At 42.9% G+C, this 72,089-nt stretch overlaps 1 protein-coding gene across 2 annotated transcripts; it reads right to left on the bottom strand.

Annotated features, from left to right (window-relative positions):
- Nucleotides 1–29,233: 29,233 nt before the first annotated feature.
- Nucleotides 29,234–53,038, bottom strand: HEY2 (hes related family bHLH transcription factor with YRPW motif 2). 2 transcript variants are annotated; one of them, XM_066606742.1, is made up of 5 exons: nucleotides 52,864–53,038; nucleotides 47,896–47,974; nucleotides 45,314–45,397; nucleotides 39,066–39,147; nucleotides 29,234–35,265 (listed from the first exon to the last, which is right to left on the bottom strand). In XM_066606742.1, the coding sequence occupies exons 1-5, from the start codon at nucleotides 52,944–52,946 to the stop codon at nucleotides 34,595–34,597; spliced, it is 999 nt and encodes a 332-aa protein (XP_066462839.1). In that variant the 5' UTR covers nucleotides 52,947–53,038; the 3' UTR covers nucleotides 29,234–34,594. The 2 variants fall into 2 exon arrangements, with proteins under 2 accessions (XP_066462839.1, XP_066462848.1); XM_066606751.1 differs by having other exon boundaries at nucleotides 39,072–39,147.
- Nucleotides 53,039–72,089: the final 19,051 nt, after the last annotated feature.

Raw genomic sequence — 72,089 nt, 5'->3', positions numbered from 1 at the left:
TATGTTACTATTATCGATTTGTCAATTTGTTTATTGGCATACACAATTATGCAGATTAGATGCCTTCATAGTTCTGATGTACAGTAGATATCAACAACAGGCTAGTGGCTTCCACTGTCATTACCCTACTTAGTGGCATAAACTTGTAAAAGAGAATGATTCATTTGAGGTAAAGAGGTTCAGCGGTAATAAATTAGGGTGAAGGAAGTCATCGTCATGAGAGCATGCTACTAATAATGAACAAATAATTGTGTTATGCAGGAGGCAGCAAAATGTTATAGTGAGTTATTACTGGTCTATTGTTGTTCATGTGGTCACTGGTTTGGCATACCCTTGGACTGGAATGGTCACATCAAAGAAGCTTCACTGGCGTGAGAACTGGCAATTGCAAGCTAGATAATTCATGGATTTATTATTCAGGTCGGTTCCCATGATTGTCAGAGAGCAATGTGCTCTGTTTGGTAATCCCTATTCTCCTGCTTAACATGCTTCAAAGTTTAATGATCCAACTATGATTTACTAATGTTATAATAGGAATTGGATGGTTTGTTGGTATCCTTCAAAATGCAGTATTAATAGAAAATAATTTGCTTGCAGCATCAAGATAGAAACTCTGATTGCTTCCAGGAATCCACATTTTTTAAAGGGCCACCCTGGTGAATTTTTTCAAACACTCACTGTAAAAAAAAACAAGTACCTAAAAGGAATTATTGGAGTCGAATGAAATTTTATATGTTTGATTGTAATGTAGATATATACCATATTTTTTGCTTAATTAGGGTGCATTCAGACGACCGTATATTGGCTGGGTTTTCACGCCCAGCCGATATACGGCATCTCTCTCTCTCTGCAGAGGGAGGAGGCTGGAAGAGCCGGGAGCAGTGCTCTGACCTCCCGCCCCCTCTCTGCCTCCTCTCCACCCCCCTGCACTATTTTCAATGAGGAGAGGCAGGACAGGACGGGGCGGAGCTAATTCCCGGAACTTAGCCCCACCCCCGTTCTGCCTCCTCTCATTGCAAATAGTGAAGAGGGGGTGGAGAGGAGGCAGAGAGGGGCGGGAGCTCAGAGCACTGCTCTCGACTCTTCCAGCCTCCTCCCCCTGCAGAGAGAGACGCCATATATCGGCTGGGTGTGAAAACCCAGCCGATATACGGTCGTCTGAATGCACCCTAAGACACACTTTTTCCCCCCCAAAGTGGCGAAATTCAGACCAAGTCAGCAACTGTATGAGAAGGATCACACGTCCCTCTGACACAGCTGCTGGCAGGCATCGCAAATAGAGCAGGGGAGTAGAGCCACCCATACTAATAGCTGCTTAGTGGGACGAGGGAACAGTAGCAGTTCTCTCCAAATGCTCAGTAATCAGCTGTTCATACTGGCGCTCTTCTTCCCTGCTGTGTGATGAGGATCAAGTGACTGCTCCATAGCAGCCACCCGTACGAACTACTGATTGCTGAGCTTTAGGGAACTGCTCCTGCTCCCCCGCCTCCACCAATCAGCCATAGGTACAGACGGCTCTCCTCCCCTCCTTATCACCAGCTCCTGGCAACATAGTGGAGGGGGGTGGCGGGTGGCAGCCATCGGTACAGCTGATTGGTACCAAGTTGTACTGAAATGTATACCTTATACCTCACCATAATCAGAGATACCATGAAGGGTTCCTTAAAAGTTGAGTGACAACTAATGGAATTACTATTACATTGTCACTCAACTCTTCCAGGATCCTGAATGCCAGCTGCAGAGTTATGAAAGTATTTATACTACATTGCTATAACTAGTCAAACATGGCATTTAGGGCTCCTGGAAAGCTGGGTGACAAGTAATAAGATCACCATTACATTTACACTCAGCTGTTCCTGGATCCTGAATGGCAGGTTGACAAGTGGTATATACTGCATTCTGAGGTGGTACTATTGCTCTTTATTCTTCCCTGACTGCCTGGAGTCCATTTTTTTTCTATCTTCCTCATCTAAAACCTAGGTGCGTCTTATCATTCAGTGCAACTTATAAAGTGAAAAATACAGTCTTTTTATATATTGTGGGATTGCAGTATCAAAATGGCCTGCAGAAGGTTTGGCAGGAAGCAATACAAAAAGCCAGTTCCTGCTAGCCAGAGTTATAGCTTAGTGGAGCTGAAGGGCTGCTAGCCTGAGGTCCTGTATGGACCTGTTTGGACCCTGTCACCTAATCTGATGGAGGAGGAAGCCCTCCAGGCTCCCCAGGCGGGGTTGGTGACGGTGACCCTGTGGGTGGTGAAACCCTGAACACTTTGATTTGTATGCTGTACAAGTTTTGTTGCACCTTTGGAATAAAACAGACAAGTGCAAGATTAAAAGAAACACGCATTTCTGGAGTGGCTTCTACACATGTGGTGCCCATCTACTGATGTTAAAGGGGTTGTCCCGCGGCAGCAAGTGGGTCTATACACTTCTGTATGGCCATAATAATGCACTTTGTAATGTACATTGTGCATTAATTATGAGCCATACAGAAGTTATAAAAAGTTTTATACTTACCTGCTCCGTTGCTAGCGTCCTCGTTCCCATGGAGCCGACTAATTTTCGCCCTCCGATGGCCAAATTAGCCGCGCTTGCGCAGTCCGGGTCTTCTGCAGTCTTCTATGGGGCCGCTCGTGCAGAATGCCGACTCCATGTAGCTCCGCCCCGTCACGTGCCGATTCCAGCCAATCAGGAGGCTGGAATCGGCAATGGACCGCACAGAAGCCCTGCGGTCCACGGAGACAGAGGATCCCCCCGGCGGCCATCTTCAGCAGGTGAGTATGAAGACGCCGGACCGCCGGGATTCAGGTAAGCGCTGTGCGGGTTGTTTTTTTAACCCCTGCATCAGGGTTGTCTCGCGCCGAACGGGGGGGGGGGGGGGGGGGGTTAAAAAAAAAAAAAAAAACGTTTCGGCGCGGGACAACCCCTTTAACCCCTTCCCGCTCCTGGACGTACCTGGTACGTCATGGTAGCGGGATACTTCCCGCAACATGATGTACCTGGTACGTCATGCCATTAAAGTGTCGCCGCGGTGACAATCGCGGCGACACAGCAGTGATGTCTGCTGACATAGTCAGCAGACAAGTGCTGCGTCCGGGCTGGGGACCAATCAGAGCGGTCCCTCCCCCACGATCGCTGTGATTGGTCAGGGAAAAACTCCCTGACCAATCACAGCGCAGCAGCGGACTTCGCGCTGTTTACAGTAGGGGCTCCATGTGCAAGCACCGCAGTGTGTTTCCGGTGCTTGTACAGAGAGCACCTACTGTGTTTTTTCTGAATATAAAGTGCGATTAGAGTGTAGATTAGGCAGGGAGTGAGTGTAGTGTAGTGTAGTGTAGTGTAGTGGAGTGTAGTGTAGTGGAGTGTAGTGTAGTGTAGTGTAGTGGAGTGTAGTGTAGCAGAGTGGAGTTAGTGATCAGTGTAGTGGAGAGGAGTTAGTCATCAGTGTGGTGTAGTGGAGTGAGTGTTAGTGATCAGTGTGGTGTAGTGTAGTGAGTGTAGTGAGTGATTGATCAGGCAGTGTAGTGTAGTGAGTGTAGTGAGTGATTGATCAGGCAGTGTAGTGTAGCAGAGTGGAGTGAGTGATCAGAAGTGCAGTGTAGTGTAGTGAGTGAGGGATCTGTAGTGTGTGATCAGAAGTGTAGTGAGTGAGCTGTAGCGTGCGATCAGCAGTGTAGTGTAGCGCAGCGTGTAGTCAGTGTATCCCTTGGTGTAAAAAAAAAAAAAAGTTCCTGTTGTTCCCATTTTGTTACCTGTCCCGTCACCCGTTATTAGTTAGTGTAGCGTTTAGTTAGTCCGTCTAGTGTGTAGCGTGTCGTTAGTCCGTGTACTGTCAGTGTATTCGTCTGTGTAAAAAAAAAAAAAAAAAAGTTCCTGTTGTTCCCATTTCGTTACCTGTCCTGTCACCCGTTATTAGTTAGTGTAGCGTTTAGTTAGTCCGTCTAGTGTGTAGCGTGTCGTTAGTCCGTGTTGTGTCAGTGTATTCGTCTGTGTAAAAAAAAAACCAAAAAAACAAAAAAAGTTCCTGTTGTTCCCATTTCGTTACCTGTCCCGTCACCCGTTATTAGTTAGTGTAGCGTTTAGTTAGTCCGTCTAGTGTGTAGTGTGTCGTTAGTCCGTGTTGTGTCAGTGTATTCGTCTGTGTAAAAAAAAAAAACACTTACGTGAATACACCACATAAGTTTCCGCGTTCTTTCCGACCCCCGTCCCGTGGTCACCCCATCCCGCAGTGTCCCATCTAATAAAACTTTTTCCCCGTGTGCCCCATTTTATATAAATATGGCCCGCAGGAGGTACACTTCAGAGGAACTGTATGCAATCATTGCATCAGACTCGGACTCAGGTAGTGGTGATGACGACCCCACTTTTTTGGCATTCTCCGACTCCTCATCCTCATCCTCATCCAGCGAGTCTGAGCTCCCTGCACCCCCGAGAAGGCGTCCAAGGACCGCCACTGACCCCAATGCATCAGATGCTCACTGGAGTACCCCAGAAGATTACAGACCCCAGATCCCTGATTTTATTGGGAACCCAGGGATTCAATTTGATCCGGAAGGGCTCAGAGGGAAGGACTTCTTCAAGTTTTTTTTTCAGAAGAGTTCATTGCCCACATTGTTACCCAGACTAATTTGTACGCCCAGAATTTTATTCAACAAAATCCCACCTCCAGCTATGCCAGACCCGATAAGTGGACCCCTGTGGATGCACCAGAGATACAAAAATTTTGGGGGCTTATACTAACCATGGGGCTAATAAAGAAGCCAACAATCAGGGCGTACTGGTCTACCGATATTTTGTACCACACCCCAATGTTCCGCATGGCGATGTCGAGGACGCGCTTTGAGTGTATTTTAAAATTTCTGCACTACAATGACAACCAGCTGTGCCCCCCCAGCGATCACCCCAATTACGATCGGTTGTATAAGATCAGGCCCGTAATAGACCATTTTAACGCCAAGTTTGCCCAGGCGTATGCCCCACAGATAAACATTGCAGTAGACAAGTCCCTGGTACACTTCAAGGGGAGGCTAAAATTCCGCCAGTACCTGCCCAGTAAGCGGGCACGGTATGGTGTGAAGTTGTACAAGCTGTGCGAAAGTACATCAGGGTACACCCACAAGTTCCGTATTTACGAGGGGAAGGACACTAAAATTGAGCCCCCAGAATGCCCCCCCCCGTGCTGGGAGTAACAGGGAAAATAGTGTGGGAACTGGAGCACCCACTATTAGACCAGGGTTATCATCTGTACCTGGATAACTTTTATACCAGTGTCCCCCTGTTTCAGTGCCTCGCTTCCAGAGGAACAGTGGCATGTGGCACTGTTCGGAAAAATCAAAAAAGCCTCCCTAAGACGCTGCTTGGGCAACTGCTCAGAAGGGGTGAGAGCCGGGCCCAATGCAGCGACAATGTATTGTGCGTTAAATATAAGGACAAGAGGGATGTCCTTATGTTGACGACAATACACGGCCACAGCAGTACCCCCTGCCCAGTACGAGGTACCAGTGCAGAGACCCCCAAACCAGACTGCGTCCTCGACTACAATAAGTACATGGGAGGGGTCGATCTATCAGACCAGGTACTGGAGCCCTATAGAGCCATGCGGAAAACACGGGTGTGGTACAAAAAACTGGCCGTGCACCTCGTACAGATGGCACTGTATAATGCCTACGTGCTGTTCCGAGGTGCAGACCACAGGGGGACATTCCTTGAATTTCAAGAGGAAGTTATCAAGGACCTAATATTTGGGGACCAGGAGGTGGGGGAGAGGCCCAGTACTTCTGGAAGCGAGGCCACAAGAATTGTACCAGGGCAGCATTTTCTCAGTGAAATTCCCCCCACTGCGACGAAGGGAAGGCCCCAAAAGAGGTGCAGAGTGTGCTACAAACAGGGGATAAGAAAAGACACCAGATACCAGTGTGAAACGTGCCCCACACAACCCGGCCTCTGTATAAATGAGTGTTTTAAGATCTACCACACGTCCCTGAAATTTTAATTTTTTTATTGCCCTGACGTTTTACCCTGATGTACTTCGCACAGCTTGTACATAAAGCCACATGCTAAGTCCTTCCCTTCTGAGCCCTGCGCCCTAAAAACAGTTTAGATTCACATATGGGGCATTTCCCTGTTGGGTAACATCATGGATTACGTTTTCTCCTTCTGCCCCTGGTAAAAAATAAAAATCTGGGCCTAAACTGAGCATTATTGGAAAAATGTGAATTTTTCGTTCTCAACTCAAATTGTTAAAAAAAATTCCTCAAATACCTGTGGGTTCAAACCGCTCACTACACCCCTTAAAAATTCCCTGAGGGGTGTAGTTTCCAAAATGGGGTCAGTTGTTGGGGGTCTCAAATGCACTGGTACCTCAGGGGCACTGCAAACACTACACGGTGTCTGAAAATTATTCCAGCAAAATCTGCATTCAAAAAAAGCGCTCCTTTCTTTCTGAGCCCTGCCATGTGCCCAAACAACAGTTTACATCCACATATGGGGCATTTCCGTGCTCGAGAGTAATTGGGTAATGCATTATGGACTATGTTTTCTCCTTCTGCCCCTGGTGAAAAATGAAAATCTGGGCCTAAAGCTGAACATTATTGGAAAAATGTGAATTTTTCGTTCTCAACTCAAACTGTTAAAAACATTCCTCAAATACCTGTGGGTTCAAACCGCTCACTACACCCCTTAAAAAATTCCCTGAGGGGTGTAGTTTCCAAAATGGGGTCAGTTGTTGGGGGTTTCAAATGCACTGGTACCTCAGGGGCACTGCAAACACTACATGGGCTCTGAAAATTATTCCAGCAAAATCTGCATTCAAAAAGCCAAGAAGCGCTCCTATCCTTCTGAGTCCTGCCATGTGCCCATACAACAGGCTACGTCCACATATGGGGCATTTCCGTGTTCGAGAGCAACTGGGTAACGCATCATGGGGTACGTTTTTTCCTTCTGCCACTGGTAAAAAATATAAATCTGGGCCTAAAGCTGAACATTATGTGAAAAATGTGATTTTTTTGTATTGAACTCAAACTGTTAAAAAAATTCCTCAAATACCTGTGGGTTCAAACCGCTCACTACACCCCTTAAAAAATTCCCTGAGGGGTGTAGTTTCCAAAATGGGGTCAGTTGTTGGGGGTTTCAAATGCACTGGTACCTCAGGGGCACTGCAAACACTACATGGGCTCTGAAAATTATTCCAGCAAAATCTGCATTCAAAAAGCCAAGAAGCGCTCCTATCCTTCTGAGTCCTGCCATGTGCCCATACAACAGGCTACGTCCACATATGGGGCATTTCCGTGTTCGAGAGCAACTGGGTAACGCATCATGGGGTACGTTTTTTCCTTCTGCCACTGGTAAAAAATATAAATCTGGGCCTAAAGCTGAACATTATGTGAAAAATGTGATTTTTTTGTATTGAACTCAAACTGTTAAAAAAATTCCTCAAATACCTGTGGGTTCAAACCGCTCACTACACCCCTTAAAAAATTCCCTGAGGGGTGTAGTTTCCAAAATGGGGTCAGTTGTTGGGGGTTTCAAATGCACTGGTACCTCAGGGGCACTGTAAACACTACATGGGGTCTGAAAATTATTCTAGCAAAACCTGCATTCAAAAAGCCAAGAAGCGCTCCTATCCTTCTGAGTCCTGCCATGTGCCCATACAACAGGCTACGTCCACATATGGGGCATTTCCGTGTTCGAGAGCAACTGGGTAACGCATCATGGGGTACGTTTTTCCTTCTGCCACTGGTGAAAAATGAAAATCTGGGCCTAAAGCTAAACATTATGTGAAAAATTGGATTTTTTCGTATTGAACTCAAACTGTTAAAAAAAATTCCTCAAACATCTGTGGGTTCAAACCGCTCACTACACCCCTTAATAAATTCCCTGAGGGGTGTAGTTTCCAAAATGGGGTCAGTTATTGGGGGTTTCAAATGTACTGCTACCTCAGGGGCACTGCAAACACTACATGGGGTCTGAAAATTATTCCTGCCAAATCTGCATTCAAAAAGACAAGAAGCGCTCCTTTCCTTCTGAGACCTACCATGTGCCCATACAACAGGCTACGTCCACATATGGGGCATTTCTAAAAACTGCGGAATCTGGGTCATACATTCCAAGTTTTGTTTCTTTGCTAACTCCTACTGTTTTATATTTAAAAAAAGGTTTTATATTGAAAATCAGTAGAAAAATGGAACTGTTCTAATTTTTGATGCACTTTCCTTTAATTCCTGTAAAACATCTAAAGGGTTAATAAACTTTCTAAATGCCATTTTGAATACTTTGAAGGGTGCTGATTTTAAAATGGGGCAATTCATGGGGGATTCTGATATACAGGCTCGGCAAAACTATGTCTGAACTGCATTGGTCCTTAAAAAATTTAGATTTTGAAATTTGCTAGTAAATGTGAAAAATTACTGCTAAATTTATATACTTTGTGGAGTCTGCAAAAAGTAAAATAACACTTAAAAAATGATTGCTGTGTAAAGTAGGCCTATGGGAAATGTTAATTAATAACTATGTTGTGGTGTTTGACTTTCTATCTTACAAAGAAAACAATTCAAAGTTTGAAAATTGTGAATTTTTCCAAATTTTCAGTAAATTTGGATTTTTTTCCAAATAAGGACAAAATTTATTGATGAAATTTTTACACTAACATAAAGTACAATATGTCACGAAAAAACAATCTCAGAATCACCTTGATAAGTAAAAGCATTCAAAAGTTATTAGCACAGAAAGTGACAGATGTCAGATTTGAAAAATAAGGCTTGGTCCTTAAGCTCAAAATAGGCCATGTCATTAAGGGGTTAAGGTGAGCAATCCGCAGGCGAGAAAACCCCCCACTATATATATAATGTGTGTGCCTTACCTTCTATCTGAAAATTTCTGGAGTCTTTTTCTTTAGGTGGTTCCACTGATCTCATTGTGACCATCTGCAAATTACTTGTGCTCTCTCTAAAGAGGTCCCTTCTTCAGTTAGGATTACTCCTGTTTGATTATATTACATGGATTCTACCACACAAGCTCTTTACAAGGGGAGAGAAAACATCTACTGGAATTACTGCTGATTAGAGCCTCGTGTCACGCAGTTATAATGTTAAAAAAGACAGCTAATTTCCCTGACTGTATTCTTAGCTTAATTAGGTGAATACAGAAGGTAATTATAATTATACTGACCTCCTAGCAGGCAGAGATGGTACTGGCTCCAGCTGGTCATGTGATGCTGTGCTGATGCATCATTGGATTGCTAACACTGCACAGAGGATGAAATCTAAAAATCAAGATGGTGTCTGATAAATATCAGATAGGAAGCAGCACTACATGGAAGAGAGTACAATGTATAGAATCTGAGTGAGATTGGAAGTCCCACATTATAGCTATGCCTACTAGAAACATCGCCCAACAGATAAGCCTATCGATATTGACCACATACATATGACCCTGGGTCCCAAATCCGTACATCCAAAACACTCTAGAGATATTACGTCTTATCCACTTCTATAAAGACAAGGATGCTATCCTGAGATGTGCCCAAAGAACAACTAACTTACAATATCAAGGTACTCCCATATTAATCCTTCCAGACTTGGCCAGGCGTACACAACAATTATGCAGAGCCTTTAAACCTTTACTGGATATTTTGAACGAGAGAGACAAATCCTATGTCTGACGATATCCTTTACAGCTCATGGCTAAGAAAGACTGCAGATCAGCAATATTCTGCTCTCTGGGAGATTTGCCTAAATTTTTAGGCACTTTTGAACTGCCTATGATTTCTCTTCTAGATTGGCCTTCTCTCCCTTCTCTTCCAATTTCAGCGCCTAGAGCACAATGGCATATTGTAAATTTGAAACAACAAAGGGAGCAACAATGTCCACGTGATCAACAGACCTGAACAAAAATTTTTGCGGCAGTATTTAATTTTCTGCCAATGTTATTGGCCATATGCCTTCGAATTTCCTGAGCAGGAAATTATAAGATACCTGTTTTACGCTATGAGTTATTCCTTTAGAGTTGTTTATGACCTAGAAATTTGGGTAATTTATGTCATATATTCAAACTTCTTACACGATAGTATTTTTTTCTGACTATGAAATTGTTTTGTTAGTTCTGCCATCTCATATATATTGCCTGATGATTAAGATTAAGGTGTTTCTATTTTTTTTTATGAGCTGATTGTAGAGCTCCTCCTCACTTCCCTCCTCCCTCTTGAATAAAGCTGACAACATGTGTTGTCTGAACACTAGCTTTAGGCTTGTGGTCTCTTTAGATTATTCAGGTATCCCTCCGATTGTATATATCTTATCCTCCGTTTTCCTCTCTCTGCTCTTCTTTTCGCTTTCCATTTCCTACGCAACAGCAGGGAACCCAATAGGGAAACTGATATCATGATTAATATAACATTTTGCTCCTATAACACCAGGGGACTAAATAAACCAGCAAAAAGGGGCCAGATTATGGCTCGACTTCATAAAAAAGGAGTGATGGTGGCTCTATTACAAGAGATACATTTCCAAATATCCAATATCCCTAGCTGTAACTCATGGTATTATACAACTTGGCACCATAGTCCCCACCCTAATAAAAAAAACCTGTACTGTATCCATTACTTACTATTCATAAACAATTTTTCCACCAATTTATTTCTTCTGAAATATACCCCAAGGAACGTTATTTATTTCTTAAAATAGCTGTGGGTACAAGTTTACTAACTTTAGTTAACGCTTATTTCCCTAATCAAGCACAGCTTCCCTTTGGATCTCGGATGTTGGCACAATTCACTGCAGGTTCAAGCATAATCCTTGGGGAACATTTCAACCTCTGCTTTAGCCCTATGTTTCTAGCTCAGGCGTGAGATCTCTGCACAAGTTATTGGGTGAGGGGAGCCCTTTGGCCAGGGCATGGTTCCAATACCTACAAATGTATAATCATGTACACTCCCTTGGCCCTATATCACAACTACTAGTTCCATTATCTTAATTTGAAAAATTATGCTTATTACCCATGACACTAACAGCTGGAATCACATTTTGTTGGCAGAAGAGACATGACACAATGTGCTGGCCTTTAGTTGGCGTTGGGAAAGGGAATTGGGAAGATCCTGCATGGAAGCTTGGCCCAAGTCCTTCAACCTTGACATATGGATTCTCCAAATTCCAAGAGCTCAACTATAAGTTCCTGTCCCAATGGTAAAGAATCCCAATACGGGTGGCCAAGATGATTCCCCAGATCTTGAATAAGTGCTGGAGATGCTCCATGAACATATGTATTTGTAGTTGCCCCTTACTCTCCCTCCTATGGCAGGAAGTAAATATATTATATAATATGATGTACAAACATCAGTCTCTCTCTCCAGAAATGGCCCTTTTATCTATGATTCCTGGCGCTGTCAATAAAGTTAAAAAAAATACCTTGCTTGGATTTTTTTCTCCTGGCTATGCAGCAGATTATTCCTAAACTATGGAAATCACCATCACCTCCTACAAGATTGATGTGGCTGGAAGTTCTGGATTCCATAATATAAATGGAGGAGCTTAGCGTTAATGACAACAAGAGATACTCTAGCCGATACACACTTTGGGTATCTTGGATCTTGTTTCGCTCATCTCCTCGCCTAAATACTTGACTACCTACTTCATAATTTTATAACTATACTTTCATGCAAATAATAAATTAAAGGGGTTGTCCCGCGCCAAAACGTTTTTTTTTTTTTGCATAGACCCCCCGTTCAGCGCGGGACAAACCCAAGGGACATGTTGAAATTAAAAAAAAAAAAATTTACTTACCCGAATCCCCTCTCTGCAACTTCTTTCTTCTTTTCAGCCAAGATGGCCATCGGGATCTTCACCCACGATGCACCGCGGGTCTTCTCCCATGGTGCACCGTGGGCTCTGTGCGGTCCATTGCCGATTCCAGCCTCCTGATTGGCTGGAATCAGCACACGTGACGGGGTGGAGCTACTCGATGACACGTAGAAGGGGGCGGAGCCATAACGCCGCTCGTGCCCGGACCGACCAGAAGGGAGAAGACCTTTCTGCGCAAGCGCGTCTAATCGGGCGATTAGACGCTGAAATTAGACGGCACCATGGAGACGGGGACGCCAGCAACGGAGCAGGTAAGTGAATAACTTCTGTATGGCTCATATTTAATGCACGATGTATATTACAAAGTGCATTAATATGGCCATACAGAAGTGCTTAACCCCACTTGCTTTCACGGGACAACCCCTTTAAGTTATAGATGGATCTCCTTTGCTGTTGGGTAGGATATCTTTTCCTCAATTTCTTTACTCTTCCTCCCTTCACTGCTTCCTCTGTCCACTACTCTTTTTTTTTTAATCCAAATTCCAGTTTCTAGAAAATTAAGGTCTCAGAATGCTCGTTTGGCGGTAAGACACTTTCATTTCATATATGAAGAATTAAAATGTGACAGCTACTCCTCATGGGCCATACAGAGGAAATGTATTTTCACTCCAATAATATATATTGTATCAACATTATGTATAGTTGTTCCTCATTGGGATATGTAGCTCTCTAATAAAATATTTTTGAGCAATAAAACTGTATTGCCCTTTACAACTTACGGCTAGTAAAGACACAATTCATTAGTCAGTGCAGCACGGACCTGCAGCACTGATGCAGTTGTCAGTCTCATCACTGCTGCAATCCAGCCATGCTGTGATCGCTATGTGGGACTGGACCCTGACAGTCCTCAAAATAAGGATGGATGCACACTTGCTGTGTGTGCGAGTTGCGCCTGAGAGGTTTGGGCACTATTCACATTAGACTTCACACAGACACCTCTGCGTGTGCCATCCGATACATTTACATGTCCTAATTCTCACGTGTTATACAGAAAAGAATGGGTCGGCAGAGGTAACATCATTCCCTAGGGAGAGTACCAAGAAGGTGAGTGAGGAGACCTCTAAGGACATCCATGCTCCTCTGGGTAATATGCAAATAAGGATGATGGAACAATACCTCTGGAAGGAGTAGGTGGCACTGCAGAGGTATTGTTCCATCTCCCTTATTTACTGAAAAGAATACAACACGCAATGGGTCTTTTCATATGGATCATTGGTCGGCATGAAAAAACGGCAGTGTGCATAGCTCCATAGATTAAAATTGGTTTGTTTGCTGTTCATGAATTAACAGGGCCAGCCCACAGATCCAAATACGCTAGTATTCCGGGGCACTAGCTATCTGCTAGTGATTTATTTGCAACAGATGTTATTAATTAATCTGATTATTTGTCTGTTGTTGGCATCTGAAAGCTATATAGTAATGCTCAAAGCCCCACAAAAAAAATACAAAAATCCAAATCTCAAAAATATTTCACTGCTATTCTTTTATTTATGATTGTTCCATTAACATGAAGATACCGAATCTTCCTCTAATCTTACAGAAAATGTTACCATATATCTAGAGTTTACTATTTAGACCGTACAAAAGATTAGAATCCATCATTGATTGCACATATGATTCTATATATTTAGCACTGTGGAAACCCACTAAGAGACTTCTAAAGGGGCCTGGATGCCCTTCTTCACTTGAAGAGTATTACAAGTTATAGTTACTAGATTTCATGGTGAAGGGCTGTTGATCCAGGGATTTATTCTAACTGCTAGATTTGAAGTTGAGAATTTGTTTCCCTAAAATGAGGAAAATTGGCTTCTACCTCATGGGGCCTTTTGCCTTCCTGTGGATCACCATTGCAGGATAATAGGCTGAACTGGATGGACATATGTCTTTTTTCAGCCTTATAAACTATGCTATTATGTTGCTATGTTACTATGACCCATATCTTTTCCATGCCACTGTATAAAATGTGTGAAAGGATTGGTGTTGCATGCTTTTAAATGTCATGGTGGGTGAGGGTAGTTCATGCATGTGGTTATATTAATGATGAAAATGGATTGCAAATGTACAAACAGGCTTAAGCAGAATGCTAGGAATTCCGTTGTGGCTTTTCTCTTAACAAGAAGATAGCCTCCAGACAAAAAGCATTTTACTTAGATCAAAGTTTTCAAAGCCAGCATTGTACTAACCCTAAAGATGTTGGAAGGATGCCTTTATATCATTTTATGAAATTTACTCACACGATGCACACACACAAACAGTATGGAGATTATATGCACATTCTTTTCTGGTAACAACTTATTCCATATTTCCAAAAAGATATTACTGGAAACAAAACTTTATTCCCCTTCAACTTAGTTGCATTTGACAGCTGCAATTGAGACTAATATTCCAGAAGAAACTGAGGTACAGTACCAGACCAACAATCTTATGAAACTGTAGGTGTAGTATTCAGTTATATATGTTAAATGGACACTAACTTTTCACACAACTTCTGCTCATCTGGCTGACTAGATGTGTGTCATCAATCATGAAATATACTTGCAATTTATTTTTCATCACTAACATTCAAGTTTGAAATGGCTGCCACTAGCGGTCTTTCCTCCAGCACCTTTGCAATCCACTGCCTGTCATTAGGCATTGAGCTTCATATGCTGCCTTGCTGCTGATTGGAGCAGGGCTATGCACGGAAACATGGGAAGTGTGTAAGAGTAAGTCCCGTCCAGTATAGTACTGGTAGAATGACTGCTTCAGGTACGTCCCTATCTGTAAGTGGATTGCAAACAGTAAGGAAGCAGAAAAATAGAAAAATCTGCATGGAAAACTGAATTGATAAAGCTCGAACTGAGTCCAAACAGCAGCAAAGCAGTAGTCAATGAAGACCTGGGCTGCGTTTCACATTTTTTTGAAAACCTGGGTATACTTTAAGTTGTCCATAGACACAATTTTACCTATGAACTGTGCAGGACTTTTTGTATCGGTGAGTCAATTTCAGGTTCACACAATGTAATATAATTGATTTTGTTCATGTTTGACGGGTACTAGTTGCAAAATTTTTCAACCGCAAAATTCCACAGTTATTTACAGTGCAATATTAGTAAACTGGATTTTAACAAACCCAATTTACTAAGGCCTCACATCCACAGGCAGATCAGATTCCGCATGCAGATTTCCGCAGCAGGAGAACTGCAGAATCCATTTGTGGGAGATCACGGATGTAGTGGTTTTTCTGCGCGTTTGCACTGCACAGAAAAAAATCTGCAACCCCACCTCCCAGCCTTTTGCCCACCTGCCTAATTGATTTTTGCAGATGCATTGCAGATCATCCACACCCATTGACTTCTATTGAGCCCATCCGCACGAAATGCACACTGAAATGGAGCATGCTGCGATTTGTTCTCCGCACCAAGCGGTCCATAAATCAAATCTGCATGCTTAAATTCAGTTGTGGATGACAATGCTTCCCTATTGGCACCTTGAATTGCGGATCTTCCACACGGGTGATCCGTATGGATTTCACAAATCCACCTGTGGACATTGGGCTTTACATCAAAAAAAATTCTGCAGATTTGAGTCATATTGTGGATTTTCAAATCTGCAGCATGCTGTATTTGTTGTGGAAGATTCTCTGCGAATTTCATTCGCTTCAGGGCATAGTCACACGGGCGCATTTGGGCATCGATGTGCCCGTCTTCCTGCATGAAGAAGACGGCCACACTGCAGGTGCGGACGTCTCTCCGCAGCACCGGGAGAAAGAACACATGACCGGCAATGGAGCCGGTCATGTGTTCTTTCTCCGCACCTGCAGTTCGGCCGTCTTATCCTGCAGGAAGACGGGCGCATTGGCGCCCAGATGCTCCCGTGTGACTGAGCCCTCAGTGTAATGAGTGAAATCCCACAGCTGATTCTGCACAAAACCAGAACCAAAATCATGTGCAAATTTCATTGCCGATCTGGTGAGAGGGTTCCGCAGATTTATTCTGCTGTATGTGAAAGGGCCTAAGGGCTCATGAACATCTGCTGTATTGTATTACTGCTGTATGCAATGTCCAAGTTGTACGGAGCCAGGATAGGGTACAAATAGACATGCACTCCTCTGATGTCATACAGAATTGTCACTCATCACATGTCAGATTTCGAAATAAAGTGCACTAAAACATTTTGACCATTGACAACTAGAGATGAGCGAATATACTCGTTTCGAGTAATTACTCGATCGAGCACCGCGATTTTCGAGTACTTCCATACTCAGGTGAAAAGATTCGGGGGGCGGGGGCGTGGCGGAGCGGGGGGTAGCAGCGGGGAACAGGGGGGAGGCCTCTCTCCCTCTCCCCCCCACTCCCCGCTGCAACCCCCCACTCACCCACGGCACCCCCCGAATCTTTTCGCCCAAGTACGGAAGTACTCGAAAATCGCGGTGCTCGGGCGAAAAAGGGGCGTGGCCGAGTAGGTTCACTCATCTCTATTGACAACCTATGTGAGCTCTGTGTCCTGGTCTGGAATATCTGTGTTTCATGTTCAGATTTACTGGTTCTAAAAGCTAAAAACAGATGATCTTTTTTTTGGAACAGTTTGTGGGTGTGAAAATCATGTGCGCAAAACACGATGAAACAAAGTCATTTTCACTAGCGTGATTCTTGCGTGCTATTCCTTAGCACAAGATAAAATGGGGCTTGCCCTATCTTTTTTGCATGTAGTTTGTATCCATGTGAGAAAAGACAGAGCATGACCTATCTTTCTGCTCTTTTTTCTACGTGCACAGAAGCGTGAAGTTGGCACAGTAAAAAGAAAAGGCTTTAGACTGGTTCATGTGCCAATACACTCCATAGCAGCATTTTAGGGCAGTTTTAGATGACCGTATTTGCGCAATGCACAGAGAATAAAGCCCATTTATGTCAATGGGTTCATTCTCATGAAAGTATGTGTGTGCACTAGAGATGAGCGAACGTACTCGTCCGAGCTTGATGCTCGGGCGAATATTAGGGTGTTCGGGATGCTCGTTACTCGTAACGAGTACCACGCGATGTTCGGGTTACTTTCACTTTCATCTCTGAGACGTTAGCGCGCTTTTCTGGCCAATTGAAAGACAGGGAAGGCATTACAACTTCCCCCTGTGATGTTCCAGCCCTATACCACCCCCCTGCTGTGAGTGGCTGGGGAGATCAGGTGTCACCTGAGTATAAAAGTCGGCCCCTCCCGTGGCTCGCCTTAGATGCGTTGTGAGTCACCTGTGACAGAGATCAGGGACAGTGCTATAGTGTTGGAGCTGCTGTAGGGAGAGCATTAGGAGTTAGTGTAGGCTTCAAGAACCCCAACGGTCCTTCTTAGGGCCACATCTAACAGTGTGCAGTACTGTGGAGGCTGCCTTTTGCAGTGGTGCACACTTTTTTTTCTCCAAATCGGCCGTGCAGAGCATTGCGCCCTGCAGTAATACTACAGGGACAGAAGTGGTGGTTAGGCAGGGAGAGTGTTAGGAGTTAGTGTAGGCTTCAAGAACCCCAACGGTCCTTCTTAGGGCCACATCTAACCGTGTGCAGTACTGCGGAGGCTGCTGTTAGCAGTGTTGCACTTTTTTTTTTTTCCAAATCGGCCGTGCAGAGCATTGCGCTGGCTGGGAAATCACCGCTCTGCTGTAGTTAATAACTGTGCAACACTGCAGTTCTGTGACACACTGCAGGGCCACAACACATTTATTATTGATTGAATATACGCAGTGGGCCTTTCCTTTAAAAAAAAAGGGCAAACATTCTATTTGGCCTGCCTCTGACAGTCCTCAGCGTTCTGGGTACGTGTGTGCTGGGTGGAGAACGTAACAAAAATCATACGCAGCCAGCTAAGTTTAACAGCAGGCTTGCGTCAATTTATTTCCTGGCTGGGAAATCACCGCTCTGCTGTAGTTAATAACTGTGCAACACTGCAGTTCTGTGACACACTGCAGGGCCACAACACATTTATTATTGATTGAATATACGCAGTGGGCCTTTCCTTTAAAAAAAAAGGGCAAAAATTCTATTTGGCCTGTCTCTGACAGTCCTCAGCGTTCTGGGTACGTGTGTGCTGGGTGGAGAACGTAACAAAAATCATACGCAGCCAGCTAAGTTTAACAGCAGGCTTGCGCCAATTTATTTCCTGGCTGGGAAATCACCGCTCTGCTGTAGTTAATAACTGTGCAACACTGCAGTTCTTCAAAAGTATGATGGCAGCAGCGGCCCCGCGCTACTCAGTTCCCAGTCGCCACTACTTTTCCCGATGTGCCATCCCAGCCCTGCACGACCACGTCTCCCGCAACATTGTACGCGCCCTCACCAACGCGGTTACTGCCAAGGTCCACTTAACAACGGACACGTGGACAAGCACAGGCGGGCAGGGCCACTACATCTCCCTGACGGCACATTGGGTGAATTTAGTGGAGGCTGGGACAGAGTCAGAGCCTGGGACCGCTCACGTCCTACCCACCCCCAGAATTGCGGGCCCCAGCTCGGTGGTGGTATCTTCGGCGGTGTATGCTTCCTCCACTAAAGCACCCTCCTCCTCCTCCGCAACCTCTGTCTCGCAATCTAGATGTGTCAGCAGCAGCAGGACGTCACCAGCAGTCGGTGTCGCGCGGCGGGGCAGCACAACGGTGGGCAAGCGTCAGCAGGCCGTGCTGAAACTACTCAGCTTAGGAGATAAGAGGCACACGGCCCACGAACTGCTGCGGGGTCTAACAGAGCAAACCGACCGTTGGCTTGCGCCGCTGAGCCTCCAACCGGGCATGGTCGTGTGTGACAACGGCCGTAACCTGGTGGCGGCTCTGCAGCTCGGCAGCCTCACGCACGTGCCATGCCTGGCCCACGTCTTTAATTTGGTGGTTCAGCGCTTTCTGAAAAGCTACCCACGCTTGTCAGACCTGCTCGTAAAGGTGCGCCGACTCTGCGCACATTTCCGCAAGTCCCACACGGATGCTGCCACCCTGCGCACCCTGCAACATCGGTTTAATCTGCCAGTGCACCGACTGCTGTGCGACGTGCCCACACGGTGGAACTCTACGCTCCACATGTTGGCCAGGCTCTATGAGCAGCGTAGAGCTATAGTGGAATACCAACTCCAACATGGGCGGCGTAGTGGGAGTCAGCCTCCTCAATTATTTTCAGAAGAGTGGGCCTGGTTGGCAGACATCTGCCAGGTCCTTGGAAAGTTTGAGGAGTCTACCCAGGTGGTGAGCGGCGATGCTGCAATCATTAGCGTCACCATTCCTCTGCTATGCCTCTTGAGAAGTTCCCTGCAAAGCATAAAGGCAGATGCTTTGCGCTCGGAAATGGAGGCAGGGGAAGACAGTATGTCGCTGAATAGTCAGAGCACCCTCCTGTCTATATCTCAGCGCGTTGAGGAGGAGGAGGAGGAGGAGCATGAGGAGGATGAGGAGGAGGGGGAAGAGACAGCTTGGCCCACTGCTGACGGTACCCATGCTGCTTGCCTGTCATCCTTTCAGCATGTATGGCCGGAGGAGGAGGAGGAAGAGGAGGAGGAGGATCCTGAAAGTGATCTTCCTAGTGAAGACAGCCATGTGTTGCGTACAGGTACCCTGGCACACATGGCTGACTTCATGTTAGGATGCCTTTCTCGTGACCCTCGCGTTGCACGCATTCTGGCCACTACGGATTACTGGGTGTACACACTGCTCGACCCACGGTATAAGGAGAACCTTTCCACTTTCATTCCCGAAGAGGAAAGGGGTTCGAGAGTGTTGCTATACCACAGGACCCTGGCGGACAAGCTGATGGTAAAATTCCCATCCGAGAGCGCTAGTGGCAGAAGGCGCAGTTCCGAGGGCCAGGTAGCAGGGGAGGTGCGGAGATCGAGCAGCATGTACAGCACAGGCAGTGCAACACTCTTTAAGGCCCTGGACAGCTTTATGGCTCCCCACCAAGACTGTGTCACCGCTCCCCAGTCAAGGCTGAGTCGGCGGGAGCACTGTAAAAGGATGGTGAGGGAGTACGTAGCCGATCGCACGACCGTCCTCCGTGACGCCTCTGCCACCTACAACTACTGGGTGTCGAAGCTGGACACGTGGCCTGAACTCGCTCTGTATGCCCTGGAGGTGCTTGCTTGTCCTGCGGCTAGCGTCTCGTCAGAGAGGGTGTTTAGTGCGGCTGGGGGAATCATCACAGATAAGCGTACACGCCTGTCAACCGACAGTGCCGACAGGCTAACACTCATCAAGATGAACAAAGCCTGGATTTCCCCAGACTTCTCTTCTCCACCAGCGGACAGCAGCGATATCTAAGCAATAGGTAGGCTGCACCCGCGGATGGAAGCATCGTTCTGTATCCCCATAAAAAACGGGGACCTTTTCGCTTCATCAATCTGTGTATAATATTCCTCCTCCTCCTCCTGAAACCTCACATAATCACGCCGAACGGGCAATTTTTCTTAGGGCCACAAGGCTCACTCATATAATTTTTCTAAACAATTTTTATACGTTTCAATGCTCTTAAAGGCGTTGAAACTTTAACTTCAACCAATTTTTCATTAAACTGGGCTGCCTCCAGGCCTAGTTACCACTTAAGCCACATTAACCAAAGCGATTAATGGGTTTCACCTGCCATCTTGGTTGGGCATGGCCAATTTTTTCTGAGGTACATTAGTACTGTTGGTACACCAATTTTTTTGGGCCCTCACCTACAGTGTAATCATAGTAATTTCTATGTTCTTCGCCTGCACTCATGGTACAGAAAGGTGTGTGGGGTTGGCCTACACTTTAGCTACATAAATGTAACTGGGGCCTTGTCTATACTACAGCTACTGAAATGTGAAAGAGACTGTTATCTCCCTAAACTGCTGCAATGGGAATGTTACTGGGGCCTGTCTTAAGTGCTACTATTACTGAAATGGAACTAAGACTGCGCTCCCCCTATACTGCTGCTAGTGATATGTTAGTGGGGCCTGTCCCTAATGCTACCGCTGAAATGTTAATAATTCTGGGCTCTGTCTATACCGCTGCTAATGGTATGTCACTGGGGTGTGGAAACAGAGGCTTCACAAAGACATGATGGCGGCGAGGCCATTTCCCACCAACGCTGTTACTGTTAAGGTGCATATAACGACGGACACGTGTAGAGGACACATAGTGCCTGCAAAACATCCCCCTCCTCCTCCAACAATGAAAACATTCTTGGCAAATACCTTTGCATTGGTCCGTCTGGTGGCAGTCCAAGAATTTCACCTTTAACGACACAACAAGAGAGCACCACCACCATCCCCCCGCCACGGCCCACTTAATCCTGGCCACATTCCGAAAACCAACTACATAAAACCGCGCTACCAGGTCCGCAGTCACCACCACATTACCACCAACGAGGTTACTGTTAAGGTACATATTACCAGTCTGACTGGGGCATGCAGTGTGGGCCGAAGCCCACCTGTATTGTATCTGACGTTAGCTCTGCTGAGTAGGGCACTGCAATGGGATATATTTATGTACCGCCGGTGGGTTCCAGGGAGCCACCCATGCTGTGGGTCCACACGGAGTTGTAACTGCATCTGTCCACTTGTAAAGAACCCCAGTCTGACTGGGGCATGCAGTGTGGGCCGAAGCCCACCTGCATTAACCACGACATTACCTCAGCTGTGATGGGCAATGCAATGGGATTTATTTATGTACCACCGGTGGGTTCCAGGGAGCCACCCATGCTGTAGGTGCACACGGAGTTTAACCTACATCTGTCCACTTGTAAAGAACCCCGGTCAGGTTGGGGCATGCAGTGTGGGCCGAAGCCCACCTGTATTAAGCACGACATTACCTCAGCTGTGATGGGCAATGCAATGGGATATTTTTATGTACCGCCGGTGGCTTCCTGGCACCCACCCATGCTGTGGGTCCACAGGGAGTTGTTACTACATCTGTCCACTTGTAAAGAACCCCAGTCTGACTGGGGCATGCAGTGTGGGCCGAAGCCCACCTGCATTAACCACGACATTACCTCAGCTGTGATGGGCAATGCAATGGGATTTATTTATGTACCACAGGTGGGTTCCAGGGAGCCACCCATGCTGTAGGTGCACACGGAGTTTAACCTACATCTGTCCACTTGTAAAGAACCCCAGTCAGACTGGGGCATGCAGTGTGGGCCGAAGCCCACCTGTATTAAGCACGACATTACCTCAGCTGTGATGGGCACTGCAATGGGATACATTTATGTACAGCGGGTGGGTTCCAGGGAGCCACCCATGCTGTGGGTGCACACGGAATTCCCATTGCGGAGTTGTACCTGCCTGTGACTATTTATAAAAAACCGCGGTCTGACTGGGGCATGCAGACACCTTGACAGAATGAATAGTGTATGGCACATAGGTTCCCCATTGCTATGCCCACGTGTGCAGCTCCAGATGGAGGTGGCGCAGGATTGGATTTCTCATTGCTTCTGTACAGCATTGTGGACTATCGCGCCGTCCCTTTTATGGGGGGGTCGCTGCCTAGCCATGCCAACCCTCTGCAGTGTGTGCCTGCTTTTCCTCTGGCAGACGCACTTATAAATAGACATGAGGGTGGCGTGGCATGAGGGCAGCTGAAGGCTGGGCAGGGACAATTTAGTGTACGCTGTGGACACTGTCGTGCGGGGGGGTGGGGGTGGGGGTTGGGCAGCATGTAACCCCGGAGAAGTGGCAGCGGAGTGTCATGCAGGCAGTGATTGTGCTTTGTTGGAGGTAGTGTGGTGCTTAGCTAAGGTATGCCATGCTAATGAGGGCTTTTCAGAAGTAAAAGCTGTTGGGAGGGGGGGGGGCCCACTCTTGCCGGTATTGTGGCTTAATAGTGGGACCTGGGAACTTGAGATGCAGCCCAACATGTAGCCCCTCGCCTGCCCTATCCGTTGCTGTGTCGTTCCCATCACTTTCTTGAATTGCCCAGATTTTCACACATGAAAACCTTAGCGAGCATCGGCGAAATACAAAAATGCTCGGGTCGCCCATTGACTTCAATGGGGTTCGTTACTCGAAACGAACCCTCGAGCATCGCGAAAAGTTCGTCTCGAGTAACGAGCACCCGAGCATTTTGGTGCTCGCTCATCTCTAGTGTGCACACAAAATGGTTCTGCTCTGTCTTTCTGCATATTGTGCAGCAAAGGCCCCTATAGATTCTATACACAAAGACGCACGCAAATGCGCAATACGCTGCACAATTCTATGAAAAACAGAACACACTAGGAGCTTATTAGGCTAAATAGCCTTGGAAATCAGGCCGGGAATGTGTTGCTCGTGCGTGTGGAAAAAGTACAGTATTAAGCGCTGATATGCACCTATGTACCATACTTGTATAATTTTGTGTGCATAAACTATCCGCGCACAAATTCCATAGAATATACCCAATGGGTTTATATTCATGAGTCTGTTTTTTCCGCGCATTTCTCGTGCACACAAAAAAGTAGGATCAGCTCTATCTTTCCGTGTTTTGCGCAGCAAAGCCCCCCCCATATAAGCTTATCGGAGTGGTTAGTTATGCAAGAGGATGTGTGAAACACTGGGCAAAACTGCAAAAAAAAAGAATGCATCTGGACCTCATTAGGCTAAATACCCTTCTAATTCATGGAAGGGTTGTGTCACGAGCACAAGTGAATTGGCCCTGCAAGTGCAAAAAGTGCAGTACTATGCACAGACACATACATGAATCAACCTCAACAACCTTGTTCATGTGCAAATACATTGTACTGAGGCTAGCGTATTTGTGCATACGGTTGTGTGAAGAAGCACTGAGGGCTTAAACACATGGACATGTTTTTCTCCCATTAGGCCGGCTGCACACGGCCATGACGGGCTCCGCCGCAGAATATTCCATCACCCCAAGGATTCCCCTCTTCCCAGCGAAGACTAACAGGAGTTAACAGCAGACACTTTGAACTTGCTGTGCAGCTGTCCACGAACTCTGAACAGCAGCGCATTCTTCCACTGCCCATCAACAGAGAACGAGGAATTCCCCATTGCAGTTAGAGAAGGAATTCTCCTGCTGGGGAGAATGAGGGAATCCCTTAGCAGGGATAAAGGTGGCAGGGCTAGAGGGCTTCCCCGAGGGATTTCCTGAGAGTGGTGGGATTTGGGTGGGGCTAGAGGGAACCATCCTCTGGGCCTGCCCGTCTAGCCATGCCTTCTATCTCCTTGTTATGGGAAAATTCCCTGGAAGAACTACTATAGCCCGCCCTCTATCTCTAGCCTTGCCTCCTCTCACCATTACAGGGGAATATACCCATAGCAAGAAAAGAGGTTCCCCTGCAGGGGAGAATAAGGAAATCCCCAGCAGCGGGGAAATCCCTTATTCTGCCCTGCAGCGGGGACATCCCTCCAGCCCCACTGAGATGAAGGGAAGCCTCCTCCTCCTTCTTTTTCGTTTATATCTCTCTCCTCCTGGAGCAGAAGTATTATTCTTTTTAAGCAACGCTGCTCTGGATCGTGAGAATGTGTGATCTTCGCGTGATTGACGCTCAGGGCCTATGCGCGGAAAAACATCCGTTCACATGATTTTTAGGGCACTTAGCCGCGATTTTTTTGTGTGGCTGAGTTATGGATGATTTTCGCACTTGTGTAATGAGCCCTTATGCAGTACAATATAACGATTTCAATGATTAAAAGAAATTCTAGACGATATAAGTAATAATCTGGAATTTATCATCAAATGTATGAGATTTGGTAAAATACAATAATTTCCCAGAAGTGGTTGGCATGGGTGAAGATTACTGCAAGGGTCACAAAATATCTCATAAGATCATAAAAGAACTGCAAGTGTCTCTAGTCTTGGATAAGATCAATGTTCATGTGTCTACAAAGAAAAAAAGATGGCAAAATGGATTTATGGAAAAAAATAACTAAATAATTTCTGTTTAGGATAATTGTCTATAGACAAATTCGGAAAAGAAAGGACTCTAAGGTCCCCTGTCCACGGGCGATGTGAAGTCCCGCGGCAGATCTCCGCCGCCGATTCTCCGCCGGTCAGCCCTATCTGATAGCTCCACCACGAGCGTAGAATCGCTATGATTCTCCGCTCGTGGAACGGGTGCCAGCGCTTTTCATAGCAATGCTATGGGAAGCTTCGGCTGGCGTGATTCGCTGGCGGTTTACCGCCGGCGAAATCATGCCCGTGGACAGGCACCCTTAGGGTGCCAAATGCAATTCATGCCTTGACTTTCAGCTTGGACATCATTTACGCACCTGTGCTCCCAGTACTGACAGCTTGTTTCCCCCATACACCTCTATTCAGACGCAGGATGGAAAGGCTGAGCAGACACACTAGTGCAGTGTTAACCCAGTTTAAGAGGAATGAAATGTAATTTAAAGGGGTTGTCCCGCGCCGAAACGCTTTTTTTTTTTTCAATAGGCCCCCCGTTCGGCGCGAGACAAACACAAGGGATGCTCTGCAGCGACTTCTTTCTTACCTTAGCAAGATGGCCGCCGGGATCTTCACCCACGATGCACTGCGGGTCTTCTCCCATGGTGCACCGTGGGCTCTGTGCGGTCCATTGCTGATTCCAGCCTCCTGATTGGCTGGAATCGGCACACGTGACGGGGCGGAGCTACGAGGACCAGCTCTCCGGCACAAGCGGCCCCATTCACCAGGGAGAAGACCGGACTGCGCAAGCGCGTCTAATCGGGCGATTAGACGCTGAAATTAGACGGCACCATGGCGACGGGGACGCTAGCAACGGAACAGGTAAGTGAATAACTTCTGTATGGCTCATAATTAATGCACGATGTACATTACAAAGTGCATTAATATGGCCATACAGAAGTGTATAACCCCACTTGCTTTCGCGGGACAACCCCTTTAAGACAAAATTGCATTATTAAACTTTCAAGCAAGTCACATGATGAGTTGTTTTATACTACCCTCCTACAGAAGACAGCACAATATTGGTCACTGTTCAGTTCTGGACAGAGAATTCCACCTGAGGGCTTCAACAGACGGCCATGTTTTTGGAATGTTTTAAGAGCGTGAAAGTCACACCCGCAAAATGTGACGAAGCAAAGCCATTGATTTCAATAGTTTCGTTTTCACAGGCGTGCTTCTTATGCGATATTCCTACGTGCGAGAAAAAATAGGCGTTGCCCTATCTTTTTCGCATGTTGTTTTTATATGTGCGAGAAAAAATAGGTCCTGCCCTATCTTTCTGCTTTTTTTTTCCTACACGCAAAAGTGCGAAGTTTGAATGGAAAAAAAAAGACTTTAGACTGGTTGATGCGCAAATACACTCTGTAGCGGCGCAAGTATTTGCACATGCGCTCGTCTGCCGAAGCCCTTACTAGTTGATCAGTCCACCAAATGTATGGCCTACTAGAACTTTCCTAGTAAATTGTTTTTACTGCAAAGTAAAAAGTAGTGCTGAAGTGGACATAAACAGTAATGGTATTGAGGGATAGCAGGGGCTAACCCAGCCCAAGGGTTGTCAGAGAGGTCCTCCTCCAAAAGTTGTCTGCACCAGAATGATATATATTATGGAGTCCCCTTTTTTCCGGTTCGCATCCCCTTATTTCTACAAATACTTTATATATCCATTCTCCATACATCCATTTTTTTCATGCTTACAAGGCATACAATAAGCAGTCAAAAATACTTCACGTAATGCAAATATTTTTCTTGTTGACATATAAAAGGTTACAAAGAAATGCACAAAAGAAACAGCTAAATACTAGTGTGCAGTATTTATAAAACAAATATTTTAAGTTTAGCTTGCATAATGTTTAACATTTATTGCATTCTCCACACAGCAGAGAAATGAAGTGCATAATGATACGCGGTGCGGTTATTTAACCTACAAACAATATATGACCTGCTTCTTTACTGCTCCTTCCAAGTCAGCATCAGCACTGCAACGTTACCGGTACTGTCACATACTGAGTTCTATCCTAGCAAGGTGTGTGTCAACTGGACATATGTGCCCGTCAGTGGTATTAGGGATATTCAGGCATATGTCTCAGGCCTATACATCAAAGATGCAACAGTAAGTGAAAATACAGTTGTATGAACACGGCTTCAGGGTTTAGATGGGATTATGCTTAACTAAACTCGCCGCTACGGAGTATAGTTGCGCATAAACCATTTTGGTTTTTTCCTCAGACTTTTTAAACTAGTGTGCATGAGTTTTTAGAAAAAAAAAAAAACAGTATTAACTAACTAAGTGCGGGAAAGATAGTTCAAGTCCTATCTTTTCTCGCCCATACTATTAATGGGCGAGAATACCGCTAGTGAAAATGAAATACTGAAATAAATGGTCTTGTTTCATCCAGTTATGCAGCCGTCATTATCATGGTCGCGTAGCGGGACAACATCATGCCCATCTGTTTAAGCCCAGAGAATGAGAAGATATATTTAAAGGGGTATTCTGCTATGCGCATGAAGAGGTAAATGGAAAGAGCACAAATGGTGGCCATGGCTAAGTGGAGACAGAGTTTGTGAACATTTCCATGTACTTATAGTTTTACATACAGATCAGTGGACATAGATGAATTATATTTACATATAGCATAATCTGATTCAATGTAAAAACTGTCATTAATATGACTTATGCGAATGACACTTTGATTAAAGCGTGTCTAGGTCTGACCTATACATGTCGATTTTTGTAAGGCAAACTTCTGTTATTAGACATTGAGGGCCTAAAAAGATGGGCATATTAGCACATCAGTAGGGCGAGCATGGTCCTTAGCGAGTACCTGCCCGCTCGGAAGAAAAGTTTCGGGTGCCGGCGGGGGAGAGCAGGGGGGAATGGAGGGGAGATCTCTCTCTCCCTCTCTCCTCCCCGATCACTCCCGCAACTCACCGCTCACCCGTGCCGGCACCCGAATCTTTTCTTCCAAACGGGCAGGTACTCGCTAAGGACAATGCTCGCTCGAGTAATTGCCCTTAGCAAGTATGCTCACTCATCTCTACACATCAACCAGGGCTTTTTTCGGACTATTCAAACTCTGCGCTATTGCGCACTTTTTTGAAAAGAAAGTGGAAGGCTAGGTCCTATCCTATTTTTCTTGCACAGAGTATTAACTATGGGCAAGAAAGATAGGGCAAGTCCTATCTTTTTTTGTACGTACTGATCAATATATTAAGAACTGAGAAACCACCCTGACACAAGCCTCACAAAATAAAAAAAGCACTCATGCCTTATAAGTTTTTTACAAAAAGTGTCAGCATTACCCAAAGAGTGTGTCAACTGTCTGATAAATAATGTATCTTGAGGCAGCTGGTAGGGCACGTTTTACTCTAGTTTTATACATTGATAAATTTACCCCAGTATGTTCTTTTCAGCAGCTTGTACATACATGAGAATATAAATAATGTTACCCCATATGTCATGGCCTCCAAGGTCATCTATTGAGGGTCCAAGTCCAAGTTACCCCTAAAGGTCGAATCTCACATTAATACACTAATAATATGAAGTCAATCTGCTATATCCGCCAGCTCATTACAACATATTGGCACTATTTGACCTACAGAGATGAATTAACTTTTGGAGTGTTTTAAAGATCACAAGGCCCAAAATATAGCAAATATTTATTTAAAGTTCTATATGCTTCCTTCATGAAATCTATGGTTTCATGCAACATAATTTTGCATCTATTTTGGTGATGAAAGATTGACTGCAGTATTCTTCGAGGAAGTACTATGCGACCCATGCTCGGTGCAACACAGAAAGGTTTGTGTAACTGTCGGAAATGAAATATGTTCTTAAAAGTCATCATTCTGATGAACAGGGACTACTATCATACATTAATGGACATGGAGAGTGATGAGGCCAGGGTAAAAATAGGAAAATTGTAATAGAAGAGATCTCAATAAGAATCATAATGATGATTTACTTGCATACAGTAAACATACAAAATCGACAATAAAGTCTGCACATGATTTTGTTGCAGGTTTTGCTGCAAAATTTCAATCATTGCACTGAAATGAATAGAATCTGTTGCTAATTCCATTGCATATCCGCAAAAGATAAAACATGCTACAGAATCAAAAATCTGCAACATGACTTGAATCCGCAGTAAATTTTTTCCACTGTGAGTGAATGAAGTGTGTTAAAATGTCATTCACTAAAATTTTACTGTAATTAGTTGTGGAATTTCAGTATGGATTCTGCAACAGAAATTCCATAATTAGTATGCAGTGTCTGAAATCGGCTTTATCATGACTAACATGTAGAGATGAGCGAGCACGCTCGGATAAAGCAGTTACTCGAGTGAGCATCGCTCTTGTCAAGTAACCGCTTGCTGGTCCGAGCAGGCTCGGGGGAGGGGGCCGGGGGTGAGATCTCTCTCACTCGACCCCCCCCCCCCCCGCCGCTCCCCGCTCACCCCCGTCCCCCCGAGCCTGCTCGGACCAGTAAGCAGTTACTCGAGAAGAGCAATGCTCACTCGAGTAACTTCTTTATCCGAGCGTGCTCGCTCATCTCTACTAACATGTCCTGCTTTAGCAATAAGTTCAGCGTGGTCAACTCAAACAAATCTGACATATTTAAAAAAATCTATCTAGACTCCTAAAGAAGAAAATATATGCAAAACATTCACTTTAAACAGCTACATTTCACATCTAACAATATTATCATTTACTGCCCAGGTATCACATAAGCTTTAATACATTAGTTTCTATCAAATTTGGCCCCTGTGCATTTCCACTGACTTTTAAATGGGTCCAGCCCTTAAGGAAAAACTAAAATATATTTCTATATAAATCCCAAGCTTTGTTAATATAGTGTCATGAAATTCAGTGCATGCAGAAAACCGTATTGTGAAGAAGTAGTGACCACAGCAATGTAGAAAGACTGAAGGGAAGATCAGCAGAGTTTGTTTTTAGACTGTTTGACATATCAAGTGATTGTATTGATGGGCAGAAATAGTGTGGGGTTTCCCCAATTCTTGGAACCAATAGGGCCTTGGCACCATTACATGACCCTTCCAATTTTAGCATGCATCTACAAGCTAATGTTGACTGCCATTCCCCGCTTCTGAATGGTGAATGGTGCTGTAATATGCATATAGCTCCAATCATTTTGGCCATCAGTGGAGTTCCCAGCACACAGATTGTCCTATATAAAATATCTGAAGTTTTTTTTTTAACCAAACATTACTCACAGCTGTAAAGTGTACAGTATGTTCACCCTTGAAAAGGGTTATGCAGGCAAACAACATTTTTGGAAAGCTGCTCAGCCCACAGTAAAAACATAAAAGAAGATATATTCACCTCTCCCAATTTCCTACGCTCATGTTTAGCTGGTTCCAGTCCTCCACTGCTCTCCACTTCCTGCTGTAGTGATGATATCATCAAGGATATCACCCACTGCAGCCAATCATCACTCACGTTGGCTGGGATTAACTGCAGTGATTGGACATGTCCGGTTGTTGGGACGTCATCACTGCTGTAGCAGGAATTAGGGTGCAGCAGAGAAAGGGACCAGCTAAATAGGAGTGCAAGATATTGGGTGAGATATGTCATTTCTTATGCTTTTACTGCACACTGAGCAGATTCCCAAACATTTTGTGTGCCTGGATAACCTCTTTAACACCATTTTGTTGGTGTCTAAAAAGTTTACAATTCTGTCTTAATTTTTGGGGTAAATCTTAAATGTGGTTAGAGCTCTGTTGTTTTCAGATTCAAATCTCCTGTATACATATACATGATAAAATTCTTGGTGCCTGCCACCACTAGAGGGAGCTAAGCTGCTTAGAGATATACATTGAATAATAAAACAGCAGATATTAAAGGGAAACTTTCACATCCCCACAGCATCGTAAACTAAGTTGGAGTCTATGGGAGAGTGCGCATGGGACTTTGAAAAGAGTCAGATTTTCCTTCCCCCATGATCTTCACCGGGTGACACCACTGGATTGCAGAAGTAGGTGAGTATAAAAAAAAATCACTACACTCTCAGCCACCTCCCCTAGCAGCACCATAACATAGTTTATAGTGCTGTGGGGACAGGACTGGTTCCCTTTAAGTCCTTCAGTTCCCTCTAGTATGACTATTGACAAAATGTTATTATTGAAAGAGGATCTGTCTTGTCTTCATGTCAACTGACATGGCTACATGGCTATAAAATAATGGCCCCAATGTATATCATGGCCTTTCTTTTGTTCATACTTGACCTTGTTCCCCTTTACCACCTCCCCTTAGATTTGGCTCCTGGTACTTGGAATGTGTCAAGTGGGCAGTTCCCACTGTTCACTGTCACTCAGATCTCATGTCACCTATTCCCTTCCCAGGTTCTATGTGCCATAAGCCAACTCTAAGGAGAACTAGTATGGTGGAATGGGGTGAGTATGAACAAAAGAAAGTCTGCAATAGGGTCAGCTGTGCCACGGCTACAAAGCTATGTGTCTGGCCCCAATGATATGAGGACATAACAAGCCCTTTTTAATGTGATATCCATGCAGGGGATTTGTTGTGCTGTGACAGAAAAACACAGCTTCGAGCTTTTGAAAAACGTAAAGGGAAATTAGCCAACACAGAAGGTTGGACTTCAAGACAGCATGGTGTTAAAGCTGAACAACTCTTTAATAATGAAGGCGAATGTGAGTGAGCGCATTTCAATTGGAATCTTCACCGGATAGACATGAATGAATATTCTGTATTATGCTGGTTCATCTGCTCTCTGTATAATAATGAACAATGAGAATTTGTCCTTTTAAGCATTAAATCTAAAAAAATATATTAGCTTACGATCAAGCAAAAAAAAAAAAAAATATCAAAGGTGAAAGCTACATAAAATGTTCATTAAACCTGCCAGTAAATTGCTTTACTTATTTTTTTTCTGATTTTAAAGTTGCCTCATATTTTTTACATCCAGAACTGATGAGTGCCAGTGCCAGTTCATAGCTGCTAAGGCTATACTCCGTTTCATACCACATTCGGGGGTTCCACCCCAGAGCTACATTGGGATCTACAGAATAAACCCTGGACATAACCATAGACTGCAATTACTAAAACAGGGATGCAAGCTGTGGTGTCCGTTTTAGCAGATTTCAATTAGTTTCTAGTATTTTGGCCAGACGCAATAGCATGGTCGATTCAGATGAAGCCCAGAGAAGGAACTCCTAAATGGGGATGACTATAGCCTAAAGGACCTTTTACATGCAACAATTATTGCTCGAAATTCGTTAAAACGATGGCTTTTGAGCAGTATTTGTTGTGTGTAAATGCTACCATCCTGCACTTTTCGTTTGAATGATGATTTTTAGTTCAACATAAAAACCATCATTCAGACCGCATGCTGGAAGTAGGAGATAACATTGTATTCTCTGTGCAGCCCGCAGGCTGTTAGCTACACGGAAGCTAGAGATTACATTGCTTTCTCTTAGCAGCCTATGGCTGAACAAAAGAACTAATTACAGAGCTCCGACCTCCAGCTGAGTTCTAAAACAGCTCTTGGAGGCTCATTTACATGCAAATGAAGCTGAAAAAATACTAATGGACATTAGTGCCCATTAGTACTTTATGCAAAATGATCACTCAAAACTGTCATTCTCCTTATCTTTTGAACTCCTTTTGAGCGATCATCTTTGCTTGTAAATGGGCTTAAGAAGCATCTGAGGTAATTTCAAAGTAAGCAAAAAAACATTAAAAAAATAGTGGAAAGCCAGTCTGTCTCCCAGGACAGCCAGCAGTATTGTGAAAGCTTCTACAGATTTGAATAGAGAAAATGAAGGGACAGAAAAGACAAATTGAGGCACATTTATTACTGGTGTTGTGCTAGAAATCTCGTGTAAAGTACACTTTTTATTTGGCGCAAATCAATTTAGACAAATTTACCACTAATTTGAGTTTAAAACCCCCCAGATATTACACTTTTCACTTCACTTTTCTAAAGAATCTAGAGAAAAGGAGAGGTTGTGGTTTAGGATTTTTTTAAACAGATTTAAGAATTATAACTTTTTTTTTTTTAAAGTCACAAAATTTTTGATGCAATCTCACTCCAGCTGGGTGGCGAACAAAATGACTCCATATCTCTAGACATTTAAAGATGCAACAAATTCATCAACGCCATGGAATATTTGGAAAATCTGTCATTTTAAACTAGAGAAGCATAATAAAGCATCAGAAACACCCCTCATGACAAATTTCCCCAATGGGCCTTAAGTCTAAGGCTCCTTTTGCACTGCTGCACATCTCCTCGTTCACACAAGGAGATGCGCAACCAACCAGAGTGCATTTTTATGCTTGCATAAATTAGCTGATTAGCCAATGAATGGGCATTTCCTACTGGAGTGAGATTGCGCAACAATTGTGAGACTTTTTAATATCTTTCCGCTGTTAAATCTGTCTACAAACCTCACTCCACTCAAACTCCACTCCCTTTTCTAGACACTTTCGATAAGTGTCTAGTGGGGGAAAACATTTCTTCTATTTGGCAAAATTGCATAGTAAATTTGTCTAAATTGATTTGCACCAAAAAGAAGGTGCAACTTACATCAGAACTCTGTCACAACACCAAATGTAAATGTGCTCAATTGTATTCTGTATTCTAATTATCGGGTATTGACATCCGTTACTAAAAATTGTTCTATCAATGCTGACCTAGTAGGTGCAATTGTTTCTACTTACATGGCCCATAAAGTGCCCATCTTAAACCTCGCTGCATGCAGAATATGTCATTGTTTTTCAATGAAATGATGCTAGACTGAAGGGAACCGTCATCATTTAACACCCTCTGCTCAATGAGTTTTCAGCTTTAGAAAACCAATGTTCAATTACCCTACTAGGCAATTACAAGGGGGTACCCCTTTGAGGGCCCTTAAACATATTAGTCAAAGCAAAGAGTGGCTTCAAAGAGTGCCCCTTCTCTGTATTACCTGGATAATTTTTTCCAATGAATACTTTGCAATGTCATTTTCAGACAAGTGTATTTTTAATCCATATTTGGTCCATTTGGAACTCTTCTAAAAAAAAGGTATTGTCCAAAGCACATCTTAGAGGGGTTGTCCAGTTGTAAACTATTGCTGGCCTGTTCTAGTGATAAGTCATCAGTAGTAGATTGCCGGGGGTTTATTGCCCGGGCTCCCTATCGATTAGTTGTTCTCTGGGAAGGTGCATTCATGTATTGAAATGAATTCTGCAGGTAGCAGAGAGCTCTATTCTTACTGTAGTGGCCAGGATTGGTATTGCAGATCAACTTCCCATTGAAATAAATTGGAACTTTGCCTGCAATACCAAGTTAGTCCACTACAGTAAGAATGGAGCTGTCTGCTACCTGCAGAAATCAGCTGAGTGCACATGCATGCCAGTCTATCAAGCAGCTGATCCATAGGGATCCCAAGCAGCAGACCCTACCAATTTACTATTGATGATTTATCCTGAAGATAGGCCATTAATAGTTGTTCAGTGGATACAATTGTGATCTGTAGTTTAGTGTTATTAGGGCTACTCTTATTTCTAGGGAGAAGTCAGATTCATTAATGATTAGGCTTTACTTTAAATATTTTAGTGAAGGTTTAGACTGCACATTGACAATATGGACAATGAAACCACGTTTAGACTCATGAACAACTTGACATATGAGGTTGTCCCACCTTGCATATATGTATAGGTGAAGTCAAGCATGTTTACCTTGATTTTTCAATAAATCTGCCTTAGAGTTGTTACAATATAAGTAAGATCCAAATTTTAGAAGAAACATGTATTATTAGATTGTAACGCAGTCTCTAAAACCAAAGGTCATCTGCATATTTCAGAAAAATTTTAATTTTAACTAAGGACACTGTTCCTGCATGACTGTTTTTACAAGTCCACTTAAATAGCAAAAATTAAAAGGCCCCTACTTCTGTCCCCCAGGGCCGATATGGCTTGCTATTTCCACTGGTGCTTGCTTGCCGAGGACTAGACGTAGCAGATAAGGGAGAAGTGACAGCTGTTGCAGAAGCTGCCATTGCTGCTGCTGCCCCTGCAGGCAGTAAAGGGAATGTTCCGGCAAATGAAAGTGGAAAGCTGTGTGCAGCGGCAGCTGCTGCGGCATGAACTGTAGCTGAGAGCGAGAGCAAAGAGGTAGAAAGAGGAGGAACACCTGAGGCTACACTGCCCACAGAAGGCACTCTTAGAGCAGCATCTGCATGAGCAAATGTAGCCGTGAGAAGAGCAGAACCATGATGTGGTGGTAACTCTGTATTGGTAGAAAGTCTGCAAGGCATGTTCTCAGAGGAAGAGAGTCCATTTTGTTGTAACAAAGAAGTAGGAAGTTGATGGAAAGCTGCCGCCCAGTGGTGAGGATGCAGGGAATGCTGGTGCTGAGTCATTGACGTTATAGCCGCTGCTTCCCTCTGTGAGGCACATGTGCTAAGATGAGAAACCAGTCGAACTCGAAGGGGGTCTGTTGTGTCCAGGCCTTCAACAGAGCTAAGATACCTTGCAACTTCTGTTAAACACTCTCGAAAACCAATGCTCATGAAATCCATAGCCAATGCATGGGCATCAAAGTATCCTTAAACAAAGAAAAAGGAATAATGGTCATTTGTGTTCGCTTTCATATCCATTACGTTGTGTGCTCTGAAAATATGTATCAGGTCATTCAATATGCTGTAGACACTGAACAACTAGAACTTTAAGGGAAACCAAAGTGTGTGCAATGGAAATGTGGAAGAATCGCCCATACTAAGCCATCATTGTAAACTGTGGGCAACTCCCAGGGATTAGATAAATAATCTAGATGCTTTTTGCCAATTAAAGGGTTTGTCTGATTTAAAAGAACCCTTTTTAAAATCCCTCTTAGACAATTCTGATTAAGGAGATAAGCCCAATGTTTTTAATGCCAATGTACATTGCTTCATTTTCCTCGCTGCGTCGCTACAGGGGAGTTGGACACTTGTTGCTGGGTTCTTCTGTGGGTTAGATGATAGTTGGGGTTCCAGCAGAAGCACAGCTTGAGTTAAATTTATGGTTGGAGGAACACAAAAAAGAGCTTGTTCAAAATGGACAAACCCCTTAAATGAACTTCTGTTTGTGAGCCTATTCATAACTCAAAAAAACAATTTGTGCCCGAAAACTTGAATTATCAATAGTAAATATGCTCCGCTATATTGTGTATTTCTAGGATACATATATAATATATTGCAGCAGAATGAAAAAATGTTAGCATAATCAGTTCACAGCAGATATTAGACCCACTTTAAGCTACTTCTGTGCACTTATAAGTGTACAATTCTTGATTAAGAAAAAAAGTTAAAATCCTACAAATCCTGTTATTAAATGACAAATGTTAGAGCTGCATATACTGGTTCTGCATTGCATCTTCTTGACACAGTATGTAAGACATTCATATTAATTATAACAAAACCACAACAAACATAGAAAAAAGAGAAAAAAAATAACCCTCTCTTGTCCCACAGCAAGTCAGATCAATTGCCATCATGTAAGGATGAGAGTAGATCATTGTGCTACAGAGGAGTGCTGTGCTAATATAATGTATCATAGCATCTCGTAACATAATACACTACTGTGCTTGAAATTAAATAATACAGCACAGAAAAAATTAAGACCAGCAGTTCCCAAAACTCTGAAAAATGTATGGTGGTGCCTCTCGTCTTGTTTTGTGGGGTAGGGACATTCCAGAGAAGCTTTCCCATGGTAATTCTCATCCACAGTGTCCCTCCCTGGCTTTCTCACAAACACACACACAGACAAAAATTAAAGGCTTTCTATAAAGGGAGCTCCCTTTCTTCTGTCTCTTCCAGGCTGATATGTACTTGATTTTTGGACAGTTTGGGGGACTAGAATATATGATCTACTTATTGCTATACAGCAGTACCCTGACATGTTTTGTCATTTAACTACAAACAAAGAACATCTTTCTATGAGATTCCTTCTTCTGAAAAATCGAATCGAATAAGTATAAAATATACACAATAGATTTTAGTGCACAAACTCAGCTGATGCTTTTCCCGACTTTAACCCTTTCCAATACACTGTCTGACGTCTGAAGACATTCTGATTGAAGGCTGTACAGCTCCAATGTCGGAAGATGTTCGGCAGGATATTCTTACTGTATATTACTGGCTGCTCTGTTGTCGGGGGCCTCTCCAGCATGTCCCATACCACAGTACTGGCTCTAGCCAGCAGATGGCGCCATTGTATAATGGCAGAAAGAAAAAAGCCTCTAGGAAACCCTGAATCTAAAATTGCATTGCAAAGTCTTAAAGCTTCACTTAGAAGCTTATGTCTGACAATAATAAACTGGAGAACCTTAGTGTACTATAAAGTGACTCTCCAGTCAGGAACTCAAAATTGCTATGCAAGTCAGCACCGACAGGGAATGATTACCTGCTATTTCTTTTTCTGCTGATCTTGCTCCTTTCCTGGTTTTTAGCTCAGCTCTATGAGGACAGATCTGTTACCTGTCACTACAGTTTAGCTAAATTTGAAGTAGTTCAGGACACACCTCCTGTTTTATCATTGGCTCAGGTTGCCTCGTCTGCAGAGAAGAACCAATGATGAGACAGAGGGTGTGCCTCAGACTGCTTCATATTAAACAGGAGCAATACATAGCAGGTAGGTACTGAGTTACATTTCAATTTTAAGCTCCTGACTGGAGGGCTGGTATAATAAGCTGAGATACATATGTGTGCCTCAGCTTATATTAATAGTCAAATGGTTTCCTGTGAAATCATGTATACAAAATCTATGCACAGATCTATAGAAAGAAATACTAGTAGAATGTAATAATAATACACAGAACATTTCTGGAGTTGATAATAAAACAAGAAATCCATATATGATATTTAATAATATATAATGATGGAATAGAATTCATAAATAATACATTGCTTTCAGGCTTAAAGGGGTTGTCCTGCGAAAGCAAGTGGGGTTAAGCACTTCTGTATGGCCATATAAATGCACTTTGTAATATACATCGTGCATTAAATATTGGCCATACAGAAGTTATACACTTGCCCCCTCCGGTGTTGGCGTCCCCGTCTCCATGGCGCTGACCGAAGCCTTCTTCTGCGTGGCTTACACGCGCTTGCGCTGTCTGCTTCTTCTGTCCCGCTGAAGGGGCCGCTCCGGCATGCTCGCGCCGCACAGGTCTTCTGCGCAGACAGCGCAAGCGCATCTAATCCAGGCAGAAGAAGGCTTCGGTTGGCACCATGGAGACGGGGATGCCAACACCGGAGGGGGTAAGTGTATAACTTCTGTATGGCCAATATTTAATGCACGATGTATATTACAAAGTGCATTTATATGGCCATACAGAAGTGCTTAACCCCACTTGCTTTCGCAGGACAACCCCTTTAATTAGTACCAATCTCTTCAAATATCACTAAATGGGGGAATATTAAGGATATGATAAAAAATATTCTATATGACTCCACACTGGAGTGTTTTGAGTAGATTTTGGAAAACCCCAAAATATTTGGAACTTCAGAAGTAACATGTGAAACACAACATTTTTCCATCTATCTTTTCCTTCTCCCCCCTCCCAGTCTTTGGTTTCTTCCAACTATGAGATCTTAAGACCTACCTATTTCTGTGGAGAGTGCAAACCTACAAGAACACTATTGTAGCACTAGCAATGGGATAATCACCTTGATATCCCCAATAGCATGGTCTCAACGTGCATGAACAATAATGAAGGGGGAACACTTTGTCAACCATGATAATAGCCAAAGAGTTAAAAAAAAGGAATGAGATTTGTACAAGCTCCCAGTAGATTGTACATTTCTGAAAACTGACCAAGAAAGCCTCTGCACATAGAAAGGCTGCAGGAAGTGAATTTCTGTGCTGTGATAATCACAGGAACAATTATTCTCCCCATTTCCTTTTTGGCCATTGTGCATCTGTACATACATCACTCTGTTCTTTTCTGTGCCCCACAAAAATGTGCGGGCAAGAAGTGGAGCTCCCCTCCTGCACTTCCTCCGTTCCAGGCAGACTCCACATCGTACAATTGTAGACCTCTGGGGCTCCCCCTTTTTTTCCCAATGTTTGTATGTTTGTTTTGTCTCTGTGCACTGATTTTCGCCGTCTTTGCAAAACCCCAAACAAATCTGTGGCTGGACTGTCTGTGAATGAAGCTTTTACTCCCACAGTGTTATGAAAGCAAACACAAGCCCAGGGTCAAGTACTTCTTTTGTGCCTGCCGTTCTTTCCCACGAGTTCAATCCTACCATTAGCAATGATTTCTACTCCTTTTATCTGGATCCACCTACCAGCATTTGTCAAAAGGGATGTTTGCTTAGACTGCCTTGCTCACTGACAGTGTAAAAGTACAGACAGTAGAAGCCTCACCTTTACCTCCAGTAGCTTGCAGCATCTTCAGATGGTCTACCGTCATCTGCAGAATTTCAGCTTTTTCCAACTTTGCAGATCCCTGAAAATGCACATACACATTAATGGAGTATACTTCTAGGATTGTGACGATGAGGCATTTTACTGTTCAGGCTCCAATATCCTATACATACGTAAGCAACAACCCCCTTCTAGATCATCTTTTTCTAATACAGGGAGGCCTGTTATACAGTAAATGTTAAGAGACTGGCTTCTACCGTATTAAAGCAGTCATATATGTATATATGTGTGTGTGTATATATGTGTGTGTGTATATATATATATATATATATATATATATATATATATATACACACACGCAAGGGGGTGGGGGGCATTACTAGTACAGGCTACTGTTGCTGGGTGAATGTCTGCAGAACTTTTCTGAGACAGTTTGCCAGCTGATGTTTTTGACGAAGGTTGCGTTCGTTGCAGTGATTTTTTTTCAGGAAGTTCCATTTTTCGCCTGGTTTGTGATGGCTGATTCATACAACAAATGAAGTCAAAGGTGAAAATAATGTGCATTTATTTCTTTGATATGATGGGGATAGTGCACTCAGAATTTGTAACACATATTGAAACTGTCAGCCAAATCTCTGTCATATCAGCACTCTTTGGGCTTCTTTACACGGATACATGCGCAACTACCCTCACCGTTTTTGAAAAATGCAGCATATTCTAAATCTTCAGTATGTCTGTTTATGCTGCAGATATCTGGTGTGAAATTCAAACCTTAAAATCCAAGGGTTAATTGCTGCAGCAGGTCCGCTAAAAAAACCCAGCAGTTTTCCTGCATATCCCCTGCCGATTTCTGCTGTGGAAAGCCCGCAGTACATAAGGCCCATGTGAAAGTGGCTTAAAAGATAGTGTTGTATAGGTGTAGCAAAGTAGAACTTAACTGTGATAACTTTCTGCAACACGTTATCCTAATATCAGCAGCCATTAAAAATCTATAGAAATGGCAAATAAACTGGCATAGAACTTTTTCTTGATGTGTTAAATGCCAAGTTAAACTTTGCTGCATTTGTATGATGAGGACGTAATGACTCCATGGTCATGAAACCTATGGCCAATGGAATTTGACCCTATAGTGACATGATGGACAGACACAAGTTCTATTCATTGTATAATATAATTAGTTTTCTATTCAATGTTATCAGATTACATAAAGCAAAATGAGGGAAAGAAAATGCACATTAGAGAGCAGCCATATCAGTGACCCAAGTCATTTCTTTGTATAATAAGAGCAAGGCATGAATCTGCTGGACCAGTGAAGTCCATGCTGTGTATGCTAGACTAACCACATCAAGGGGTAATTATATAAAACAAGTTCAGTAAGGGCTCTTCTAACTGGCAAGGTTTGTGTATTCCATAGGATTACATATTTACATTTCAATGTATCACATCTTCAGAAAAAGTTTTAAGTAGTTATGAAAGGGAAATGTATAATAAATAACACTAATACATGTATCCAGGTGTTTCTTGTAGTACACTACAACAGACATACGCTACTACTGCGATACACTAAACATTTCAGAAAACTACAATTATTGCAGGCAAAAGGATTTAATGACTGCAAATGTCGGGAAGGCACTGCCCAAATATAGGGGGAAACTTACCAAGACCCACGTTTAAAACACCAGTCTCACATATATATATACATATATATATATATATATATATATATATATATATATATATATATATATATATATATATATATATAGTGCATGATGCGACTTATATGTGAAATGGGGCATGTGTCTTTATATACTAGTCGCGTCTTGGCTCCTCTATGTGGCTACATAGATTTCTGGAATAATTTATGGCAGTTTCTGGCATAAATTATACATAAATATATCCGTCTGGGGCTGCCAAGGCCCCCTACAAGAGTGGCAAGGACCATGCAGAAAGCTGAAAAGTCGCAAGTTTTTCGTGCAAGTGGGACTTGTGCTAAAATTTGCAACTTTTCTACACCATAATTGTGGTGTAAAGCCCTTTCTTAGTGTTTCCCATTTTTTTATATTTTCATGTCTTTATACCTGGAGTCTAGCAATGTTCTTTTTACGTTTTTAGGCTATTTAAGCATACCAGCAAAGACTTCTTGTGACAAGACACATAAATGTGCACAGTAGACTGTAAAGTTCATGACCCACTTCTCTTCTGTCATGGTTGGTCTATAAGAACTAGAGGACATTGTAGGGGGTGACTTTTACATGATTATTCTGGTCATGGGGTAATATGAGTATAGGCTGAAGGGGGCATTTTGATTGAAGCAAGTAAATTAGAAGGGTAGTTATATAGTGTAGTGATAAAGCAGGAGTGTACAAGCTTTTCTGGTTGAGGGCAACATATTATCAGGTTGCACTACAGATAGGGCCTGCAGTAAAAGTTCTTCTGCTTGCTTCAGGTAGAGATATATTTTTTGATAGACACAAACAGCAGCACTCTGGTCCATGGTGCAACTCAGTCTCTTTCATGCAAATGCTACAGTATTAGATACAGCCAATGGACAAGAATGGCAATGGTTCTGGAAAAAGCAAACCCTACCTTCTATTCTCAGACAACCACTATAGGTTTCATATGTCTATACACAGGTAAAGGGTAATTTCCTAAGATTTTATTTTAACTAAATATATGGGATTTTAATTAAAAACAATTTTTTATGCTAATAGGGAAAAAAGTACAAAAAGGGGATTTTTTTAAACTTTTTTTTTATTTTGACACAATTTTAATCTTTGTTTACACTTTTTTATGTCCCTGTAGGGGACTAGTACCATAGCACCTATGACAGCTATGATAAAGCATTGCAGGACTTCAGTCCTGCAATGCCTTATCGCTTGTTATGCAGGGGTCCGATGACGCCACAGAGGGAGCGTGCTCCCTCTGTGAGCCCTTTACATGCCGCGATCTACATAGATCGCGGCGTGTAATGGGTTAAGAGCAGGGGTCCTTATGCACCCCCGCCGTTGCAGCGTGAGGCCGGCTATTGGTGACAGTTGACTCTAGTTGCCGGATAGTGCGGCATCTCTTATGATCTCGCGCTATGCACAGGGCATAAGTGTATGTCCTGTTTCGTTAAGGACCCTGCAGCCAGGACGTACACTTACGCCCCGTGGTGGTAAGGGGTTAATGTACAAATTCATTGTATGAGGCTGGAGGTGAACAAATGACTGAATAGTACTTTAAATGCTACTTAACTCAGGTAAGCATCAGGCAAAAGGCAAGGATTTGCCAGCTCAATTGTCTATTAAATATTGTAAGTTATTATCCCACAAAATACACTTCTCACCTCTCCCCACAGCAGGAAGCCCAATTGATCACTAGAAGGGTTTTTTTTCTTATCATACAATCAAAGTTTTCTGTGAATGCGATCTATAATTTTATGGGGACACTGCTTGGCTCCATGCCATTCTATAATGATACCAGAATATATGACTCGGATGGTGTCAGGGCCGAATGTATTGTGGTTGGCATTACTGGCCATTACTTGTGGGCACCTGATCAGACTATTAAAAGGCTAGGTTCATGTATGAACAACTTCTATTTTATCCCTGAAGAAATTTCTCAGAAGTATGCCTTACATGAAATTTCACAAAATCTAAAAAAAAGGCCAAAGCTTTCAATAGTTGTTACATTTCTGGTGGAAGAATTCATCAATTCAGCCAAATCTACGGACGATGTGAAGTCTGTATGACTACCACGAATGGCTGCTGTCAGCAGAAACAGCATTAAATAAGCCTGAGATAAGCGGTGCTACAGGTGCCTGGCAGCGGGTTATCTTTCTACCTTATTAACAAGCACATCGCAGCTAAATTAAACAAACCTAATCCTTAGAAAAACTACCATGTGGGCTTAGAAAAAATCTGCATTACCACGTCCATTGCCACCCATATGTTCTATCTTTTGTAGGTGCAGATTTTTTACCCCACACGCGTTGTGTTTTTTTTCCACGCGCAATAACGCGCGAATCTCCGCTCATCTGACTGAGCCTATAACTTATTTAATTATCTTTAGGCCCCCTGCACATGGGCGGAAATGGTGCGGCGGGATTTCCCTGTACGCCTGCGTAGGATTGCATTGCAAAACGCAATCCTATGCAGACGGCCGCGATCTGTCCGCGTAAAAAAAAATACGGAGAACAAATCGCGGCATGTGCTATTTCTGTGCGGTTCTTGCAGAGGCCCGCACAGAAATGTCTCTCTCAGCGCCCCTGCTCCGCTCTCCGCATGCGCTGGCTGGCCGGAAGCCGGCACATCAAAGAGCTGGAGCCACAGGAGAGGTGAGCGCCGCACTGGTCCCTGCAGGGGCTCGGGTCCCGCAGCGGGATCCGACCCGGCCATCTGCAGGCGGCCTTATACAGTTATTGTCACTTTTGTATACATTGTGTGCTATTGACCATGTTCTTTTTGGTTTTAATAAAAATCCAATTCCAGATTAAAAAAAAAATAGTGACAAACAAAGATCTAGACTGGCTATGGGAAGCTTAACATGTTAAATATACCCCACTTAAAGGAGTTTCCCATTACTTAATACTGCTTCACAACCACTCTGTCTTTCCTGCTTGCTGCTGACAATAATAGGTGACTGTAAAGCCAATATTTGGCCAAAGTAGTGACCCTCTATAGTCAGTGATTGACTACAGCACATGTCACATGTCCTAGTCAGCAGCAACTAGGAAAGAAAGAGTAATTGTGAAGCAATTTAAAGGAATGAGAAAATCCCTTTAACAAAATAATTCCTTCTTTATTTTTTAATACAAAATTAAATTAAAATTCTATATTTTATGTTTTAAGTGTAAAACAAATTAAAAGCAAGACTTTCAATTCAGCAATAACAAATTAGATGTATAAATCTACAAATTTTCTGCTCATCAAGTCAGAACTAGAATCCTAAAACTCAGAGCTTTAAAATTAAACCCAATGATTCAGCCAAAAGGATCAACATCTACAAACAGGTTATGGGATCTATTATTTATAATCCCTTGATTATTTTTTTAATTTGGGAAAAAATGGCCATCCGTAGAAAATATTACTGTGTGTAAATGGAGAAAAAATCCATGCAGATTCCAGACCAACAAATAACATTGCTACACATGGGAAAAATTATTAAAGGGGTTTCCACGAAAATACTATTGATGAGCTCTCTTCAGGATAGATCATTAATAGTTGAGTGGCCAAGGCCAATTGCTCGGCTGATTGGGCGCGTGCTGAAAACACTGGTATACACTTGGATTGGATGGAAGCCACAGCTCCGGTCCATGTAGTGGCCAGAGCTTGTAATTGCAGGCGCAGCTCCCATTCATTGATTTCAAGGTTTCTACGGGGTAGCAGCTAGTGGCTGTTATCTTCATGACATATATTTATCTTCACCAGGAAATATGTCAGCAGTAAATGACAGGTGTCAGTTATTAGATATACTGTTATACCCCACCCATGGTAAGAATAATGAAAAAAATTTTTTTACTTGCAAACGGTATATTATTTAACTTAAATAAAATATTTATTTAGATATATGTAAATTTATGATATTATTTCTATTATTTTATTCCATTCTTTCAAGGATTCATCAATATAATATGATGTATCAGTGTTCAAGAACTTCATGAATAACACCCTGTTCACACTTACATCTGTCTGTTCTGTGTAGGGGTTCTGTCATAAATGCAAACGCAGACAGAACCTAATATATTCAATAGGTGCCATCAGGCACCACCAGAATATCATTTTGACAGATGCGGCTGCCTTTTTATTTTCAGTTTTCTGCTCCATAACAGAACGGAAATACAAATAGATCCTACTAAAAAAAAAGATAGGTCTAGGCCATCAGCCACCTGGTTTGCTAAAAATCAATGTAAAATACTAAAAAGTAATCTGGAATAAGATACCACCTTATGAAATACAATCTCTTGCATGAAACGTGATCGGTTCTCTTCTGTCATAAGCAACCACAATAATTTCTTGAGAACAACTGAGGCAACATGACCAATGTTATCCCTGAGGGAAAACAACAACGGGACTGGAAACATTTCTTCCCTACTTTCATGATCGGATTATGTTTTAACAGTTTAGCCACAACAAAGCATTTAATTGCAAAGCATGCTCAGTGCCAGATATGGCCACATGCAATATTATTTTAATGAGCCTAAAAGAAAACCAGCTATTTCAGATCAGAGGTGTAGTAAAAAGGGATTGTAGGAAACTACTCACTTGCTTTTCAAAAGCGGTCGGCACAAGTCGCCTTAGTTCGGACAGACTGTTATTGATACGATCTCTTCTACGTTTTTCTATAATCTGAAAGAAGGAAACAATAGGTGACGAGCCTCACCAAAGTACAATGTTACCTAGCAATGCAGCTATAATGGAAGGGAACGTTATGCAAGTTTCAGGCAAAAGAACTACATGTACTTGTAAGAAACTTCAAATCTGCCTTAAAATTAAATGTGTTCTATTAAAAATTTCTACTGTTGAAATTGAATTATTCTTCAACTTAAGTAATACTGGCATACACATATATACATGTAGGCTGTCTGGAGGTACAAAACGTTCTAGGTGTAATTATGGGGTTATTCTGCCCTAGAAGAATTGCTTCTAGTGAGGAACAGCTCTATATATCTTTTTTTCATATGGAATCTGCATGAAATCTGAAACATATAAAGAACAGTATTGCCCCACAGAAGCTTTTGGGTGCCGTATTATGGACACAATTCAGCAAACTGAGTAGCTGGCGGAAACCAACACAAACATATAGAGAACATACAAACTCTATGCACATGTTGCTCTTGGTTGGATATCAACCAAGGACCCTAGTGCTATAAGGTAACAATATTCACTATTGAGCAAATATGCTTCCTCAATTTCCCTAATAGTTACTTAACAGCTACCTTCTGATAGATTGCGCTACAAAGACATTTTTCCATCTCTCATTTGCATACTTAGCAGTTATGTCACTAGTAATAATCTTTGGCTGTGATGTCATTTTCTCTTTTCTATTATTCTGAGTGCAGTCGTTACAATGTAATCTGCCCAAGGTATGGAAGTGGTTCTAAGTACCAGAGCCATATAAAATCAAACTTTGTCTTTGAACGTGCAAAACTATGAGATTCTTCATTCGATTTATTTATATAAACATACTTAATTTACATCTGACTCTCAGAAATGAATAGAATCCAAAAACGTATATCTTGGAAGAACACTACTGTGGACATTTCAAAGCGATTCTGTCATCGGGTTCATGCTACTTGAATCACAGGCAGCATGAACTGGGGTCAAATATGCGCATTACCCCTGTGTATGTTTTATGAAATGTAGACTCTCCATGCCCACATCTTGTGGACTGACAGCTCTTTCCTGTTTTGTGTATAGGAAAAGAGCTGTCACTCTAGATGCTGTGGGCGGGGAGAAGTCTGCGCAGCCCACCTCTGTGACTCAGAGCTCAGCCCAGAGTCAAATTTCAAAGTGTGATTGTTCTGAAACACCATAGCCAGCATACTTGTCCTAGGTTCAAGCTGACTGTGGTTCGGACAGCATGAACCTGGTGACAGAATCCCTTTAATTATAGCAGTGTAAACAGTGAGCAGCATCAGAAATATTGTTTTTCAGACAAAAATTTTGCCAAAAAAGTTTGATGCAAGTGAAAAAAGAACAATTAAGCAGGTCCAGTGTCATAAGTGACATCATTTGTAAGGTGTTTGCTACTCTTTACACAAATGAGATGAGCCCTAGCGGCAGTGGCGGTTTGTGATGTAATTTGAGCTGTGGAATGATCTACTATTGTTGCGACTGTCAGTTAAATTTTTGTTGCCAACTGGGTGCTAAAGAACATCAGCGTAGTCTTCTGCATGACCTTATAAAACAACATGGCAGACAGTTCAAAACAATATGTCATTTATAACTAATAACAGGATAACTATCTAAGTTTCCCCTTACTATTACCAGTAATGGACTTGTATGATGCAATCACATTTTACACATTATGTACATTACTATAGTAATAATTGGACTGATCATTTTGTTAGCAGGACTGATCATTTTGCAATCTAATGCAGAGCTCTCTTGGGACATTTGTATAGTATATACCAATTGCTACATCTAAATCCATTCTTAGGATCTGTATAGGCTTTGCCTTGGAATGTAAAGCACTGAAGCCTTTTATAGCATTATTTGTCAAAAACTAGCTAACTAGCGGTTTATTACATACTTGTGACATGTCTACAATGCACCACTCAGCTTTATAGATAACATACTCTGAAACGCACTACAATATACAAAACGTACTTGAAAAGGACAATCCACAAGTATCACAATCAGCACTGTATTAGAATGCAAGAACAATCAGGATGGAGATTTAGACAAATCGTGCATACTGAAGGCAAAGGATATTCATTCACAAGGTATAACTCAGCGGCCATTTTTCTATTCACTAATCCTACCATATTAGACAACAATATAAGAGAGAATCATCAATGCAAATAGTCTTACTGCATTGACAAAAATATTTTTGAAGTGCCGCCACCACCCATACTAACACATGATTATATTTTGCTGTGTTAAGATGTGGACTAAACGCTATTATCAACTTTTTATTAACTATGCCTTTCAAAGCTGCTATTGTTCCGTAAGGTACGCTATTTTCTTCAACCTACACGAACCAGCGCTAAAAATATGGTATATGCTACTCTGCTTTGTCAGACTACAGTAATATTCAGCAATACACTAGGTTTAATAATATTGCCTTTTTGGAATAGGAATAATTTCCAAAAGTGATACAGTATCTAAAACTAAAATCTTACCCCTCTCCGTTTCTTCCTGGCCATGATCTGTGATGTTGTCGTAGGAGAGTTGGAGCGAATTAGTGATCCACTACTGTGTCTGTGGAAAAAAATATAAAAAACAGGCAAAGTTGTCAGTTGGTTGTCATATTACCAGCATGTCACTTGTACAAGCAATACAGGTTTCAATATAGAGATACAGCAGAGATAAGCATATCAGGTCCTATATCTATAGCAAAACTGGTACAGCTTAAAGTGACATCAAAAGACTGGGTTCACATGCAACATTTCTTAGTGTCATTTGCGGCATGCTCGTTGCTGTTTTTTCCACAGCCTTCTCTATAAAACTTCAACTCAAAGGCTGATCATAATATGCAGGACAAATTCCTATGTAGTTAAATGACAAGTTTAGCTTCGCCTAATGTATCTAAAGTCGATTTGAGCAGTCATCGATGTACCTCTTACTCATGTTGGTAAAGTTTGGCTAATTACTTGAGGTATTGCCATTGTGGAATGGTACTTACAAATGAACATTCAGAAAAGTGACATTTACCACAAAAGACTGGTATTTTTTATAATGACGAAGGAAACAATAAGATTGACCTTTTATAACTGCACCACACAAGTAACAATGAATTCATTTTAAGGACGTTTAGCTGGATTTTCTCATTGGTTTGAAAAGTTCCCAACAAGAAATTTGTTTCCCTATATGCAGATTTATTGTGTTTTCTACTATCTTCTTAAAATGCTTTCAAAAAGAAATTAGAAATGGACAATGTTCTTTCTACTCATATTTCTTAGAATTAGATCAGACATGATCATATAGTAAGGTTTTATATTAAAACTAGATGAATCTTCACGAAACAATGTTGGAAAATGGTGAGATCATGAGAGCTGTATGTATGAAATACTGGAAGCTTTAGAGGAACTGCAACAAGAGTGGCAAGCATTATAAAAGGGGGTGCAAAACATAATGCAATGATTATAGATTTTCTCTGACATTCTAAAGTGGAGAAAGATGTTAGAAGGGTGAACTAGCATTTTTTTTTTCTAAATAATCCCTTTGGGTCAAACTGACTTGAACAGAGAAACATACTTTCGCAGCATCTTATCAATGTACTTAAAGATGTAGCAGAGCTAAATGAACTACTTACCTCTTTGAGACAGAATCATTTATACATCATGAAATATCTGTGAATTTATATTATATAGCAGGCTTAACTGTAGTCCCCATGTAAAAGCATAAGATTGTGATATAAACTCATAATGCAGTAATCCATTGACTATTAGGAGTTAATCTCCAAGCGATAACAAGTCATACTGATAGTGATTCTGGAGACACGCTACAAACAAGTAATGATATATGGCTAATTGCAAGAATGGTTTGCCCAGAACAAATCGCCTATTACATATTCTGGAAGCTGACTGACATAGATCACAGCATATGCCTTGAAATAATTCACACTTCCTGCTATACGAGATGAGGTGACAGACGGAATTTTAATGTACGACATATTAACTGTATCTGATTAGCAGACGTTAAAAACAACTGCAAAGGAAAAAGCATTGAATACCTAAAAAGATTATATATGAGAAGAAAGCAGGGTAGAAAAGTTTAGCTTATCCAGGAAGAAACGTTGTGTGATTGTGTTATATTTGAAATATGATATTTTATAAATGTATTTATTTGTAATTTAAGGAGCAGGGGTTATTTACTGCACAAATTAGATACATTCTCCAAAACACACAGCAGAAGCAGCTCCACACTCAGAAATAAAGGATATAATTCTATTCGATATATAAAGGTGTTATCATGTAACACAATGATTCCCAACATTCTTACCCTAAAAAACACTTCTATTGCTGAGGAATCCCTAATGTCATTCCTGCATCAGGAAAGCTTGGTGTAAGGGCAGATAAAGCATGCTATAATACTTGTCCAGGGCTATAACTTGGCTCAGATATGTTTACTGCTTTGCACAGCATCTTTGAGCCGGCTGACAGTTGGCCTTCCTTAGTACATATTTACAAGTATGGATCTGTGGCAGAAATCTGAAACTTGGCCTTCGAGTTGTGTAGCGAATTTGCTTACAGTTCCACACGTGGATTTAGTCCCATACATGCATGCAGCCACCTGATGCAGTTTCCATGTGGAAACAATGCAAGAATTACTATATCATTTTTTTTTTTGCAACATGAATTTCAAAATCCGCACGTAGAAAAATCCAAATGCTAAAATGGTGCAAATCCCGACATGGGTATTGGCATGAAATCTGTTCTAAATTTACACAGTGTGAATAGGGCCTTGTAAAAGTGTCAGGTCTTGTAGATGTGTTCTAGGCAATGCTGATTGGGATACACTGATTTAACTCCTTGTAGCTATATTGTTTGCAAAAAGTAATGATAACTTTGTCTGAGTTAAGATAACTTATTAGGGTTACCTGCAGTCCTAGGCAAACAGTCCTATGATAACTGCAGTCCTATGATAACTCATTAGGGTTACCTGCAGTCCTATGTTTTCCAGTGAGGTAAAACACAACAGCAGATGATGAAGATTTACATCATTAGATATTACACTTAGTATGATATGCCTGGCTGTGTTTCTGTGGATGTTCATAGTATAGGTGTTTAGGCGGGTTTCAGATGGCCATTATGCAAATGCATTTTAACGTTAGTCTTATGGCTTGGAAGACCCTAACTTCTAGGGGTTCTAATACATCAAACTTGGACCACCACAGAACGTAAAGGTAAACTACATTCAATTCAACAGACCCTCTGCGGTCTTGCAGCCAAATTATAGAAGTTTCAATGTGACTATATGATTACCATTGGAAACCGGTCTTAGTATAAACATCACTAACTTTCCATTATTAGTCAAATGCTAAGAAGTTTTTTCAGAAAGCTTATCATCTCAGAACCAATTCCTAATCCATAAAACATTAATCTGACACACATAGTATGTGTGTGTATATATATATATATATATATATGAAATATCCCGCACTCAAAGTAAATGATCATATCTAGTCTTAGTACTATGAACGGTTACTGTGAACTTGAATAGAAATACTACTAATAATAACAGCACCCACCAATAGTAATAATACCCGCAATATTATAATCGATTTGAATAGATTTATGTGAAACCTTAAAAGTAAGGGCTAGTGCAATAGATAATTCCAAAAAATACTGATATCTTTGATACTCTGCAGAATCTATATCTGTGCCCTATATTCCATTCACAGAAGAGTATGCTGATAAGATACATGGTGAATCCAATAGTCATGTATTATCTTGTAGCTCATACATTTTATTGAAATGTCAGAAGGTTAACAGCCTATTGAGTGGGACAGTTGAAGGTGATTTGGATCAATTATGATTCATGAGCAGCTTTATACTGCCAGAAGAGCAGACTTGTAAATCATTACCTTTGTAATAGACAAGCAGATATCACTTGTCCTCTACATAATTCCTAAGAATTTCTAATATTCCAACTCTTAAAACATAACAGAATTTTCTTTAGGCTTCGTTCACAAGGCTGTATGAACTGTCCGTGTCAGTGCCGTATATCTTATCACAAATATAGGACTGGATCCCATCAGAGGAAAGCTGGGAAACCTATCCAAAAAGAAAGGCTTCCATCCTTTCCTCTCACGGCATGCACTGCTGATACTAGCAAGAAATATACAGCTTTCAAGGAAATTGCCATATGGCTATGTAAATAAAGCTTAAGCCCACTTTCTCATGGCATTATTTGGGGTATTTGTAAGTTGAAACCAGGAGTACGTCCAAAACACAAGCAATGTGCTCATCTTTCCATTGTATCTTTCTTTATGAAGGTTCCATTCTTGGCCTATAGATATACAAAATATCCAAGTGTGATAATGGCCTGAAGCAAATGCACACTTTTAGGCCCTGGCAACACTTGGCACCTTGTGAATGCTTTCTTCATGAGGACTGCAGCACTCAGATATGTAGTTAGGTGACTTTAGAGAATATTCTCAGTATAGGGCAAAATAAACAAAAAAACCTGAGTTTTTAGATGTGCTACCACGTGTGAGATTTTCTGTACAAAGAGCAATTCCTAAAATTGCTTCTTTAAACCTATGTTCGCAACCGCCTACATCCAGCAGTTTTTTTTTTTGCGAATAAATCAGATCCCAAACACTGATTGTCATTAAGTATTATGGCACTTAAAACAGATCGCACATCACATTACTACAGTCTTATCTATCTATCTATCTATCTATCTATCTATCTATCTATCTATCTATCTATCTATCTATCTCATATCTAAACACGCCTTCAGCAATGATCACATATGAGATATAGCGCTGTAGCAGAGCTGAACTTTTTACTGATTGTCACAATGTGTGGTGTCATTGAATACCCAAGCTCTGAAATATTGGAGCATCTTAGGTCTGCTGCCCCTGACAAACTTACTTTTCTGCATCTATCTCCATTTGACTATTCAATTTTGTGTCCCACAGAGGGCAACATGTGCAATATAGATTGAAATCTTTCCTACATATTTACTCCTGTAGCTTCAAATTCCCATTAAATTTAGATAAAACACAAATGGATATAGGTACACCAAATGTTTTCAGCTCTGCTATAAGTATCTGTTATTTCCTAATAAAGTATAAACAAATAGATAGATAGATAGATAGATAGATAGATAGATAGATAGATAGATAGATAGATAGATAGATTATTCAGTTGCAGTTATTCAGATGCAGCAGAGTTGAGCTTCATTTTGCACAACTCATTATAAGCTTAATAGCTCACTATGGTTTTACATAGGACTGCAGGTAAATCAAAGCCATCTTAATTCCATTAGTGATTGTGCTGCTCGAAAGTAAAAAAAAAAATGATATGACTGGTTCAGCACTGCTACATCTTGGCGTTATTATGTATTCTGCGAACGTAAAACTTGCAGCTCACACACATTCAATAAAGTGGCATGGCCAAGCAAGTGCCAGCACTCACCCAGAGTAATTATTCTCACTGCCCACATCAATGGTCTCATCCAGATCACTGTCAGAGCTGGTGTCATCGCACGGTCTCTTCATGGTCAGTGTACCAGGCTGATGAGGAATGATGGGCAATTATCCACAGTGTGCGTGGAGTGTGCAGAGCCCGGTGGCAGAGCGATGCCCGGTCAGTCTCTCCCCTGCTCTGCGCCGCTTTCCCACGCTTCAGCCTGTAGCTCCAGCAGTCAGCACGCCCCCTGGCTGCCACTCCCACTCACCACCGCCCGCCTGCGTCGTGATGGCATCGCGGGCACAGTTGACAGAGCGAGTGTCATTTACCAGCAGGAAGAAGTTGTTGTATTCACTTGTCACCAATTACTAATTCTCTTATTTCTTTATATCCATTCCTGGGAAAGTTGGGTGACAACGGCTCTGGTTGCCCATACAGCTACTCGTGTCTCCTGAGATTTGGGCAAGAGTTCCCATAGGAACTGATATGATCCTCACATTGATTGCCACCTGGCTTCTCCAGAATGGCAGAATTCCATAGTTATAGAATGATACATTTCCATCCCCGTCTCAAGTATAGCTGGGCAGGCTTGACAGGGCACTTGTGAGAACCAGATGACAACTCCAATAGGAAATGATATAGTGGCCATCAAAGTGGACCTGTCATGTCCTGATGTCATAGGGCTGGTTGTGTTATAACCTTGCAGCCGCTGCCCTACTGGTTTGTTTGTACTCACCTCTGTCCCCGTATGAGCTCTTCCTAGATTTTGCTCCCTGTGCCATGAAGTGGGCAGTCTCCGCCATTCACTGCCAATGTGTACCTCACAACTTTTGAAAAACAAAAAGAGGGGCAATGCTTGCGGTGTGTGTTGAAACATGTGGCGAGCCTCCGGAGACAGTTGGGCAGCACCCCAAATCTGGGATTATCCTACTGAATTTGGGACAGTCGGGAGTTCTACCAATGAGTGATATCAGACTTCATTGACAGTGTGCAGGTGGCCCATCTGACATGAGGACATGACAGGTCCTCTTTAATTGCCACTTTAGATAAAAGGTTTAAAGGTTCCAATATGGTTACTGAGCTTAATTTTAAGGAACCCCCCATAATGCCTAGTGCGGAGGAAAAAGCATGGCACCTGGTTCTCTGGTGTCATAAACTGCCCCTTTAGCCTCTGCAATGACGATGACACAGTTAAGGTTATTAAAGGGTATTCTAGCTCTAAACAAAGGGGTTTTCCGATCATTTATTTGATCGATAAGTGTCCACCGCTTGGGATCATCACTGATCAGCTGATCTTCCAGCCTGCTGTAAGTGCAGAAGAGCCAGATGTCAACATCAGTAGTCAAAGCCAGAAGTGTAAAAGAAACACTTTTCTGCCATTGAAATCAATGGGAGTGATGCCTTCCAATACACTTCTGGATCCTCATTGCAGTTAGAACCAGAAGTGTACTAGTACGGTATGTATAGCTGCAATCGGTTTCAATGGGAACAAAGCCTTTCAATTAAACTTTTGGCTTTGACCACCAATGTAAATGGCTGGTTTGGCTGCACTGACAGTGGGCTTGAGGATCAGTTGATCAGCAGGGATCCCAAGTGGTAGACGCCTGCCGTTCAACTACTGACCTATCCTGAGGATACGTTATCAATTGTAAATGCCCAGAACACCCCTTAAAGGCTTGGGCTTCACAGTGACACAGAGCCGCCTGTGATTAAAAACTGTGATTTTACTGCATCTTCAAGGCTTTTGGATGAGAAAGGAAGTTAGTGTAGATGTGTTACCTTGGAGCTGAGGAAGCTGGCCTTATTCCCCATAGCATCCAGGGTCAGAAACGCTATCTTTTCTCCTTAGGGAGAGCACCTAGATGGTGAGTGAGAAGACTCAAATGGCCATGCACGCTCCTCTGGGTAATATGCAAATAAGGGAGATGGAAAAAACCTCTACAGTGCCACCTATTGAAAGGCAGCATTCCTTCAAGCCCAAGTCAGAATTTTTTTGACAGTCATTGTTACAAGGCTTGTGTAAAAAGTCTGACTTTGGCTTGAAGGAATGCTGCCTTCCATTAGGTGGCAGTGTAGAGGTTTTATTCCATCTCCCATGGCATCCATACACAGCACAGCTCTCATTTTTTTAAGAGCAGTGTATGAAATAAAAGCTGAACTATGATTGATTGCTATAGATAAGAATTACAGTTTTTTATTATACAGTTCAGATAAATGAGACGTTTCTACAGATACAGGTTTTAAACACCATTGTAAATATTAATTTAGCCTGCTCTCACACAGGCGTTAGTAAAAACTCTGCAAGCCAATGATGTTACTACTTTCATTTTCCCTCTTGATGACATAGAACGCTGCGTTCAAAAACGCGGTAAAACACTGTACACTCAAAAAAACGCAGTGTTCGAAGCCCCATTGAAATCAATGGAGGCGTTTTACAGTGTGTAGTGTTGTAAAATAAGTGTGTGTGTGAGAGCGGCCTTAGGATATTAGTTCTATCTAAATGTCTCCTTATGTAATTTATGCAAATACGGAAGAGAGAACAACATCTCGGCAGCGCCACCTATTGGATGGCAGCATTCCTGCAAGTCAATGTTTGACCCTTTATACAGGTCTAGGCAACAATGACTGAGAATTGAAAACCAAGCCAGAATCCATAGACAGAGGGCTGTTTTGGGGTGTTTGTCATGGGTCGGGAGGGGTGACATCACTCCTGTGCTTTCCTTAAGGGATGACGATACCCCTCTCGATGTATCTAATCTAGCTCACTCTCTTTTTTTCTCCAACTCTTTTTTTCTGGAATCTGTTTTTATTGACCTTGGTCTCCTACTTTCTATAATGCAACATCCAATAATGCAGAAAGACTGGTGACCAAGCAGTAATTTGCAGCACTGGGCCACAAGATATGTACTATGGACTTTCACAAAACCAGAAACAGAAAACTGAGCAGACATACAAAAAGACCTACTTAAGAAAATCAGCTAATTAAAAAAGCTTTTAGAGCAGATTTTGTGACATTTACTTCCAGGTAGCATGGACATGTGCCACCTCAGTGACTGACTGCAGCGGTTACGTAGTCACGGACCTTTCATACTGAACATAACTGCAGTGCTTCCTAAAAATAAGACACTGTCTTATATTAATTTTTGCCCCCCAAAGAGGTACAGTGTCTTATTTTCGGGGGTGTCTTATAATACCTCGCAGACACCGTCCCCGTGCCTCTGGCTCCTCTGCAGGTGCTCCGACTGTCTTCCGTGTTGTCCTCAGCGGCGACAAAGCATTCTCTTTCTGGTATTGTGGGTTGAATACCTGCATCCAGCAAGAGAATGCTGTGATTGGCTCAGGACCTCAGCCTCAGCCAATCACAGCCAGCACTTGATGAGCCAATCGCAGCCATTCAGTGAATTACATCATTGAATGGCTGTAATTGGCTCATCGAGTGCGAGCTCTGATTGGCTGAGGCTGCGGTCCTGGTTAGGGCTTATTATCAGGATAGGTTTTATTTTCAGGAAAATACGGTATACCGCAGGGCGCAGCCAAATCTGCAGCTGTGGAATTCCTTGCCAATATGGGACCATGTGACAGATTGATACAGCACAAAAGCCATGTACGTAATACTCTGTGACCATACGTATGTGTGAAGCATGTGGGGAGGAAGCATGTCGGGCGCACATACTGACGTCAGTGTGCATCCGGGCGCTCAGCGCGAGCAGAGGGGTAGCAGCGCTGACAGGAAGAAAGAGGTAAGTACATGGGTTGGGGGGGAACTATTGTTGCTGAGCGGGGGGGGCTGCCTACTACTGAGGGGGGGCTGCTTACTACTGAGCGGGGGGAATCTGCTTACTACTGAGTGGGGGGGGGCTGCTTACTACTGAGGGGTGGCTGCTTACTGCTGAGGGGGGGCTGCCTACTACTGAGCGGGGGGCTGCTTACTGCTGAGGGGCTGCCTACTATTGAGCGGGGGGCTGCCTACTACTGAGCAGGCGGCTGTTTACTACTGAGCGGGTAGGGGGGGGGGCTGCTTACTACTGAGGGGGGCTGCTTACTAGTGCGGCGTGGGCTGCCTACTACTGAGCGGGGGCTGCTTACTACCGAGGGGGGCTGCTTACTACTGAGGTGGGGTGGCTGCTTGCTAGCTACTGAGCGGGGGGCTCCTTACTACTGAGGGGGGCTTATTGAGGGGGAATTATTATTACTGAGTGGGGGCTTATTATTATTACTGAGTGGGGCTTATTACTGAGGGGGGGGTTAATATTGCTATGGGGGTATTACTGCTGAGGGGGTTAATATTACTAATTGCGCCACTGTGGAGGTCCTTATTTTTACTGGGACCACTATCAGGGTCACTATTGAGGCTCGTGCACACGGGTGTAATTGTATTTTGGTTGCACAAATACGCTGCGTATTTGCGCAATCGAAAATCGCTTATGCCTGTATATTTGCGTACGCAAAAAGGAATGCAGATGGGCCCACTGAGATGGTGCGCAAATGCGTAGTGAATACACAGGTTTTCTGCGCATTCACCACGCATTTGTGCAGCCCATTCACTTCAATGGCCTATTGGGGTGCGTATTACGCAACAAAATAGGTCATGCTGTGTGAAAATATACATCATGTGAATGAATTCATTGAAATCAATGGCTTCTATTCACTGCATATTAGGTACGCAAATACGCTTGCGTGAACGAGCCCTTACTATACTGTCTTAGGCCCCCTGTCCACGGTCGGAAATTCCGCGGCAGGATTTCCCGCAGAATTTCCACCCGTGGAAGCTGCCATAGGTTTGAAAACGCTATCCTATGCAGATGGCCGCGATTTGTCCGCGCGAAATCTCTCGCGGAAAACAAACTGCGGCATGCTCTATTACTGTGCGAGGCTCGCAGAAGCCTGCACACAAATGTCACTCCCCGGCCGCTGGCTCCACTCTGCGCATGCGTCGGCTGGCCGGCGGCTGGCACATCACAGAGTCGGAGCCACGGGAGCAGGTGAGTACCGCGCTGGTCCCTGCAGGGGCGCGGGTCGGGATCTGACCCGGTCATCTGCAGGCGGCCTTACCATCGGCCCTTTGAAGGTCACCTTAAGCCTGATGTGGCCCTCGGTGAAAATGAGTTTGACACCCCTGTACTATAGACTGCCTTCAGACTGGCATGAAAATCGTGTGAGGTTTTCCTTTATGGCACTGTGATGCTACGCGGGAGACAAATTACAGCATGTTCTATCTAGCTGTGAGATCTTGCATTGCAGCCCAATTGAAAGCAATGGGAGAACTCAGTGATCTCCATTCATCCCTAAAGTGATGCAAGGCTGTTTTTACATGAAAACGTCTAGCATCCACAGGGCGTTCCCATGAATGGTGAGGCTGATATCGGGCCATGATTCACACCCTGATATTGCGCACGCCAATGTAAAGGCAGCCTTAAACTTAACCTTCCAAAATGCCAACTGCTATTGGCAACCACTAGCATCATATTGTAGTGTCTGTGACACATTAAGGCTGGGTTCTCACAGGGCGGGATTGCCACGGAATGTCCGTGCAGACATTCTGCCCGCATTTTGAATCCCTTCATTAGCCAGCAAAGTGAATGAGATTTGCAAGAATCTCTTCCACAAACTACCGCCAAGCCGTGCTGAAATTGACATGCGGTGCGGAAATCAAAGACGTAGCATGTCAATTCTTTCTCCGTTTCCACAGCGGCCACTCTATGGGGAGTGATGGCCGCAGCAGAATGCAGCTATAGGCTGTGGGTTTTGAAGCTGCGCTTATCGCGCGGAAATCTCGCAGTTTTTCCGTGCAATCATTCCACGAGACTTCCGCGGGATTTCGGTCCTGTGTGAACCCAGCCTAAAAGTAACTATCTCCATTTTTATAAGGTAACAGGTAATAACATATCAAGATATTACAGCACATCCTTAGAAATGACAAACTCAACTGTGCTTCACTGGCAATCCCTCATTATGTACAGGGTAAAATCAGGAAGCTCTATCCCCTAAGGGGAAATTTTCAACAGCCTTTTGTTTGTTACTATCATTAAATACAAGAAGTGCAGGTCCACACGAGCGTAATTTCATCGGGTATTATGTGCGTGATGTATGTGCGCATAATACACAGTGAGTAGAGTCAAGGAAAGTACATTTACTTTCATTGACCCACTCACACTCGCGTTTTTATATTGATTATAATACGCAGGTAAAAAATAACGCTGCATGTTCTATTTCACTGCGTATCATACATGATAGAGCCCTAATGTTCTCCAAGGGTGCGTAATAAATGTTGTACATACACAATTACATTGCATATGTGCTGCGCTTATACGCAAGGCTGCTAAGAGTCAGAGTGGGTAATTAAAACAAAAAAAAGAAACAGATAAGACTGCGCATGACAGTGTGTGAAATATGCTGTCATGTGTAGTGTCGGCTCACACAGCCATAAATGCTGTGCTATACCTGCAGAGTTTTATGCATACACTCATGTGATCCGGCCCTACGTATAGTTAAATATTGATATTTTAAAGTTTAGACTCTCAGTGCCTAAAAATACTAATATACCAATACTAATATCCCAACCTTCACATTATTACATTTTGGCTGTTCTCAGCCTGAGGTTGGTGGGCCGATCAATCGGTTTTCGGTATAGGGATGTCTGTATTGAGTTTTTTGGGTGTCCAAAAAGTTGATTTCTGTATACTAGTAGCTTAATGTGAGGTTTATGGTGGGGTGGAATGCATTGAATCTCTCATGGAATTTTATTAGTTCTTGTTCGGTGTGGGTCCAGATGATTATTATGTCATTAATGTAGCGGAAGTAGGCCAATGGTTTGCTGGAGCAGGAGGCCAGAAAGTCACTCTGCCGTTTTTTCATGAAAAGGTTGGCATGTTGCGGTGCCATTTTACTGCCCATGGTGGTTCCAGTGAGTTGCAGGAATACCTCTTTGCCAAAGAAGAAATAATTGTGTGTGAGGATGAATTTTGTGAGTTGTAACACCAATTCAGAGGCAACCCTATTGGCCTCAAGATGTGCCTACCAGGCGGTCAGTCCACCTTTGTGTGGGATCGGGGAGAGGACCTAGGGTTGATTGTTTGTTCAGTAGGTCTGTGATATCCTGAAAGTAGCTGGTTGTATTTCTCACCAGTGGTTTGAGGACACCTTCTACCCATACTGAGATTTTTTCAGTGAGGGTTTCCACACCTGAGATAATTGGCCTCCCTTAGTTGCCAGCTTTGTGTTGTTTGGGAAGCATGTAGAATACACCAACCCTGGGGTTCTCCGGTATCAAGTCCAAAGTTTTGTGGACCCCACAGACAGACTACTAATGACCCTTCTCAATTCCCTCACATATTTTTAGAGCAAGGTTGAGATCTCATCGCCATAAAACGTAAAGACAGAATTACCTATGGCGGAGCATTTTTCTAGTCACAGTCACAAAATAGAACATATGAAAATCACTATATTAAAAGTCAATTTCAAATCTCAGCATCACACAAGAATTTGGGAGTACACGTTTATAACCATTTTTGACACTGTCAAGACAGGAATGAACCTTGGAGGAGGCTTCTTGCATCAGTGGAGAATATGAGAAATCTGGAGCAGCGATATCATGCTGGCCTGGTGACTCGCTAACACCAGTTTAGAGACCATAAAACTGTCACATCCCTTATCAGTGGAATAATTAAGTACTTACTCCTCTACTTATCCTATTCTGGTATTGCTTTAAGTGCAAATTAATCACTCCATGTCTGTGCCTTTTATATGTATGTGTGTAAATATATATGCCTCTTCTGATCTATTCCATTTAAGCCTGAGGAAGAACCCTGAGTAGGCTCGAAAGCTCACTATAACATCATGTATTTTTGTTAGCCATTAAAAGGTATCATATCTACAAGATTACTTGGTTTCTCTTATTGAGAACAATCTCATTTTGCTTTACTGGCTAACAACATACAAAACGTTTTTCATTTTACGTTTTGTCTGAAACTACTTTATAACAGCTACTAAATGCTCTTTTGTTCTTTCCTTTTCAAATTGTACAAAAAAAATCTTAAATAAAGAATATAAAAAAAATATTGAAAGGCTGATTTCACACCTGCGTTAGGGCTCAACTTCAGGGTCTCCATCTCTCTGCCATGTTTTTGGAGGAGAGAAACTGATATAAAACAGAAAAACAGGATCTTTTTTTCCTAATTGATTTCAATTGGGTTTCAAAAAATCAGAAAGCAAATAAAAAGGCTTGTGTTTGCTTGCATTCCGTTAGGTTGCTGTTTTTTAGACAGAAAAATAACTCTGCAGAATGCAGGAGAAGGTAACATAGTATGTTGGGCTGAGAAAAGTCAAATGTCCCTCCAGTTCAGGCTGTTTCTGCCCCCCCCCCCCCCCCCCCATGTTGATCCAGAGGAAGGGGAAAAAAAACTGTGAGGCAGATGCCAATTTACCCCATCCTGGGGGAAAAAATCCTTTCCAACTCCATAATGGCAGTAGGAATAATCCCTGGATCAACACTCCTCAGAGAAGGTTCTTTCCCAACCCAAGTCTGGCAATTGAAAGGTCCCCCTATCAACAACCCATGCTGAGTAATTAATGTCTATATCCTGTATGTTGTAGTGCTCTTAGAAGACATCTAGTCCCCTCTTAAACTCCTCTAGCAATTTTACCATCACCACGTCCTCAGGCAGAGAGTTCCACAATCTCACTGCACTTACAGTAAAGAACCACCTTCCATAGAGGATGCCCTCTTGTTACCGTCACATTCCTGGGTATGAACAGATCATGGGAGAGATCCTTGTATTGTCCCCTGATGTATTTATACATAATTATTTGGTCGTCCCTTAACAGTTAACATATTGGTTTGCGTGCAGCAAACAAATGCACTGATTGAAATAACTAATTAGTTCCCGGTGTGTTCTTTTTCCAGAGGAATTATGCAGCATCTCTTTGTGTATTGAATGCGCATTTGCGCACCCCCCTCCCCCCACTGACTTCTATGAGGACCTTTTGTGTGCAAATATGCAGAAAAAAAGAACATGTTCTATTTTTTTATGTGCAACCAAAATGCACCCAAAATAAGGAAATGTGAACACACTCATTGAAATCAATGGGGTCTATTCTCTGCGTACTGCACGCATATATTTTGCTTGCATAAATACGACTGAGGCTGGCTTCACTTGAGCATAAGCATATTTGCACATGCCACATATTTGTGTAATGAGCATTGTTTTTTTTTTGCCTCTGCAACGGCATATTTTACTGTATTTTTTTGTGTGTGTAGGGCAAGTGCATTTATGCAAGCCAAAGAAAAAGCAATGATGCTCCCAGCCACTGACTTCTATGAAATCAATGAGAAATGCAACCCAGAAACCAGCTCCTCTGCAGTCACTCCTATGCAAGGACTGGCTGGAAACCACAACAGATGTACAGTAAGGGCTCAGTAAGAGAGTTTATTTTTGCACGCACCTATGTGCGCGCAAAAATGCACGCACATTAGAACCATTGGTTCCCTATGGCATGGTCAGATGTCCATTTTTTACAGGCGCAAAATCAGCGCACCTGCAAAAGATAGGACATCCGTGCCCCTCATGCGCAGCACGGACCTAACCGGTGCGCAAAAAGTTTCTCCGCAGGGAGTCCCCTCATCACTGAACACTATGACAGCGCTGTCACAGTGTTCAGTGATGAGGGTACATGCCGCGGGGGTTAAAGAATCTCCTGCCACAGCTGTCACCAGCTGAGGCAGAGGATTGCAATGCTATCCCACTGAATTCAATGGAGTCGGCACTACAGCCGGCTCCATTGAAAGCAGTGAGATGCTGGCAACCCCCGCAGTGACTTTCAGGAAAGGGCTTGAAATACAAGCCCTTCCCTGAACATAAGCGCTAGGAGAAAGAAAGAAAAAAATTAATACATCCTTCTTTCTGTGCAGCCGCCACTGTACTAAAGCATTTAAAAATCCCCGCCAGAAGAAAACTCTGCCTCTGATTGGCTAAGCGCCGTGACCAATCAGAGGCAGCATTCAGCCATTGAATGAAAGCCCTTCCCTGAAAATCACTGCGGGGGTGCCAGCATCTCACTGCTTTCACAGTGTTGTAACAGTGTTCAGTGTTGAGGAGGCTTTCCTAGAGCAGCTATGCTTCTGCAAGCACAGCTGGAACCTTCGGTCACATGCATTTTGCTCATCCGTGGAGTTTGTGTAACTGAACCCTAAAAGGGACTAGGTCCAGTGTAGGGAGAAAACATTTTCTCTTTATTGAAAAGCCCAGACAGACAAGGAGGAACAAGAAGCACGTGCAGTCTTACATGTTTCCAGCAAGCGTGTTTCCCTTGATCAATAAATAGAAGTTTTTACCCTACTCTGGACCTACTCCCCTTTCCTGTGCATTGAAATCAATGGGTTCTATTGACTGAGTATTGTGCATGCAGATTTTGCATGTGCAAATATGCTCGTGTGAAGCCAAACCTTATACTTACCTTTCTGTATGTAGTCAATAAGTATTCCCTATGCACTACATAGGCTCATAATCCTAATGAGAGGACTTTCATAATGAGCACTTCCTAAAGTTGTCTGCAGGATGCATGCAGCCATAGCCTTGAGGCCTTCTTCACAAGACCGTATGCATTTTTACATTTGGCCATATACAGTGTTTATTTGCATGAATTAAGTTTTGACCCAATCTTTATTTGGGTATTTCCAGCCATTCACACGGGGCGCTGCTGCATAATTGCAAAGAAAATATGCAGAAGTGATGAAAACTATCGATCGCTGTAAAAAACTCGAAATGTCAATTAAACATTAAATCAGGCCAGCCGTCTTCCCAGCATATGCAGGGTAACTCCCTTCCCCTTTCTTTTTTCCAGGAGTCTATAGAAGCTTGCTATGTATTTCGGCAAAAGATAGGTCAAGACGTATCTTTTCAGGTGGCGTATAAAATATGCAACACAGTTGCTTTTTATGCAGCCAAAAATCGTTCATCTGAATAAACCCATTAAAATGCAATGGTCTAAATTTCTGCGTAAATACGGTCGTGTGAATAAGCCCTTAGTGCCACATTCCTGCACTCAGTACTATGAGTCCATAACTTTAGTTTATAGGGATCATAGAAGCAAAAAAATGCCCTTTCAAGATCCAAATCCTCGACCTCAGAGGTCCAACAAGTAAAAATTATAAAAATGTTTTCCCTTTGCTACCTAGGACTTCCCCATAACTCTGCCTGACGCTGTTCCTCAACACCAGACATCACTGGTCCTTTATGCGGCCCTGAGTAATTGCTCTTGACAACCCTAACTGAAATACTATCCCTGATATCCTGAAGGTACTAGGGCCCAGTCAAGAGGCTAAACAAACAATATTGGTTATCAACCAAGGGCGGCAGACATAAATAGGATACACAGACATAGACTAGAAAACGAGAAGTAATACACACTGATGATACGGACTAGACAAGACTGAAAATTGAACTAGGTACTTGAATAAGGAATGCTGGGTAAGCACAATTGTCACAGTTATTAGCCACACAGATTGCTGAAGGCAAATACTACTTAAAGGGAGACTAGCCAAAAGCTATTACTTCCCTATGTGGTAGGCTGAAGAAAGTGGCCAGCTGCTCCTAGTCAATGGTTCAAATGTGGAAAAAGTTGCATAGCAACTCACCCAACAACAAATTTAGAAGGCAGAAGATAACAATGCAGCAATAGGTTTGCTGTTGACTGTAACAGTGTCACGTAAGATGGGGATTGATTTATCAGAGGCTTCTAAGGGTGCTTTTGTTCAAAAAATTATTAAAATGAGTGAAAGTGAACAATAATCATTCGGTCTAAAAGCGAGCCAACAACTGAATGATGAACGAGAATCGTTTGCTTATCATTAGTTGTTCATTTTATGCAGGCATAAAAATCATCATTGGTGTTACGTTCATGTAGGCAAGTGAGGACTGGGCCCACACGAATGTGACCCAGTAGGATAGGGAACACCAGGTGAACTACAACAAATTAGCACCTCTCCCTATCTTTACTAGGGTAAGTAAGCACAGACTTAACAGAGACTAACAATAACTAAGACACTCACCAAGCAGCCCTGCACACTTAAACAGATGGAATTGCTATAATAAGATACTTAAGCCCGCAAGCCACTTTAAGGCTCCTCGTTGTGTTGCGGGTCCCTATATTACCAAGCCAGATTTGCACACACATGATACAACAAGACACCAATCACACCAAAAACTGCACCAAAAAGGCAACAAGACACAAATAACACAGCAAGCTGCACTATAAATGCAACAAGACACAATTCACACAGCAAGCTGCCCAGACAAGGAATATTGACTGCTCACCCTGGAAACCCAGCAGACACTGAAAGGAGCTTCTGTATATATAAGAGCACAGCCCCTGAGGATTGGCTGACCTGAGCAAACACCTGATTCCAGCACAGCACAACCCTAACAGTTGGCATGTTTGCCCATCTTCCGGTTTAAGCAGCGCTCGTTCTTTCCCTGTATTTTTGATCCTTGTTTGAATGAGCCAACAATGCATTTCCCTGTCTTAACAGGCTGTACGAGTGCGAATGAGTTAGCGGCGATCTCACACATTCAATTGGGAATCAGCTGGTCAAAAAGGACCTTAAGGGATCTATAATATGCATGTCAAACTTCAGCAAAGATAGTATGTGCAGTACCACTTGTAAAATGCTCTCCCAGCTTAAAGTACTTATCAGGAAGTTAACTGTAAAACCCCTTTTACACACAACAATTATTATTCAAAATTCGTTCAAACAATGGCATATGAGCAATAATCAATGCGTGTAAATGCAACGTGCAATTGAAAAATAATAAATATCTCACGGGCGTGACTGCCAAGAATTGTACACGGGGCCAAGGAATAAACTATATACAATTTCTTGTTACCTGTAATGGCAGGCAATGATGAGGGTTGTAGTTGTCAGTTCCATTAACTGGCATTCACACTCGGCGCATTAATGACACTGGACAAGTGCATAGTACCTCGGGTCCTCTGGAACGGTGGGGGCCCAGTAAAACTTTACTAGTGACTTTTCCATTAAATACAGCAGACTTCAGTATGCAGAATTTACAGTGCAGGAAAACTTAATACATATTTAGCAATTACTTGACATGAAAGTCAATGGCCACAGAATGGCAATAATGATCACCCCGCTTTCATGGACTTCAGCACGCGTGGGTGTCAGTTACAGGTGTACCACTATACAGTGATCTATACTTCAGACAGCCGCATAGGAATCAATAAATCTCAGTATTATCTTCAGAGGTTCAGTAGACTTCTGTACTGTTATATATCTGTATACACTTCTTGTCACTTGCAAGGGTAATTGCTCACTACGGCTCTCTCTTGTGGTGGGACTTTGTGGGGAAAACATTTAGGCTCACTCACTCCCATGTGCTTCACATACGATCCGGCAGTCTCTCCTTCTCTTCCATCTTCAGCTGCACAAGGGCTGATGGTGCCCTCATGTGCCTCTGTGGTAGCAAACCATCAGGCTTTAGATGGGTGCTCCTCAGCAGCCTGAAGACGGACTCTGAATTCTCTTCTGGAACCCAATCACTCATACTTATAGATTCATGCACACCACATCACATGACATAGCAAGATAGATACAACAAACATGCAACCAAACATGCAGAAATGATTTTAATGTAATTAACCCTTCAGATGCTGCAGTTGTGCAACACACATACAGAAAATTAGACATGATGACAAACATGTATGACAATTATGGAGGGGTCCAGAATGATGTTCTGGGACACTACATAAACACTTCCATCACACTTTCACACAAGGTGAGCTTAAAATCCATTGTTCAGCTGGAGAGAGATAACGGGGACCACATGCTGTGTTCTGCATGGGAGTCCGAGATTACATTGTATTCTTCTTACAGCTCATGGGAGAACAATTAAGCTGTGTGCAGAGCTCAGACCACCTGCTGGGCACTGCAGACAGTTCTGGGAGGCCCTTTTACAAGCAAATGAAGCTGATAAAGTGTTAATGGACATTAGTGTTCATTAACACTTTATGCAAAACGATTGCTAAAACTGTCAATCTTTCAATCGTTTGAAAGATTGTCTTTGCTTGTAAGTGGGCCTTTAGTCCTGAATTTATGCAAACCAAGGTTTTTGTCTTCAGCTGATTGGCTAAAAGGGAACACCTGACCACTGCAGTACCCACAGTACCCATTTCTTAGCGGCAATTATAAATTCTACAGCCCTGTCATCTTATAGTCAATAGGGCACATGGGAAACATTTTAAAACTTGTATTTCACACGTCAGTCTTAGATAACTGTACCCAATGGGTACTATTTACTGTTTGATGGCAGGACTGTAGGATGTTGCTGGAGTAAGGTGTGACAATTTTAGATTGCTGTAGATTTGTGCTATAACTTAGGGCGCATTCAGACGACCGTATATCGGCTGGGTTTTCACGCCCAGCCAATATACGGCGTCTCTCTCTGCAGGGGGAGGAGGCTCGACGAGCCGGGAGCAGTGCTCTGAGCTCCCGCCTCCTCTCCACCCCCTCTCCGCCCCTCTGCACTATTTGCAACCAAAGGAGGCGGGACGGTGCAGGGCTAAGTTTCGGGAATTAGCTCCACCCCCGCCCCACCTCTCCTCATTAAAAATAGTGCAGGGGGTGGAGAGGAGGCAGAGACGGGGTGGGATCTCAGAGCACTGCTCCCGGCTCTTCCAGCCTCCTCCCCCTGCAGAGAGAGATGCTGTATATCGGCTGGACGTGAAAACCCAGGCGATATACGGTCGTGTGAATGCACCCTTAGGGTGGTTTTACACCTGCTCTAAGGGTTCCGCCTTTCTGTTTCATTCACGGAACAGAAAAGGGGAATCCCCACAGCCGAACGGCTCCATCTCAGGACAGAACAGACCAGTTGGGTTTCTGCTCAGCTGCCCAGCTTTTGGAAGGAAGAAAAAGAGCTGCATGCGTTTTTTTCTTCCAGTATTTTGAGTCGGATCTGGCCAGAGGTTCCAACACAGATGTTAACCGGCCTAAATCCAGCTTCTAGTCTAAAGTATAATAAGGATCTTGGAAGCTGCATCCTTTCTTTTATAACAGTAAGAGCTTTTTCCCATGAGTGTGATTTCCCCGCGTGTTACGCACAAGATGCACCCCCGTGTAGAACATTGTGAATAGAGACAATGAAAGTACATTGATTTTCATTTATCCATTCACATTAGCGTATATATGGTACATTGCTTGTACATGAAAAAAACTGCAGCATGCTCTATTTCACTGCGTAACAGCCCTATTGTTCTCTATTGGTAGCATATTCAATGCTGTCCATACGCTACCCATTGAGACAGAGCGGGGAATAATAAAAAGAAAAGAAACAAGTGACACTGCGCATGACATTGTGTATGAGATACACTGTCAAGCAGAGTACACTATCGCTTCTATATGTGGCGATAACCGGCTCACCACTGGTCCCAGGGCAGTAAGACGCTGTGTGATACATGTAGCATTTTACGTATACGCGCGTAGCAATGAGTCCTAAATAAAATATATACAATGGGTGTTGTAGAGAAGGCCACACACCTGCAAATGAAATAGTGATAGGGAACACAGCCTTCCATCACAATGTGGACCCGGTGTACTCCATCAGGCATCACGTTCCTTAGAATTACTGTCTGAAAGGCGCACAACTTTAAAAAATATATTTTAGCCACTTATAGATAAAGCATCAATGGACTTGCTGCATTTAATAGCAAGGGTCAAGAGGGGGTCAAGTGAAGACAGAGATCTTCAAGAGTCATGTCTGCAGCGTCCTTATGGTATAAATAACAAAAAATATTCCGATGAGATTTATAGGACTTTAACCTCCTAGTGACCAGACGATTTTGTGCCTTAATGACCAAGCACTTCATTATCATGTTCCAAGAACCATAAGATTTTTCTTTTTTCATCGACTTAGTCTTTGTTTTTTTTCATTATGAGATATTTTTTAATAACCTGTTTCCTCAAAAATAAGACAGTGTCTTATATTAATTTTTGCTCCAAAAGATTTTACTTTTTTACATGTATAGCTGCCTGGACACTATTTACATTGACTTTTTTTATTAACTGTAACTGGGGCTTAATTTTAAAGTAGGGCTTATAGTTCAAGCATCCTCAAAAATCCAGAAAAATCTATGTACATTTGGTATCGCTATAATTATATTGACCTGCAGAATGAAATTAGTATGTCATTTATACTGCAAGGTATACATCACAAAAAAAACTATTCCTGAATTGCTGTTTTTTTTGCTAATCCTATCTCCGAAAAAAATGAAGTAAAGATTAGAGATGAGCGAGTATACTCGCTAAAGGCAATTGCTCGAGCGAGCATTGCCTTTAGCGAGTATCTCCCCCGCTCAAGACAGAAGGTTCGGGTGCCGGCGCGGGGGAGCGGTGAGTAGCGGCTGTCAGCAGGAGGGAGCCGGGGGGAGAGAGGGAGAGAGAGATCTCCTCTCCGTTCCGCCCCGTTCTTCCCCGCAGCTCCGTGCCTGCCGCTGGCACCCGAACCTTCCATCTCGAGCAGGGAAGATACTCGCTAAAGGCAATGCTCACTCGAGCAATTGCCGTTAGCGAGTATACTCACTCATCTATAGTAAAGATCTATCAAAAAATAGTCTGTACCCCAAAATAGTTTCAATTAAAACTATTAATTGTTCTGCAAAAGATAAGCCATTATACAGTTCTGTTGATGAAAAATAAAAGTGTTATGTGTTTAGTAATCTGGCGACAGAGAATCAATTTTTTAAATGTTTTAGTGTTCAAAAGTAGCAGTATATAAACCAGGCAACACCATAATTGTAGTGATCCAGGGAATAACGCTATTATGCTATTTTTAAAGCAAGGTGAATGCCATGAAAATTAAACCCAAAAAGCAATGGTGGAATATCAGTTTTTTCATCCCTTCCAATAATTAAAGGAGATGTCCCGCGCCGAAACGGGTTTTTTTTTTTTTAAACCCCCCCCCCGTTCGGCGCGAGACAACCCCGATGCAGGGGTTAAAAAAACCACCCGCACAGCGCTTACCTGAATCCCGGCGCTCCGGTGACTTCTCTACTCACCGCTGAAGATGGCCTCTTCCTCCGTGGACCGCAGCTCTTCTGTGCGGTCCACTGCCGATTCCAGCCTCCTGATTGGCTGGAATCGGCACGTGACGGGGCGGAGCTACACGGAGCTACACGGAGCCCCATAGAGAACAGCAGAAGACCCGGACTGCGCAAGCGCGGCTAATTTGGCCATCGGAGGCCAAAAATTAGTCGGCACCATGGAGACCAGGACGCTAGCAACGGAGCAGGTAAGTAAAAAACTTTTTATAACTTCTGTATGGCTCATAATTAATGCACAATGTACATTACAAAGTGCATTAATATGGCCATACAGAAGTGTATAACCCCACTTGCTGCCTCGGGACATCTCCTTTAATATAAGGTGCAGGCTGAGTTAAGGACAGGGGGGAAAGGGCCAGCCGGCTGGTTCCCCAGCAGATATTTAGGGCAGCCTGCTTCCCCCATGCTCCATAACTCAAGCCGCTGATAGCACTTTACAGTATCTTCATTACACACATGGTCTCGCAGATCTGACCTACGATGCTATACAGCATACCTTCGCTCCTTCTCAGCCAAGCCAAGAGGAGTACGTGTAAGGTTATGCTGTATAGTGTGCAGCGCCAGAGGTCAGAACTGTGTGACCATGTGCAATAAAGATACTGGAAAGCGCTTTTGGCAGCCAGACTTCTGGAGACAGAGAGGGGTCCATCCTACCAGTTATCGTAATAACTATGTCCATGGAAGGGGAGACATACTGTATATTTATTTCAAGGGGCCACAGAGGGATCCTTCTAATAATTATGCCCACAAAAGGGGGGGGGGGGGTCCTGTTAGCTGCATGATGCCACAGAGGGGGGTCCTAGTATTAATTGGGCCACATAGGGGTCACTGTTACTAATTGGAGACACAAAAAGGATCATAATACTAATTGAGGCCACAGAGGTGCTCCTATTATTTATTGGGAACACAGCAGGGGCACTATTGTATCAAGGGACCACAACAGGAGCACTATATTTTTGTGGTTCTACAGCAAGGGTGCAACTACACTGCGGAAAACAGCATGGAAATTATAATATAGTGGGACCACAGTGGGGGCACTATTACATTGTGGGACTACAGGGCGTACTATTACTTAGTGGGGCTACAGCAAGGGCACTATTGCATTGTGGGTCCATAGTGGGGGGCACTGAAAATTTCATTATGGATGAGAGTGTGCAGAAGTGAGTCGTGGCTGGATGAAATCTCAGTGGTGATCTGAACCAAGAGAGAAGAAAACCAATACAGATGACATCACCTGTAATCACTGGAGGCAACTGCACTGAAATCACTATCACTGGAGTCAATATTTGAGTAAATTATATGATAACTGCATGAATTAGAGGTATACTACAGCTGAACCACGGTGCCTACGCCTGCCGCATTCTAAAAGTTAACATAAACATATGTATTTTTTGGAGGGGGCAGCAGGTGAGTTCTTGGTATGCCCATGCTTCTGCTCTCAGCTCGCTCAGTTCATGAATTCTTACCATGCTGTGAGTTTGGGTCAGTAGACCAACATCCGGGCTGGGAAACTCGTCTGTAAAATGCATCCTTAATACGTTTGTCTTTAACTGGCAATATAGAGAAGAAATGTAGTTAATAGTGCTGTATTCATGTACTGAGTGAGCTTAGTTTTGTATTTATGTTATTAGCTTGATTCTAGTGCTATATTTATGTTATGAGCTTGGTTCTGGTGCTGTGTTTATGTACTGAAGTTGGTTCATACTGTATTTGTGTTAGGAGTTTGGTCCTAGGGCTGTAGTCATGTTATGAACTTGTTCCTGGTGCTGTATTTATGTTATGAGCTTGGTTTATTACTTACTTTATTCATATTATTAGCTTCTTTCTGTACTGAGACTGGTTCTGGTGCTGCATTTATGTACTAAAGTTAGTTCTCATGCTTTATTTATGTTATGAGTCTGGTTCTGGCACTGTAGTCATGTTATGACCTTAATTCTGGTGCTGTGTTCATATTGTGAGCTTAATTCTGTGCTGTATTTATGTTATGCATTTGTCTCTGGTGCTGTATTCATGTTATCAACTTGCTTCTAGTGCTGAGCTTGCTTACAATTGTTATGGATTAGGAGAGTGGACCTACTGGACCAACCAACCAGCCTGGCCTAGACCAGTCCTGGTGGGGT

Source organism: Eleutherodactylus coqui, chromosome 1 (assembly GCF_035609145.1).
Source record: "Eleutherodactylus coqui strain aEleCoq1 chromosome 1, aEleCoq1.hap1, whole genome shotgun sequence".
In the NCBI taxonomy this organism is placed as follows: domain Eukaryota; kingdom Metazoa; phylum Chordata; class Amphibia; order Anura; family Eleutherodactylidae; genus Eleutherodactylus; species Eleutherodactylus coqui.
Note: the sequence above shows the minus strand (reverse complement) of the source record. Positions and strands in the feature narration are given on the sequence as shown.

Excerpts from the sequence above, each read along its gene's own strand:
- HEY2 (XM_066606742.1), bottom strand. The coding sequence starts at position 52,946 with ATGAAGAGACCGTGCGATGACACCAGCTCTGACAGTGATCTGGATGAG. Across the intron at positions 39,148-45,313 it reads CGACCGCTTTTGAAAAGCAA|GGATCTGCAAAGTTGGAAAA; the intron begins GTGAGTAGTTTC and ends GTGCATTTTCAG. Across the intron at positions 35,266-39,065 it reads GCAAGCTACTGGAGGTAAAG|GATACTTTGATGCCCATGCA; the intron begins GTGAGGCTTCTA and ends TCTTTGTTTAAG.